Source organism: Hyperolius riggenbachi, chromosome 8, assembly GCF_040937935.1.
Source record: "Hyperolius riggenbachi isolate aHypRig1 chromosome 8, aHypRig1.pri, whole genome shotgun sequence".
Lineage (NCBI taxonomy): Eukaryota > Metazoa > Chordata > Amphibia > Anura > Hyperoliidae > Hyperolius > Hyperolius riggenbachi.
The window spans coordinates 28,042,287-28,114,223 of NC_090653.1; the positions used below are offsets into that span (position 1 = coordinate 28,042,287).

Genomic DNA, 71,937 nt, shown 5'->3' on the forward strand with positions numbered 1-71,937 from the left:
ATTTTTTGAATCATGCTGAGGTCCTGCTCTTTAAACTTTTTTGCTCTTTGGATACCCACTCCTTTCCATGCGACCTGGGCCTTCCTCTGCTGAAGTCTTGCACCAGGAGGAAGGAACTTAGAATCTGATGGAGGAAAGGTGGTGTGCCTTTTACCAGGAGGCTAAGCTATACTGATGAGAAGGGGGGGAGGAGACTGAGCAGGTTCCCACCTTCCACAGACTATATAGTGCCTAGGTTCTCAACATGTGGTACGCGTACCCCAGGGGGTACTTCTGATGGTTCCAGGGGGTACTCGGCTAAATAAACTTTATCAATAATAACAAATTTAGAGTTTAAGAAAATGATAAATCTTATTTAAAAAATACTAAATTAATATTTTTTGCTAATTAAACGCAATAGTACATGCTTGGAAAGTGTTTAGAACCAATTTTCATGTACTATGATCAAATATATATTTGTCAAGGGGTACTTGTGATAATGTTTACAATTCCAGGGGGTACTTGGTGAGTACAGGGTTTTAACCATCCTAGCGGTATGGACGAGCTCAGCTCGTCCATCACCGCCGATGGCTGCCGCTCAGGCCCTGCTGGGCCGATTTTGCTGAAATAAAGAGCAGCACACGCAGCCGGCACTTTGCCAGCCGCGTGTGCTGCCCGATCGCCGCCGCTCTGCGGCGATCCGCCGCGAGCAGCGGCGAAAGAGGGTCCCCCCAGCCGCCTGAGCCCTGCGCAGCCGGAACAAATAGTTCCGGCCAGCGCTAAGGGCTGGATCGGAGGCGTCTGACGTCAGGACGTCGGCTAACGTCCATGACGTCACTCCGCTCGTCGCGCTCGTCGCCATGGCGACAGGAGAAGCCAAACACGGCTTCTGGCTGCCGGAGGCGATCGGAAGAACGCCTCCGGAGCGCCATCTAGTGGGCTTTCATGCAGCCAACTTTCAGTTGGCTGCATGAAATAGTTTTTTTTTAATTTAAAAAAAAACCTCCCGCAGCCGCCCTGGCGATCTTAATAGAACGCCAGGGTGGTTAAAAGGGGTACATACCAGTAAAATGTTGAGAAACACTGATATAGTGCATGCTGCCACTGTTTACCCACCTACCTTGTCAATGCAGCCAAAACACCAATGCAGGAATACCACAAATAATCGTGGAAAAGTCCCTGATTACTAGTATCTTATTTCTTGACATAGTCCAGGCATTTCTTTCCCGCAGGAATAAATAAACAGGTGTGTGATTTAACCACTTCTGTACCAGCAGTCTTTGCCCCCTTAAAGTGAACCTCCGGACTAAAAATCTACTCAGCGGCACTGAAAAGGCTCGGTGTTTCTTTAACAGTTTCACAGCATCAGAACTTTGTTTCTCTTATACAAGCCTCATTTTTAGCTGCATAGAAGAAAACTGCCCAGGCTTTTTTCCCCTGATGCTGTGCAAAGCATGATGGGATTTCTGATTTTGTTGTTCTCGTTCTGCTGTTTTGGTGCACTTTTTTTTTTTTTTTTTTTTAATTTTGATTTTGACATTTGAAGCCTAGCTTATGCAGCTGGGAGGGGTAATCAGGAGACAGAACAGTTGGAACTGTGTCTCCTGCTCCTTGTCACCTCCTTTCAACCAAAAAGATGGCTGCCCTCATGACAAAGATGGCAGCCCCCATGAATCACAAACATTTGCCTGTTCTTTTAAAACAGGGTGGGTAAGAGATTACCTATCTATTCTAATTAACATAACTAATGTAACTTGATGACAGTATGTTTGTTTAGGCTGAAGTTCCCCCCTTTAAGGACCAGAGACTGCTGGCACGTAAAACGCCACCTCCCAACGAATCGCTGCACATACCCACTGCTCATGACACTGTCCTATCACCACAGGCTCCTCTCTGGCGGGTCTATGACAGCAGAGCGCTGTCAGCCAGTCAGGAGCCGTTTTAAATTGGGTCCTGACGCTGTCTATTAACGTGAGCCAATGTGATTGGCTCTCCGTGATCACACAGTCAGGAACCAATGAAAGCAATTCCTGACCTGCTCACAGAGCTGAGCGAGTGAATTGCAGAGGGGGAGATCGGTGGTAACGCAGAATACCGAAGCAGCAGAATCTACGTCCAGTCAGAGTACTGGATGTAGATTTGTACTGCTTTGGTCCGGAAGCATTAAACATCCCTGATTCATGAAAGATCAACCAGACTGCCAGGCAACCGGTATTGTTATGGCAGCCTTCTTATTACCCTCACTTCAGATGTCCTTAAAGGATCAAATATACTTCTAATGTAATAAAAATGCCAGATTATTCACAAATCGCTCTGGCGGCAGCAATGACACAGAGGAATGTCGTGCACAGAACATGCCTCTGTGTCCTATTAAGATTTGAAAATGCCGCCTCTGGTTCTCTTTAATCCCCTGCCCCCTCCATACTGGGCTTCGAGGGTGCTTTAAATACCCACCACCATCACCCAGCAAGCACCACTGTGCTCAGGCAATCCCTGGCTTCTTTTTTTTCTCTCTCCTTTAAGGATACCCGAGGTGACATGTGACATGATGAGATAGACATGGGTATGTACAGTACCTAGCACACAAATAACTAGGCTGTGTCCCTTTTTCTTTCTTTGCCTGAAAGAGTTAAATATCAGGTATGTAAGTGGCTGACTCAGTGCTGACATAGGCCCAATGCACATTGCGCGGATCCGCCGGCCGCATCCGCCTGAAAATCCGCATGGCTAATGTATCTCTATGGGCTGGTGCACACCGGCGGTTTTAGGTTTTTAGCAAGCCGCAAACGTGCCTCTTGCTGCACGTTTGCGGTTTGCTAAAAAACCTCAAACTGCCGGTGTGCACCAGCCCATAGAGATACATTAGCCATGCGGATGCTGATGCGGATGCGGCCGGCGGATCGCATGAAGATCCGCCCGGTGTGCACTGGGACTAAACTCTGTCATCCGCACCCAAAACCGCTAGCGTTTTGTGGATCTGCTAGCGGTTTTGGTGTGCACCAGGCCTCAGACAGGATGTGACTACAGTGTGACCCTCACTGATAAGAAATTCCAACTATAAAAATAACAAAACAAAAAAAAAAAACTTTCCTAGCAGAAAATGGCTTCTGAGAGCAAGAAAGAGATAAAAAGGGGAATTTCTTATCAGTGAGGGTCACACTGTAGTCACTTTCTGTCTGAGTCAGCCACTTACATACCTGGTATTTAACTCTTTCAGGCAGAGAAATTAAAAAAAAAAAAAAAAGGAACACAGCCTAGTTATTTGTGTGCTCGGCCCTGTACATACCCATGTCTATCTCATCATGTCACTTCGGGTATCCTTTAAAACTTTTCATGTACTTTTTGTTTGTTGGATTTTTATTTTTATTTTGCCTCTGTGGGCAAACTTTTTTTTTTTTTTTTTACTCTAAAGCTGCCCATACATCTGGCGACACAATGGAATATCTACCATGAGACAGAGCTCTCTCTGATCAGAGAAACATCTGTGTCCTGGATCGGCCTAGCAACAATGCCTCCACCACCTGCCTGGCCAACTCCCAAATAAGAAGTGTCCCCCCCAGGTGCCTGTGCTGTCACCCGTTACCTGTATGATGTACAGCACTCTGTCTCAGGGAAAGGGGGGGGGCAGCGTCCAGAACCACGTTGGCCATCGTGATATTGAACACTGTTACCCCTGCACACCCAATCGATCGCTTGAGATCAGAGATGGATTGAGACATAATGGGGCCCTGGGCAAGGTAGTAAAGTTGCCACCCCCTTGTGGTCCTTTTGGTAATTTGAAGTGGAGAGAGGTCAGAGAAGGTAGTAGGTGGGCCCCCTCACATTCACTAGGCCCCAGGCAACTGACTAGGTTGCCTGGTGGATGATCCTGCTCTGCTTGGGACCGAGATTTTCCAGTAAGCTCAAATTGATGCACTCTACCAATTTCGGGACAAGAACAATCGAAACATCGATCAGGCAGACACCTTGCGGGACTGAATTTCAAACAATTAAACAGTGGATGGTGATCGGGCCGGAAAATCGCTACATGTATGGCCACCTTTACTTCTGATTTACAAAAGTGTTTTGCAAACAACAGGCGGGTGTTAAACGACTCTTTATCTACAGCTGCCCAGAAATGTAACCTCTAAGAAATCTCAGGGCAATATAAATAACATTATTAAAAAAATAATATAGAATCTATAAACAAAAAAAAAATATATAGTCATTTGCATCCAGCAGTTCCAACACTATAAATCAAAGTAGTATAGAGAGTCCTGATGGCTTGGCGGGGACCTGTTAGTGGAGGATGAGGAGGAGGAGGATGGTGAGGCGCAGGTCCGGGAGACAGGGGGCGCCTCCTGCTCCTGAGCGCAGGGGGAGGAGTCGAAGGCGGGTGGGCGGGGCTGGGATGGCCGCGTCTGATGTTGGGCGTTCGTGTGTGAGGGCGCTGCTGGCTTCTCTTCGTCAGACTGTGGATGGGAAGTGACGGAAATAGAGTTGCTGCTCATACAGTGTTGCTTTTTGTGTTCTTTTTGCGGCAGCCTCATAAAGTTTTTCACCACATGCATCAAGCTCAGCTGCATGTCGATCTTTCTGTCGTCGGGAACCTTCCGGACGAACGGCAGCAAGCTCTTTAAAAAGATTTCGTCGGTGTCCATGCTCTCGTCCGTTTTCCTCCGGATGGAGCTCATAACGTTCAGAAGGTGTCTCTCCCACTCGTTTTCATTTTTGTTCGCAGTCTTTTTCTTGTTCTTTCTCGACCCTTCCAAGGCTGCTGCGCGTGCCAAGATCGGTCTGGCCACCGACGCGCGGAACTGCGGGGGCAGCTGCAGCGGCAGGGGTGGTGTCAGTAATGGCGTGGGACTGGATGCGGTGCGGTCTACCTCAGCTGACGGCTGGAACTCAAGAGGATCTCTGGCAGCGGAAGGTGCAGGGGGTGCCGTGTTACTGACCAAAGAACTGAAAGAAAAACAGTTCAAAGTGTTATTGTACTTAAAAGGGAACCTGAAGCGAGTAAAATAATTTAAAGAGACACTGAAGCGAAAAAAATAAATATATGATATAATGAATTGGTTGTGTACTATGAATAATTACTAGAAGTTTAGCAGCAAAGAAAATATTCTCATATTTTTATTTTCAGATATATAGTGTTTTTTCTAACATTGCATCATTCTATAATATGTGCAGATTACACAACACTCAGCACTCAAAATGATTCTTTCAGAGCAGTATGTGAACTAATGACCTCTCCTCTGGCAGAGAAAAAGTAAATAGTTCAATAACACTTGAGATAATAAAAGTCAGATAACAGCCCTCTCCACAACTTTGAAAGTAGTAGAGCTTAATTGCTTTTTTGCATAGAGATAACAACTGGAGTTTCTTAACTCTTCCTGTACTGGAAACAATTAGACTGATGTATCTGATCTTAATGTTTTATTTCTTAGCTGTACTACACATACAAATCATAATATCATCATTTTTTTTTTGCTTCAGTGTCTCTTTAAAATAAACACATGATGTAGCTGCAAATGAATATTACATACTAACCTCACCATCATTTCATTTCAGAAGCTCACCATTTTCTTCTTACAGTGATCCCTTCCAGTTCTGACAATATTTTGTCAGAACTGAAATATACCAGTTGCTGTCAGTTATATATCAGCAGCTGTCAGTTACAACTGAATATGCAAGGTAATGTCCATGTCTCCCTATGGCTCAAGTGAGTGATATTACAGTTTAACAGTGTGCTGACCAGGAAGCTGTTAGGGGGTAATGGCCATTTTTTAAAATGGAGTACAGAGAATTCCATTGATCACAGTGCACAAATGGGGTGTAGGAGAGGAGAAAGAGATTGAGGGTTTAGACTACAAAATATGACCTGTGTATGGTTATTTAGAATTTATTTTCAGTTCAGTTCAGGTTCTCTTCTAAGACTTAAAACCCGAGATGCTCAATTAGAGGTTGTTAGTTGGTGCAATATTTAAGCTAATTGTATTTTTACTACAGTTCCTCTTTAAGGCCTGTTCACATTAAACGAGGTAAAAAAAAAAAAAGAAATGTAGTTTTGAAGTGCAGAATTAAAAAAAAAAAATGGCCTGGTCACTGGGGGGTATAAACCTCTGGTACCCAAGATGTTAAAGGACTCACGAGGTGAAAAAATAAATGTAGTTTTTTTACTTACCTGGGGCTTCTTCCAGCCCCCAGAAGTCATTTGTTGCAATACAGTGCACAACCACCTGCATTTTATATTGTATTGTATTCCAATTATATTATATCTGACCAATACCCTCACTGGTATCAGCTGTGTCCAATAATTCCTGGCTGACTCTACAAAGCGGAAATCACAAATCTGAATTGCAAGAAGCCTGTATAATCCCCATGTAAAGTACAGGGAAATTAAAACATAACTTATCTTTAGCATAATTTTATGAAAAATATTATCTCAAAACGTACGACCAATAAGGTGGTCAATGAATATGTAGAAGTGGGTGATGGTAAGAGTGTACAGGAGTATAGCCAAAATCCCACCTGGACACACCTATAGGTTGCCTTAATATGGTGAACTAAAACACCCCACACAAAAAAGGCCTACATGTTTGCTAGGTGCAAATCACATACAGTGTTTTAAGTGAACCTAAAGGGAAAAAAGTGCCCCTGGGGAGTACTTGCCTTAGGAGTGGGAAGCCTCTGGCTCCCGAAGAGGCTTCCCCTGTCCTCAGCAGAGGCGATCCAGCCCTAGAACCCTCGAATGTCCACTTGTCACCACTGCGCATAGGGGCACTAGCAGCTTTCCGCTCAGGCTCCAGGGGAAATAGCCGAACTCCATCAGGTCCGCTCTACTGCGCAACCCGTGCGGACCTAATCTGTCTCAGTCATTTCAGGCAAAGCCCAAGAAAAGCTGCTAGCGCACCTGCGACGGCAGGGGACTGTTATCATGGATTTCAGGCTGGCTTAGGAGGACAGGGAAGCCTCATTAGGATCAAGAGGCTTCCCCCTCCCGAGGTACCTGGTTTTTTTTTTGGTTTTTTTTGGGGGGGGGGGGGGGTTAACTTACAGATTCTCTTTAAACGTTACATAAGGTAAAAAGAAAACTACAGTCTATGTACAAATACTGCAGGCTAAAGGACAACTGTAGTGAGAGGGATATGGAGGCTGCCATATTTATTTCCTTTTAAACAATGCCAGTTGCTGGGCAGCCATGCTGGTCTACTTGGCTGCAGTAGTGTCTGAATCACACTAGGAAGAAGCATGCAGCTAATCTTGTCAGATCTGATAATAATGTCAGAAACACCTGATCTGCTGCATGCTTGTTCGGGGTCTATGGCTAAAAGTATTAGTGGCAGAGGATCAGCAGGGCTGCCAGGCAACTGGTATTGCTTAAAAGTAAATAAACATGGCACCCTCCATATCCCTCTCTCTTCAGTTCCCCTTTAAATACAAAATGAGAGGGGTCAGGTGCAGCTGTGCCCACCCCTCCCAGTTAGGATCCTCCCCTTGCCGTTCCCTCAGGTAAAAAAAAAAGTTTCCCCCAGTGTTGTAGGCCTCTGACAACAGGTTCCCCCAGGCGAGAGGCGGTGGCTACTGTGGATCACTGGCAAATGAGGACCTCCCACAGTGTGAATGTGGATTAAAGGGACAGCCCACATCCTACTCAAAACAGAACAAAGACAAATGCTTCATGTGAATCAGCTAGTCAGATGCTTTGTGAACCGGCCAGTGAATCTCCTCATCTGTCTGCACTACTCACTCTCGTAGCTTCATGGTGGGCTCAAGGAACAGAAGGCCGTCGTAGTGGATATACTTCCTCCTCTTATTGGTCGGCAAGCCACAGTTTTCCAGCTTCTTCTGTAGTGTCAGCTCCCTCCTGAAGCAATCTTTAAGAGACCGCCAGCGGGTCTGGATTTCTTTGGCTAGAGAGAGAACAGTTACATTCAGGAAAGGTGAACGCTACAAACATTTCCAAAGTAAAAGACCAATAGGAGGCGTCATCATCCGAAAACTGCCTGAACAGTCTGGGAGCCAAAACAACTTTCTCTTCTGAAGAAGTGTTAAAGCGGTACGATCAGCCATACTATGCCAGGGAAAAAAAACACATATATAAGTAGATAAATACATAACACATGTATTATACTGTCCACGTTTTAATTTCAGTGAAAGTTGTATAGTAAATGACGAGAATTCTGTTCCTGGTGGGGGCCATGTCTTTTGCCCACAGTTAAGGCTAACTCGTGATGTCATTTCTGCCCTTTACTTTTTTTCTTGTCTCCTCCAATCGCTGAGTCGCCTCAGCCTTGCTTGTAAACACAAGTGAGTAGGGGATTAGGTTTCAGATAAGCAGCAGGCAGGGAAATAAATGGAAGAGGATGAATAGATTATAGATAAAAAGAACCCTCACCATGCAATTCTTTGGCACGGACTACTAAAGGGCCAGTGCTCCTAAGGTATATGATAACTCCAAATCATAACAGCAGAAAAAGTTTTGAAAGTTTTGAATGCAGGATTAGCATCTTTATCACTTAATACACTCAGACCAGTTGCTGTTGAATATTGATTTTTATGGTGACGATACCGCTTTAAAGCACACCTAAACTGAGAGGGATATGGAGGCTGACATATCCGTTTCAATTTAAACAATGCAGATTTCCTGGCATCCTGCTGAGCCTCTATCTATTGGGACTCAATTCCTTGGGCGACATTGCTGGGCCAACACTGTACAGACACAAAGGGCTCTATTCATAAAACATTTGCGGGGGGGGGGGGGGGGGGGAATCTTGGAGGGAAAATGCCGCATCAGTATTTTAGACTTTTGTGTGCCAATTCATAAAAAAGTTTACACTTGTGATAATAGGTTGGGGAATTCCCGCACTAAACTGGCAGTACTGGCTGAGTTGTTACATTTGCTGGCTGAGTTGTTACATTTTCTCTGTGCCGAGACACTTGATAGCCTGCTAGTATAAAGGAGGCAGCCCCAGCATCCCTTTACATGTGCATTTTTTAAAAACTGCCTCTCCTTGCCCTGAATCTGAACTGAATCTGTCTATTGGTCTTTCTAAACAATCGATTTAATTGCCACAACTTAGAAGAACTTCAAGAAATGTTACACATGCAGGATTTGTGTTGTGAAATTTATCTGAAAACAGGTACCCAAGGGGTTAAAAAAAACAGCCTTGGTATTCCGGGATGCAGTTTTTGTTCTGCTCTCACTGCAGCTTCCTGGGAGGTCTGTCTCTCCATTAGCTTCACAATTCACATAACCTGATTAATATTTAGAAAACACAAGAATAATTCCTATCTGGAGTGTGTACATTATAAAATATAACTTTTATTGATATAAATGAATTCATATGCCTAATTGACCTGTCTGAGGTAGCACTTTATTCCCTGACGACGGCTCCAAATGGGGAGCTGAAACATGTCGGATTGGTGGTGGGGGGTTTCTTTATAGCACTTTAGCAATCTTAGTGAGGAATAGGTTGATCAGATGTATGTTTACAAATGATTAATATCTGATCATTGATTTTGTAGCCTACCTCAGACAGGTCAATTAGGCATATGAATTCATTTTAATTATATCAATAAAAGTTATATTTTATAATGTACACACTCCAGATAGGAATTATTCTTGTGTTTTCTCCATTAGCTTGCCTGTTATCGCTGGCTTATCGCCTTATCTAAACAGGCGCAATTCTCCGTTCCCATTCCGCCTGCTCTAATCTTTATGAATTAACCTTCAGTGACGTGTTGTGATAATCTCCGCACAAAACGGTAATTTCCCACACTGCTCAGGAATTGTAGCTTTTCATGCGTAAACAGCTTTTATGAATGGACACTTTGCTAAATGGTCGGTAAAGTCAGCTGTTTTGAGCATTACCGCATGCGGGAATACTTTATGAATAGAGGCTAAAGTCAGCTGGGGGGGGGGGGGGGTTGTGACAGAGCGGCAGGCAGAAGAGTGACGCACACAATACAATTTCCGGCTCTTAGCCAAGTTGTTCTGTTTGGCCGATCGCTGGTGGGGCGGTGGTCAGGGGCAGCTGTGCACGTGCTGTTTATAGGCTGAAGCGGTCATTCTCGCCTGCCTCAGCCGACTCTAGTCATGTGTATGTATGTAGCTTTTATAACTGCACTGATAAGAGAGCAGTTATATTTTCCACCTAAAGCGTGCCAAAAAAAGCAGACCATACATCCAGCCTAGGATGCTAAGATGTGACCACTGCGGCCTTGTGCCCTCCAGCCCACAATGATAATTATAAACAGTTATGTCAACTCTTCTCTAACAAAAATCTAACAAGATTACCCCTTTTCTTATTTCCTTATTGCGTATTGATTGTCCTTTAACAAATCAGTAATATTCACTCTCTCTATTTCAATAAAGCTCTTTGTTGAAAGAAAAAAAAAATATCTGACTAATAACTACATGCTTGTTTCAGGCATGTGATTCAGACACTACTGCAGCCAAAGATCAGCAGGGCTGCCAGGCAACTGGTATTGTTTAACTTAGTTTTAATGAGACAGCGCTCCTCTTCTCATAGCATGCCACCTGTAAAATTAAGCGAAACTGCACATAGTGTATTACTGTTATAATAACAACACAATTAAACACCCAAAAGCGCCAAAGTGCTCCGTTAGTGCTCCACTGCAAGTGCCAAAAATCCACGAAATCCCCTTAGGGCTCATTTCCACTATCGCGAATTCGCATGCGTTTTTCGCATGCAAATTCGCATAGCAATGCAAGTGAATGGGACTGTTTCCACTTGTCAGGATTCCTTTGCATTTTCTGTGCAGAAAAAATTTGCATGGCAGAGCCATCAGAATTCGCATACTGCATATCACTATGCGAATCGCACACAATGTATTTAATAGCAAATTCGCATGAGGTTTGGAGCACACCAGCATTAAATTCGCATACATCGTCATCCGTGCGAATTCGCATGAAAATTCGCATGGACCCGCATGCGAATTTCGCATCCGCATGCGAATTTTTACCGCGGCGATTCGCACCGCACAAGTGGAAATGCAGCCTTAAGAATTGCACGCTCACCAAATTCAGACCACCTCAAATCCAGGTGGGTCTAAAGCTCAGGTTTAACAACCAACGACTCAGCAGCAGATGAAATCCAAAGGTTTTAATCCAATACCTCAAAAAACATTAAAATCGAACAAAACATAAAATCTGACATAAAATCAATTTGCCCTGCGCGTTTCGTCCCTGCGGACTCATCAGAGCCTCCGATGAGTCCGCAGGGATGAAACGCGTAAGGCGGAGCCAGGAGCGTCTGACGTCACAGAAAGCGAGGAGGATATCGCTCAGAGGAAAGTTTAAGTGCACAGCGGGAGAGTCGCAGCGGGGACGGGACGCCGTTAGCCGCAGCAGAAGGAACACCGCTGGGTATTGAACCCGATAGGCGCATTGATAACTTGGATGACGTGAGTGCGCACTCAGCGCAGGGCAAATTATTTTATGTCAAAGATTTTATGCTATGTTCGATTTTACTGTTTTTTATGAGGTATTGGATTAAAACCTATGGATTCCACCCGCTGCTGAGCCGTTGGTTGTTAAACCTGAGCTTTAGACCCACCTGGATTTGAGGTGGTCTGAATTTGGTGAGCGTGCAATTCTTAAGTGGATTACGTGGATTTTTGGCACTTGCACTTTGGCACTTTTAGGTGTTTAATTGTGTTGTTATTATAACAGTAATACACTACGTGCAGTTTCGCTTAATTTTACAGGTGGCATGCTATGAGAAGAGGAAAGCTGTCTCATTAAAACTAATATAGACATTCAAACGTGGACTTGATAGAATACACACACACACACACACACACACTTTTTTTTTTTATATACAGTGTGTGGATCAGATTCAGTGGCCGCAGTTTTGTAATAATATTGGTATTGTTTAACCACTCTGCGACCGCCTAACACAGGAGGGATGGCCGCAGAGTGGCTCCCTTGTTCCTCCAGGACGTACAGGTGCGTCCTCTCGCTCATTGCGAGATTAGCAGGGAAAGAGTGCTCGTTTGATTGCCTGCTAGCCACGATCAGAGCTGGCAGGCTGTTAAGAGGGCAAGAAGAGGCAATTTTCTTTTGTACAGCGCTGAGATCTAGCACAGCGCTGTACAGGGGACAGCTCCGTCACTGAGCTGTCCCCAAGAGAGGCTCACAAACAAATCCATCTCATAGGCTGATGCCTACGAGAGGCGATCACTCTGATTGGATCTCGGGGGGAGAGGGGGATGTCACTGGTTAAACTCTAACAAAATTTTCAGCCTTATTTCTTTCCTAGGATATAGGATTTTCTATCCTATAAGTTCCTATACCTGTTCTAATGTGGTCTGGCTTACTGCAGCCTTACCTAGTTGCACTGTCTCTGTAATATCTGTGTTAGATAATCTAATCTTCTTTCCTTTGCCAGCTTTGTCGGCTCAGGCAGGAATGTGCGGTTTTGCTGTGATAGGGATAAGTTATACACACCCTCTCCACGACCTCTGCAGGCTCTGTGTGAGTCACAGACTGAGCTCCTATCAGCCTATCACACTCTGGTTAGCAGCCATGTCTTTTGTTTGTAAACACTGCCTAAAACTGGCAATTACAAGCCAGGATTGCAGCAGGGAGTGGCAGAAACAGCACAGAGGGGCCCAGGAGAACATAATGAATATAATGGTATGCTTTTTATTGTAAGAATTTTAGAGTACAGATTCTCTTTAATGCATAATGCAGCCTCCATATCCCTCTCACTTCAGGTTCCCTTTAAAGAGAGACTCTGAAGTCTCCTAAAAATGAGGTTTTTACTTTAAAAACATCTAACATAATTGCCCCTCCTAAAATGCTGCATCCCCGCGGCTGAAAACACCATTAATCACCCCAAAATTACCTGAGGCACATCGCGGGGCTCCTTCGGCATTGAGGCAGAGCTTTTGGCTGCATCTCCGCCTCTACATGCGTCCATCAAAGCGGATCGCCGCCTCTCCCCGCCCCTCTCAGTCTTCTTTCACTGAGAGGGGCGGGGAGAGGCGGCAATCAGCGCTAATTGACGTGCATGGAGGCAGAGCTACAGCCCAAAGCTCTGCCTCCTTAGGGCAGCAAAATCCAGGACCAAGAAAGTTGTGGATTTTGTCAGGGTAATTAGGGGTGATTAATAGCGTTTTAAGCCGCAGGGATGTGGCGTTTTACGAGGGGCAGTTATGTTAAAGAGTTTTTTAAAGTAAAAACCTCATTTTTAGGAGACTTAAGAGTCTCTTTAAAGGGAAGGTTCAGGGACTATCTAAAAAAAATAAAAATCCATTTCCACTTACCTGGGGCTTCCTCCAGCCCGTGGCAGGCAGGAGGTGCCCTCGGCGCCGCTCCGCAGGCTCCCGGTGGTCTCCGGTGGCCGACCCGACCTGGCCAGGCCGGCGGCCAGGTCGGGCCTCTTCTGCGCTCCATGGTGCGTTCCACGCCGGCGCGCTGATGTCATCGGACGTCCTCCGGGTTGTACTGCGCAGGCTCAGAACTACTGAGCCTGCGCAGTACAGCCCGGAGGACGTCCGATGACGTCAGCGCGCCGGCGTGGAACGCACCATGGAGCGCAGAAGAGGCCCGACCTGGCCGCCGGCCTGGCCAGGTCGGGTCGGCCACCGGAGACCACCGGGAGCCTGCAGAGCGGCGCCGAGGGCACCTCCTGCCTGCCACGGGCTGGAGGAAGCCCTAGGTAAGTGGAAATGGATTTTTATTTTTTTTAGATAGTCCCTGAACCTTCCCTTTAAGTAAATGTGTGCTTTAATTCATGTCATACACTGCGGAGCTCACATTGGCCATTATTACGGATCTCACCTCTGATATTCTGCTCCTTTTCGCCGCACACCTCCCAGTCCGGAACCACCACGGCACAGATCTCATCCCAGGCCTTCTTCTTCTTGTAGCGGTCAGCGTAGGAGGGGACTTTGGGGTCGTATATCTCCGGACGCTCTTGCACCATCTGAATGAGCTGGGCTATGTTAATGAACATCTTGGAGGGCATCCTCTGGATCCTGGGCTCTCTCTCTCTTCCAGCTTCTCCACATGCAACAAAAAGTAGCATTTAAAAATGGAAATTAAAGTGACACCGAGCACTTCCAAAAAATGAAATTTCTACTTACCTGGGGCTTTCTCCAGCCCACTGTAGGCGGCAAGGTTCCCTGGCGTCCTCCTGGATCCTCTCCTGATCCCTGGGCTGGCAGCTCCGTTAGCAGACGACTTCGGCCTGCAGTCGTCCGGTCTGGTTCCCTCCTCCTGATGTGCATACTCACGCCAGCCAGTTACGCGTCATCACGCCGGCCGGTGTGAGAGTCCAGTGCATGCGCGGCCGGCGTCATGACACACATCAGGAAGACGGAACCAGACCGGACAACTTCAGGCCGAAGTCGTCTGCTAACAGAGCCACCAGCCGGGGACAGGGAGAGGAGCCAGGAGGACGCCGGATGACCTTGCTTCCTACGGTGGGCTGGAGGAAGCCCCAGGTAAGTGGAAATTTCATTTTTTTTGGAAGTGCTCGGTGTCTCATTAAATAACGGATGACTGATCTAGAACTTCTGAATGTTACAGATAGGAGGGGTGCCAAGTGTACAATGTGCATTAATGATATGGTGGCATATGCATAATAGTGGCTAGGAACTGAACTTTGTGTTCCCTGGTGGTCGAGGGTGGCCATTCCTCCCAACTTACCCCAACTGCAGAGTAATGGCAGCGGAGCGGTGGAAAAACAATGTCTCCTACTCCGGGGTACTGGGACTCTCCGTGGCTTCCATTGCATCGGATTCGGCCTCTACTGTTTCCAACTCACTCTCTACTTAGGTGTGCCAGAACCAGGAAGTAGATAGCGAGCTGCAAACAGCCACCAGAACGCATGGAGAGTCCAAGAGCAGTGTCGCCTGGCCCCGGATCAGGGGAGATTGCCCTTTCACTGCCTCCGCTGCCATTGCCATGCAATTAGAGGATATAGGGAGGGGGCACACTAGACCACCAGGGACCACTTGATGGGAGTGGGAGGGGTGACCACTATACACCAGGTACACCAGTCTTACTGACACTGGCTTTCGTCTAGGGCATCCCGTCATGGGATTCTCAAGGTTTTCTTCATTTTCAAAAGTGCTCCCTGAATTATGGCACACAACAGAGCTATTGAAATTAAATGAAAGCCAGAGAATCCCCCATGAGGAAATGGGATAGTCCATAACTTGTCAGGCAGACATTTAGTTCTGTCACAATAACATTTACTGTAAGTGATATACACATAAGAAAAAAGTGTAATGCATTTTACTCTAGAACAAATGTACACTTTAAATCTCGCTGTACGGTGTTACAGCGAGATGCATTCCCCTACCTGCGCAGGTGGGAGGGTGAACCACATTCTGGCCCTGCTGCTGGTAATCCATTTCGAATGACAGGTCTTCTTCTTCTTCTTTAACCTGAACCAGAAAATAGTCTAAAAATAACAAGAGAGAGGATTTTGTGTTTCAATATCTAAGTTACATATCTGCAATATTAAAGCAAGACATTGAACAGTAAAAAAGCACATTAAAAAATAATTGTGTACTTAAAGAGTAACTGTTAGCCCCCAAATTGAAATTTAAAACACTATTGCAATGTTTTATTTATTATATAAGTGAGCCAAAAAGCCAATGTACAAGTTAAAAATCAATCTAAATTTTGTTACTATCTAACCTTTTCCCCCAGCTCCGGACGCAAGCCGCATATCAGATACTGTAGCATGCCTATGTCTGGCCGACCCCCCTCTCCCCCCCAGGACCAGGTGCCAATATATTCTCCCCACCGCAGCTGACCGCTCTGACACGGAGAGAGAGCGGCAGCACTTCCAGAGCAGCACCGCAGAGCAGCCAGCGCCGTGCATCTCTCTCACATGTGATTCTCTCACATGTGACTCGGCGGCGGCTGCTCTGCGGTGCTGCTCTGGAAGTGCTGCCGCTCTCTCTCCGTGTCAGAGCGGTCAGCTGCGGTGGGGAGAATATATTGGCACCTGGTCCTGGGGGGGAGAGGGGGGTCGGCCAGACATAGGCATGCTCTGCATGCTACAGTATCTGATATGCGGCTTGCGTCCGGAGCTGGGGGAAAAGGTTAGATAGTAACAAAATTAATTGATTTTTAACTTGTACATTGGCTTTTTGGCTCACTTATATAATAAATAAAACATTGCAATAGTGTTTTAAATTTCAATTTGGGGGCTAACAGTTACTCTTTAAGAGAAGCCGTGACCAAGAGTTGAACTTCATCCCAATCAGTAGCTGATACCCCCTTTTACATGAGAAATCTATTCCTTTTCTCAAACAGATCATCAGGGGGCGCCGTATGACTGATATTGTGGTGGAACCCCTCCCACAGGAAACTGTGAGGACCATGGTCCTCCTGGCAGTTTCCTGTCTGTGAACCTTGTTGCATTGTGGGAAATGGCTGTTTACAGCTGTTTCCAACTGCCAAAAAAGCAAGCAGCAGCTACATCACCTGCCAGCAGTAAAAATGTCACCATGTAATAAATGTCAGAATGTAAATCAGGGATTTAAAATATATTACAACGGGCAAACACTGACTAAATCATTTATACATAATTATTGTAAAAAATAAGCACTTTTTTATTACATTATTTTCACTGGAGTTCCTCTTTAAAGCTGAACCCAGGTCACAAACTGCTGATACTAAGCTTAAGGAGAAGTCTCTTCTAAACTTCCTTATTCAACCTTTTCCAATCCAATTTTTGGATCACCCACTTACCGTACTTTTTAGCATATAAGACGCTCTGGAAAATTAGACACACTTAGGTTTAGAGGACAAAAAACAGGGAAAAAATACTGTATATACTAAACCTGGTGCATCCATGTTCCAGGAGTGTGTTGTAGATGTTCTCCCCAAATTATTGTGTTCCCCTTGTACCTCGTGTCCTCCTCTGCCACCCGTGTGTCCTCTTCTGGCCTTTGTGTGTCCTCGTCTCCATGTGTATCATTATTAGCAGCAGCAGTATGGCTCACCTCATCCAGTGGCGATCAGAGATTTCTCCTCTCCCTCATGACTCCTAGTGCCAGCTTCTGCTCATTGCATCATCAGCAGAAGCCAGCACTAGGGGAGCAGTGTGGGAGAGGAGAGGACTGACCGTCATTGGATGAGGTGAGCCATACTGCTGCTGCTAATGATACACATGGAGCACAGGAGAACAGAAGGAGGGGAGCAGAGGACAAACCATGAGAATACAGGGAGTTCCCGACATCGTGGCGGGTCAGCAGTTTGTAAGTCAGGGACTTCCTGTATTTGTCATATAAGACGCATGGACTTTTTCCTCCCCATTTTTGGATGAGAAAAAGTGTGTCCTAAATGCCGAAAAATATAGTACTTTTTTTTCTTGTGTATGCGGAGGGGATGTGGGTGATCCAGAAATTGCTGCAGAAGCGGGGGTCTGAAGGGTCTCTACCTTGCTGCACTACAGCGAAGAGGGAACTTGGTATCAGGGGATGGGTTGGAGGCGGTGCCAGCTTGCACACGGTTGCTCCGATTGTAATTACGTGGCACAGAGTGGTATGAAAATGTATGCCTTTGTCTCACTTTAGATCCACACAGAGTGCGTAATAGTGAAATTATATGGCGCAGCAGTGGAAGACGGGGTCGATAGCAATCAAAGTGTTGGATGAGTAGTTTTGTTCTATTCGGTATGCATGGCTCGTACTTGCCCATGCACAGTAACCGAACGAGTGTGGCCACGAGAAAATATTTGACAAGCTTTTCGAATATGTTCAGAGGTACCCAGTGCTGGAAGAGAGGGCTGGAGGAGGACCCCCCGGAATCCTATGACCTATCCAGAGGTTTCCGAATACTTAAGTATATTTATCTTTGAAGTTGTATGGGGTACACTTGAGCTCTGCGATTTACTCAGTGCCTACTTATAAAGAAGCAGCGACCTATCGTGTTGATTGTCCATCATAATTCCTCTGTCGACCCTCTGCATCCTCCTCTTACCCCCAAGCACCAAGCTGCATTGCCCCCAGTGTCCTCCAATGCCCCCCTGCATCCTCTTCTTTCCCCCAGCTTCATGCTGCTGTGCCCCCGAGCTTCAGCCTATGGGAAAGAAGTACGGCAACTAGTGTTTCTACTGGACCCGATGCCTCGCAGGCGGGATCATGGCTCTGTTACTGGGCCAATCATTGCCCTCGCTGAGTAGCAGGGAGTGCAGTGATTGGCCCAATGACAAAGCCATGGTCCCAACCACAAGACCATTGGCTCCAGTAATAGCACAAGTTGCCGTTCTTTTTCCCCTTACTGCTGCTAGGACTTACTTTTGGGGTAGGTCTTATACTTCAAGCATGCTGAAATAAGTGCTAGGGCTTAATTTCGGGGAAACACGGTAGATGCACTTAATAATGTCATGAGGACAGAAGCCTTAGTATTATCGGCGCAAGTCAAGGACACATTTATTATGCAATGTTCAGTCTGGCTTGACTACTGTGATAATACCGTTTTTACAGGCGGCACTACCCCTAACCCTAAGACCCCTCACTATGGCGAGTTTTAGTGTTGATAACTGATATAAGTGAATGATTGATTTCCTACCTATCCTTGGGGTAATGCGGTAACTATGCCATGATGTCCTGAAGAAATTTCTGGTTATGCAATGAAACCGGTCGACTAAATTTGGCTAAGCCAGGCCACCATCCATTTCTCATCCAGTAAGTTGCTGTGAGTTTTCCAACCACACTATCCCAGCATCCTGAGGCCTGAAGCCGGTGCAGTTTGGAAGAGACATTGTTTGTAGCATAGTGGCCCCCTCCTGGCATGCGGGGACGCCCACACTTTGCAAGTCCATGTGAGAAGGGGAGGCTGTGGCCACCGTCACAAGCGACCACCGCAAGGCTTCTGGAGACTACGCGATTACCCCCATGTGCACGTGGGTGAGGGTAGGAGGGGTGAGATCCTGGCTTTTCTTTTAACAAGCACTATAATTATGGACACGTGAAGGCTTTTTTTGCTGGCCAGTGAAGACTGCATAGTTCTGCTTGTTATAGTCCTAATGAATATGGATGGTGTCACGGACGGTTGCGGGGACGCAGGCGCGTCCTGGAACCGCCCGTGAAGAAAAGAACGATCGCACTCGATTCCTGCATCGATTGCGCCTCAGATCAATAGAACCAAGATTTGACGTGTAGTATCCCTATGCCTAGGAACAGCTGGGGGATCTGTCTTAGCTGAAGTGACAGCCTGGGGGGAAGGTGTTAATTAGCTTGGACATATTCCCTGTGGAAGGCACAATTCCCCTTCTGGTTCTGGGAACCAGGTGACACTTAGCTGATCTCATGGAGATGTTAATTAACCAAAGGATGCCTAGGTACAGCCAGGCAGGCTACGAGTCCACGGGAGGTCTTGACACCTTGCTCACTGGTAAAGATCAAAGGGAAGCCAGCTGTTAGGTTTATTCAGGATGTGTTCTAGCTGCTGAGTCTCATAGCATAATCCATAACTTCCCTGATCTGTCATATTTCTGGGGTTCCTGAGATGGCAGCTTCGCCAAACGTGGGGGAAGTGTAGCATGAGCCCCGGTGCTGGTTCTGAGGAAGTTTCAGAACATTCTGAGGTAAGGACTGCCAGTTAGGCAGTTTGAAAATGCCCTGATGATACCACAGGGGTCCCACCCCTCATGTCTGGTATCAGGGCGCTGGGTAAATCGAGCCAGACCTGAAAATGTTAATAAATCTGCCCTGACCTGTACGGTTCTGTGAGATAGAGCCCATATATGGGTAGATATGATTTCTAGCCCCCAGGATAAGGGGAGGGTTCATCTCATCTTCTAAGGGGGTGTATGGCTCCCCGCCCTCACTCCCTCCTACTGAAGCAGGGGCATAAGGATGGCTGAGGACCCAAACTCAGGGTCCTCCACACTGAAACATCTTGAATTCATCAGATGCCAGCTTGAGGATATGCTGGCATCCACCTGGTCTGAACTCTGAACTCAAATTGAAACCCAGAACTCTGTTTTCCCACAAAAAGGACATCTTTCCAGGAACTAAGTATTTTTCTCCCTTCTTTTATTTTTTATACTGGCTATTACTGTTTTAATAATTGTTGATTTTAATAATTGTCTGTATATATTAATTATTTATATTGCGTGAATAAACGACTTTCTCCAAGTCATTCACTGTCTGCTACCCTGCTTATCAGCACACACAGAACTGATCCTGGGTCTCTGAAAATACGCTACTGTTTGTTGTTGGCTAGACAGAATATCGTGTGTTTAACCGTTTTATTCGCAGGATTAGTCAGTTAATGGGCTCCACGGTCCCATGGTAACTGCGGTGGTGTCAGTTTACTCTGAACCAGTGGGTGAAGTTGTAATCACCCGTGTCTCACAGGCTCCCTTCTGAGTTGTCTGCGGCTAATTCTTAACGGTTCCTGCGCATTGACTGCGACCAGAGTTCGCACGATCTGTGCGCTGGCACCGTTTAGAAGGCTAAGTGCGGTCAGCCACTAGGGCTCCTGTGACAGATGGACTTTTCAGTTTAGCAGCAGTTAGCAAGGACTGTTATGCAGCACAGCAAGTCTAGAATAGGCTGGCAGCAATAGTAGGGCCTGTCCATTGTATATGGGTGTGTGCAATATATGTGGTATGTTTATATGACAGGTTATAGTATTTTTTTAATACACCAATACCTTTTGCAAGAAACGTGTCTCAATGTATTTTATATCGTAATGGGGTTACCGCTTTCATGGTACACCGATGCCTTTGAACTTTGTATTTGGTAAGTGTGTGAATAGCTCTCGGTTCTATATTTTCTTTCCTCTCATTCTTTTTCCCTTTCCTATTGGCTCTTCAATTTCGAATCTTTCTTGAAAATGGCTCAGGCATGAATTTCTGTCATATCTCACAGTGTGATACATAAGTTTATCCATGTTACTTGTGATACTTGACCGAGCCTAGGCCCCTCTATTGGGGTGAAGGCCGTATCCCATATATGTCATACAATGGTGATATGTGACGTCTCTGACTCAATTCACTAAACTTATCTCCTGTCTTTATATACAATACAATAACATTTCTATAGCGCTTTTCTCCCATAGGACTCAAAGCGCTTAGGCTCTCTCAGATTCAGTAATTAGTAGGATGAGGTATTCACACAACAAAAGTTATATTTCTGCAAATGCCAAACTGAACAGGTGGGTTTTCAGTCTGGATTTAAACACGTCCAGGGATGGAGCTGTCCTGATCTGTTGAGGTAAGGAGTTCCAAAACGTAGGGGCAGCATGACAGAAGGCTCTGGGACCAAAAGTTTCCAAGTGGACTCTGGGTATGACTAGATTATTAGAACCTGTTGATCTGAGAATGCGGGGATTGCTACGCAGCTGCAACATATCTTTCATGTATCCAGGGCCTAGATTATTCAGGGATTTAAATGTCAGTAGGCCGATCTTGAATAGGACCCTCCATTCTATAGGTAGCCAGTGAAGGGAGTGCAGGACTGGCGTTATGTGGCAGTGACGGGGTGGGTTGGTTAGCAGTATTCTGTATCAGCTGTAGTCGGTACAAGACCTTTTTTGGAAGGCCAGTGTAGAGAGCATTGCAGTAGTCCAGTCAGGATGTGATGAAGGCATGGACTAAGGTTGGCAGATCTTCTGGGGGTATGAGGTGCTTGATTTTTGCAATGTTCTTCAGGTGAAAATAGGATGATTTCACCACAGCAGAGATTTGAGTTCTGAAGTTTAAATCCCCATCAATTAGAACTCCCAGGCTACGCACATGATCAAAGCTGCGTAGATCCGTGCCACCTATTCCCAGTGGTGAAGGCTGCAAGTTAAGTTGTTTTGTTATCATGCTCTGCCCTCCAATCAGAAGGACTTCAGTTTTGTCTGCATTTAGTTTCAGCCAGTTGTCATTCATCCAGTTCTGTAGTTCACGTATGCAGGCGTTTATAGTTAGAGTTGGGTCTGTCACACCAGGCTTGAAGGAAAGATATAGTTGGGTGTCGTCTGCATAGCAGTGGTATGTCAGTCCATGTTTTTGGATTAGTTTTCCCAGCGGTAACATGTAAATCGTGAAAAGCAGGGGAGAGAGGATTGAGCCCTGGGGCACCCCATACTTAAGTGATACAGGGGTGGACAGGAAGGGCCCCATAGACACTTTGTGGGTTCTGCCACTCAAGAACTATTCCATCAATGCCGCAGTATTCCTGTAGCCTGTTTATCAAGATGTCATGGTCAACTGTATCAAAGGCTGCAGAGTTAATAACTCTTCTAGAGTTGTTACCATGGTGATAAGGCATGTAGTATTCAGGAAACATTTTACCTCAGGCAAGCCTAAAGTTAACTCCTCTGTCTTTAAATTAACTCTCCAATCCTTAAAATAACTCCAGAGTTAAAGACAAGGGCCTCAATTCATTAACCACCCTGGCGTTCTGATTAAATCGCCAGGGTGGCTGCGGGAGGGTTTTTTTTAAATAAAAAAAAAACTATTTCATGCAGCCAACTGAAAGTTGGCTGCATGAAAGCCCACTAGAGGGCGCTCCGGAGGCGATCTTCCGATCGCCTCCGGCGCCCAGAATAAACAAGGAAGGCCGCAATGAGCGGCCTTCCTTGTTTTGCTTATATCGTCGCCATAGCGACGAGCGGAGTGACGTCATCGACGTCAGCCGACGTCCTGACGTCAGCCGCCTCCGATCCAGCCCTTAGCGCTGGCCGGAACTTTTTGTTCCGGCTACGCTGGGCTCAGGCGGCTGGGGGGACCCTCTTTCGCCGCTGCTCACGGCGAATCGCCGCAGAGCGGCGGCGATCAGGCAGCACACGCGGCTGGCAAAGTGCCGGCTGCGTGTGCTGCTTTTTATTTCATTAAAATCGGCCCAGCAGGGCCTGAGCGGCAGCCGCTGGCGGTGTTGGACGAGCTGAGCTCGTCCAGACCGCTCAGCTGGTTAAGATCATGCTAGAGATAATAAGGCAAGAGAAAATGTACCGTATTTTTCGGACTATAAGACGCACTTTTTCTCCCCCAAAAGTGGGGAGAAAAAGTCCCTGCGTCTTATAGTCCGAAGGTAGCAAAAAAAGAAGTACAAATATTGCAAAAAAAAAAAAAACGTTTCTCACTATTTCCGTCTGTGATGCTCTGGGTGTGTGGTTTGCTCCATGCCGCCAGTCTGCCTCATTGCCCGCTCTCCATGCAGCCAATCATCCGCCTCCATTCCCCTCTATGCAGCCGCCAATCATCCGCCTTGATGCCCGCAATGATCCGCCTCTGGCCAGCTCTTCATGCTTCCATGCCATGTGCTTGCACGGAAGCTGCAGCGGCTGCGGCAGCGATTCAGGGCTAATTGCAGTGGCTGTTATCTTCTAAGTTGCTGCATGGCGGCGGGCAGAAGAGGCGCGATCCCAGGCTAATTGAAGGCAGCGGCTGTTATCCTGTATCCAGCACGGCGGCGGCAGCGTGGCATTAGACGGGAGATCGTAGCGGTAGTTATGACTACCGATGCCTCAGTACTTCCTTGTTTACGCCCCCTCATGACGTAGGACACGCATGAGCGTCCTACGTCATGAGGGGGCGTAAACAAGGAAGTACTGAGACATCGGTAGTCATAACTACCGCTACGATCTCCTGTCTAATGCCACGCTGCCGCCGCCGTGCTGGATACAGGATAACAGCCGCTGCCTTCAATTAGCCCTGGGTCGCTATTCATCTGGCCCCCCCGCCGCCGTGCAGGAACTTAGAAGATTACAGCCGCTGCCTTCAATTAGCCTTGGATCGCTCCTCATCTGGCCCCCCCGCCGCCGTGCAGGAACTTAGAAGATTACAGCCGCTGCAATTAGCCCTGAATCGCTGCTCTTCTGCACCCCAAAGCCCCCCACCGCCAGCCACAATACCTGGAAGAGGACAGCCGCTGCAGCTCCTGCTGAGATGCCTGACTTGTGACAACACTCCTCTGCCACGTCAATCATCACAGCTGACAACAAAGGACAGGACAACTCAGGGACAACTAGATAGGTGAGATCATCTATGTTGAAGTGTTTAGTTATTGTAACTGCTGGGGAGGCAGGGGTTAGTTTAATGTAGGGTGTAGTGTTACTGGTGGGGCAGCAGGGGTGGGTTAGTGTGGTGTAGTAACTGGTGGGGGAATCAGGGACTAGTGTAATGCAATGTAGTGTGGTGCAAGGTAATTGGTGGGGCATCAGGCTTTAGTGTAGGGTACTTAGTCTAGCTGGTGGGGCAGCAGGAGCTAGTGTAGCTGGGCACTGAAGCTTAGTTATTGTGTAGCTGGTGCAGACAGCTTGGGGGGGAAAAGGCCTACAAGACACCCCTGCACCATGGATGCACCCAGGTTTAATATATTTTTTTTTCTTGGTTTTTGTCCTCTAAACCTGGGTGCGTCTTATAGTCCGGAGCGTCTTATAGTCCGAAAAATACGGTACCTCCACACGTGAGAGAGTTATCTTACCTCTTCATTCCTTAAGTTACCTCTCCTGTAGTTAAATTTACCTCCTCTGTAGTTAATTTACCTCCTCTGTAGTTATTTTCACACGAAGTTAATTAACAGCCTGTCTTTAACTCTGGAGTTATTTTAAGGATTGGAGAGTTAATTTAAAGACAGAAGAGTTAACTTTAGGCTTGCCTGAGGTAAAATGTTTCCTGAATACTACATGCCTTATCACCATGGTAACAACTCTAGAAGAGTTATTAAAGACAGGAGAGAAGTTTAGTGAATTGAGGCCAAGCTGTTAATTAGCTGCATGTGAAAAAAAATACAGAGGAGGTACGTTAACTACAGAGGAGGTACATTAACTACAGAGGAGGTACATTAACTACAGAGGAGGTACATTAACTACAGAGGAGGTACATTAACTACAGAGGAGGTACATTAACTACAGAGGAGGTACATTAACTACAGGAGAGGTAACTTAAGGAATGGAGAGATAAGATGACTCTCTCACGTGTGGAGGTAAGTTTTCTCTTGCCTTATCTCTAGCATGATCTTAGTGAATTGAGGCCATTGTTTGTGATACCCTGCTGTGAGCCAATAAAGCTTGATTTTTCGAAAAAGAAAGCTCCAGCCATGTGATTGGAGCTTCTGACCACAAGCATTGCACAGACTTCTATTCCAGGGTGTTGCCTTGTACCGCTGCTAGGGGTGTTACCTGGACTAGCTGCACGGGAGCTGTCTGTCTCCTCCAAGTGGTGGTCTCCCATTCCGTAACTCTGGTCATCCTTTTCAAGCTTTACCTTAATGTCCTGCTGCAGGCCGTGATCTGTAAAAGGCGACAATGGCATGTCACTGAACATACAGTGACAGTGTGAATTACATTACAGCCTATGGCGGCACTCAGAGGGTAATCTGGAAGCCCTAATTATGGTGGTGGTGGGGGGGGGGGGTGACAGTGCAATTCAGCCGCCAGCAACAACTGGCAGCCAAGAGTCCATTGCGGCCTGGAAGGGGAGCAGTAATTTACGCTGCCAGGAAATTTACGCCATTTTTCGGCTCGACCTTGCACCCAAATTTTCTGGTGCCCTTTTTGCATGCATGTTCAGAGGAGTTCATACAGCAGACAGCGATGTGTGTCACCAATACTCATCAGGAATAACCAATGTCATGCTGCGAAGACATGCTCCTGATAGCCATCCACTAAAGTGAAAATTATATAGAGGCCACCATATTTATTTCCTTTTCAACAATACCAGTTGCCTGGCAGCCCTGCTGATCTCTTTGGCTGCAGTACAAGCCTGAAACAAGCATGCAGCTAATCCAGTCAGACTTCAGTCAGAGCACCTGATCTGCTGCAGGCTTGTTCAGGGTCTAGTGTATGTCTAAAAGAATTTAGAGAGGCAGAGGATCAGGACGGCCAGGTAATTAGCATAGTTTTAAAGCGGACCTGAACTCAAAACATCCTCTCTGCTCTAAAATATAAGCAGCATAATAACATTTAAAGAAAAAAACATACAAAATCCTGCAATAAATCTGCACTGTTTATACTTCCTGCTTTCATGGAAGCAGACATAATTAATACCCTATATTTGCTAATTAGCTGCTCTGCATGGCAGGAGCTGACACAGCTGAGAGATCAAATTACAGTGGTGATTAGTCACAGATGAGGAGGAATTAGACAGGCTAAAGCTGGCCATACACTAGGCCGATTCCCCGCCGATCGACAGCAGATTCGACCACTAGGATCGAATCTGCTGTCAAATCGTTAACGCTTAAATTTCGTCCCGAAATAGATCAGTCCCGTCGATTGCTTTGTGCGGGAAATTACCGTCGATCGCCCGCGGGTAGGGAGCGCGTCGCTAGCGGTGTCGACGCAATACATTACCTGCTCCGCCGGCGCGACTCCCCAGGTCTCCACTGTCTTCTCCGCTCTGGTCTCCGGGTCCGGCAGGCTTCACTTCTTCTTGTCCCGGCAGGAAGTTTAAACAGTAGAGGGCGCTCTACTGTTTAAACTCCCCCAGACAGGAAGAAGTGAAGCCTGCCGGACCCGGAGACCAGAGCGGAGAAGACAGTGGAGACCTGGGGAGTCGCGCCGGCGGAGCAGGTAATGTATGCAGGGGGGGGGGGGGGGCAGCGGCAGCACCACCACCACCAATTGTGAACGGTTTCAGGCTGAAATCGATTCACAATCTGTTTGCAGTAAAGGCAGCCAGATTTGATCAGAGAGGGATCTGTTGGTCGAATCTGATGGCAAATCGACCAGTGTATGGCTACCTTAAACTCTCTAAATAAATACAGGGTGCATTTCTTTATGTTTCCCTTCTGTCCTGGGCAAGAGTTCAGGTCCATTTAGAGGCAAAAAAATACGACATCCCTCTCACATCAAGTCAAGTGTGCTTTAACTAAATTAAAAATGACTTGTGAACTAAAGACAAATGTGTGTAGCAATTTTTTCAATATAAGATTTGCATTAACAAATCAATATTGCTGATTTCTCACTGAGACAGGAAATGTCCCCCGACAATGCGTCACCTTCAGTGTTGTTCAAACCGCGTCCACAGTCATACAGCCCCTCCTCCTGTACCCACCGGCCGTCATGTTCCTCCTCCGTCTTTATCACAACTTGTGTTGGCTTAAAGCACCCTGAAAAATGCATGGGAAAAAGAAGCTTTAAAAGCTGCCCTGTCCCCGCAGTGAATATTGTGCAGCAAACTGATATCCATCTACAGCCGCAGACTTAAAGGACACCCGAACTGACATGTGACATGATGATAGACATGGGTATGTACAGTGCCAAGCACACAAATAACTAAGCTGTTTGCGGTGTTCCTTTTTTCCTTTCTCTGCCTAAAAGAGTTAAATATCAAAGGATGTAAGTGGCTGACTCAGTCCTGAAGTGACTACAGTGTGACCCTCACTAATAAAGAAATTCCAGCTATAAAACACTTTCCTAGCAGAAAATGGCTTCTGAGAGCAGGAAAGAGATAACGGGTCAACAGTTCATAGATTTTAGCTCTGACATACTTCAATGAATGTGTCATTGAGCAAAAACAATAAAACAGTTAAAAAAAAAAAAAAAAACTTAAAAAGTAGATATAAACATAAAATAAAACCGTGGAACAGCTTAAAAAGTCATTTTTAGGAGAAGGAAGATAGTTTATTTCATTCGTTTATTTTCGTCTTGGGTGTCCTTTAAAGGACAACTGTAGTGAGAGGTATATGGAGACTGCCATGTTTATTTCCTTTTTAACAATACCAGTTGCCTAGCAGTCCTGCTGATCTATTTGGCTGCAGTAGTGTCTGAATCACACCAGTAACAAGCTAATATTGTCAGATCTGCCAACAATGTCAGATACACCTGATCTGCTGCATGCTTGTTCAGGGGCTATGGCTAAATGTATTAGAGGCAGATGATCAGCAGGACAGCCAGGCAACTGGTATTGCTTAACAGGAAATAAATATGGCAGCCTCCATAGAACTCTCTCGCTACAGTTCTCCTTTAAAATACTTACTAATTGGAATAATGGCATTTACACTTTTTTTGTACAAAAAGGAGGCCCCTTTCACAACAGATCCTGTATACCAGAACTCCCAAACTTTTCCAGCCTGTGGACCACTTTGCAGTGTGAACTTTTTTCCGTGGTCAGTTGGGGGATTGAGGGGCGGGGACTATAGTGCAGACGCATGGAAGACCACTGGGCCCCCGCCTCACACCAGAGTCTCCCTCTAACTGCACCCCATATTTCCATGCAGAGCGCAGCTATATAAACAGGTGTGCCGGCCCGTGGGCGGGCCTTTCTATTTACAGCCATGCAGAGCATCACCAGGTGCCCCACCCTCTCCATACAGCCATCAGCTGTGCTGCAGCATACTTCCTACAGCTCCCAATGCGTGTCATCATTGAGCGCCATACAGAGGGGGAAGCAGCACAGCAGACAGCTGTGGGGACAGCGCCATCTGGTGACACTCTGCATGACTGAAACTAGAGGCAGAGGCAAGGCCCACACCGGCTCAAAGCGACCCATGGACCTTGCTCGGGGACTCTTGCTGTATGCAAAAATGCTGGCATGCCCTGATGCAGCAGAGTTAAAGTAAACCTGTAGTTTAAAAAAAAAAAAAAAAAAAAAAAAACCAGATACTTACCTTATGAGAGGGGAGACTCTGGGTTCTATGGCGCCTTCCCGCTACTCTCACGGGCCCCTCTTTCCAGCGCTGGCTCCCCAGTTCAATTCTCCCACCACGGGAGGCTTTGGAAGTCTTCAGGAGTGCGAGTGCTCTGGAAGACGGGCGGCTCCGTAGTGCGTCTGCACAAGTGTGCGCTCACACCTGCGCACTATGGGGTCATCAGTCTTCGCGAGCACTTGGGCTCCCGGAGACTTCCAAAGACTACTGCAGCGGAGGAGAGTAGCCTCCGACCCATCTTTCGAGGACTGCTAATGGTGGGGGGAGGAGCATCGATGGAACGAATGGACCAGGAGAGGAATGGGAAGGCTCTATACGACTCAGAGTCTTCCTCCTCATGTTTTTTTTTTTTTTTTTTAAATGCTTCAGGTCTACTTTCACAACCGCCTCACACCGAAGGGTGTGAACGCAGCGGCAGCCCCAGGACCGCCTAACGCCAATTGGCGTCAAGTCCTGGGGCGGGATTTTGCAGGAGATCGCGTGCATCTCAGCTTGAATGACAGAGCTCCACTCCATCAGTCTCCCAGCGGCAAACGTCGATAGGAGACTGACAGACGCCGTCTATTTACATTGCACAGCACTGCGATCTAAGGCAGCGCTGTACTGGGGACAGCCGTGTCACTGGGCTGTCCCCCTGGGAGACAGAGGAGTGGTCGCTCTCATAGGCTGATGCCTATGACAGCCAATCGCGGTGATTGGCTGGCAGGGGACGGGAGGGATAAAAAAAATAATAATAAAAATAGGTGTATTTATATAAAAAAAAATTATTATTATTATTATTATTATTAATAAAAAAAATTAACATCCCAGCAGGGATCTGAGCCCACCAACAGAAATCTTTGTTGGTGGGCAGAAAAGGGGTGGGAAATGACTTGTGTACTGAGTTGTACGGCCCTGCAACGAGCCCTTAAAGCTGCAGTGGCCTAAATTGTAAAAAAAAGCCTGGTCACTACGGGGGGTGAAAGGCTAGAGACGCTTCTGTACAATCTCAGTACCGAACTCCAGATCTCTGCAGGCGACAGTAATCGTGTGTTTGATGCTTCCCAAGCCTAACAGCTGGGAAATGTGTATACAGCAATCCCTGTGATGTAAATTATACAGCAGCCGCGTACCGATGTTGTTGTGTAGGGCCTGGCTGTACTCCCACTTCGCACTCTTCCTGATGCGCAGGTCTTCACTCCTCTCACTCTTAACCCGCACCTCATGCCGAATACTGGCACGGTCTTAAAGAAAAATAAATGTTCTCAGAGAAGAAGAACAACATGCAAAAATGAAAGGCATCTATGTAGGAGACTATAATGAAGATCCAAAGCTTACAGCCAGTATGCAAGCCCCACGAGCACTGATACGGCCTTCGCCGCCCTCCCGAGTGCCACTGCTCACCCGCAATCAGTCCCGGTAATCTGGCTCAGTCGCGCCAGTCGACTCTTCTGTGCATGCGCGGCCCCCCATGCATCGGTGCTCATGGAGCTGGAGGAAGCCCTAAGTATCAAATCTTTTTATTTTTTACAGGATGTATTTATATAGCACTGACGTCTTCTGCAGCACATTACAGAGTACATATTCATGTCACTGACTGTCCTCAGAGCAGCTCACACTCTAATCCTACCATAGTCATAGTCTAATGCCCTACCATATTATTATGTATTTATATAGCACTGACGTCTTCTGCAGCACATTACAGAGTACATATTCATGTCACTGACTGTCCTCAGAGCAGCTCACAATCTAATCCTACCATAGTCATAGCCTAATGTCCTACCATATTATTATGTATTTATATAGCACTGACATCTTCTGCAGCACTTTACAGAGTACATAGTCATGTCACTGACTGTCCTCAGAGCAGCTCACAATCTAACCCTACCATAGTCATAGTCTAATGTCCTACCATATTATTATTATTATGTATTTATATAGCACTGACATCTTCTGCAGCACTTTACAGAGTACATATTCATGTCACTGACTGTCCTCAGAGGAGCTCACAATCTAATCCCTAATCTAACGTACCTATTCTGGTCTCGGGGCCCTTTTCCACTGGCTGCGATCTGATTAAAAAACGGATCACAGCCATTTTGCAGATCGCTAGAGCACCGTGGATTACATGTAAATCACAGTGCTCTTTTCCTACTAGTGGGCACCGCTTTTCCCCTGCACACAATGGCCGGCCTATGCGATTCTCGCCCCAATCGTGCTCCATTCCCGACAGCAAAATGGCACAATCGCGGCTAGTGGAAATTGCTTAAGCAATCACGACACAGTAAAATTGCGCTTGCGAGCGCAGGCAGCAGTGGAAAAGAGCCCTTAGGTCATGGGGAATAATGAACTGTATATTTTGGTGGGATGTTGGAGGAAACTGGATTACTTAAAGGAGAACTGTAGAGAGAGGTGTATGGAGGCTGCCATATTTATTTCCATTTAAGCTATACCAGTTACCTTGCTATCCTGCTGATCCTCTGCCTCTAATACTTTCAACTATAGACCCTGAACAAGCATGCAGCAGATCAGGTGTTTCAGACTTAAAAGTCAGATCTGACAAGATTAGCTGCATGCTTGTTTGGTGTGATTCAGACACTACTTCAGCCAAATAGATCAGCAGGGCTGCCAGGCAACTGGTATTGCTTAAAAGGAAAATAAAAATGGCAGCCTCCATATCCCTCTCACTACAGTTCTCCTTTAAGATGAAAACGTGGAGAATATATAAACTCATGCATATAGAGTCCTGGTTTAGATTTAACCCTCGAACTACAAGGCAAGAGTGCTATCCACTACGCCAGCACTTACATTGATGCGAGAACCTATCTGAATTCCTGTATCCATGCCATGCACGGTTATAGTTGTTTGGATGCATGCTGTAGTAAAGTTCTGACAAGCCTATTGACGGAATAGGCAGCGTTTCCCAGCTTGAATTGGCAAAAACCACTGCAAATTCCACCCCAGAAACAGGCCCATAGTGTTCAGATTACGGACAGTCATGTGATGAGATACCTGAGTTGGTTACAGAATTCTGCTGATTGTGGGGACTGTACGGTTCTTCCTCCTCCACCTTCACGACCACCCCAGACCCAACGACTGTGCATTCTGCAAGCGACAGATGTGATGGTGAGTATACCGGTCCTGTCAATGCACACAGACCTGTCACAGCAGACAGACTGAGCCAGCTTACCGAGGGGCTTGATGGAGGGATAGTGCTCCATCATAACTCCCTGGAGACTTCCACTTCTGATGGGCTGAAGATCTTCTGCTCAGAGGGTCCCTCTGTAGTCCGTTCATCAAACAATAGCTGCTCCTAAAAGTCCAATGGAGAAACGTCGTTAGCTGGTCTGATGAGAGACGATTATCTACTGATGGCATGAATCCTCCAGGAACCAGTGAGCGGCGTCCGTTATCAATGGTATCCAATCGTATTGTAGCAGTAAGAGTCCGGGCACCAGCCAGTGGTATAAACAGATCCTTTATTTCATCCTGATCACAGACAGACGACACAAATCATATGGCCAGACAGCCGTTTAGAGACAATTGGTATCTGAGGAAGAGGGTATGGCCCTTGGAAACGGCTGTCAGGACATGTGATTTGTATTGTCTGTCTGTGGTGAGGATGAAATATAGGTGACTCCGGTTTATACTACTGGCCGGTGCCCCGATCCTTACTGCTACTACACAATTGCTTAAAGTGGTATGAAACATTTCCTCTGCTCTAAAAGATTATTTACAGCATAAAATCTACTACCAAAAAAAAAAAAAATGTAGAAGACGAGCATTTAAACAGTTATGCCTGGTACGCAACATGCACTTTGCCTTCAGCCAGGTCAAATCAATTATTTCCAACATGTCCTGATTTTGAAGTGATCGGAAAATCAATCAGAAAAATAAATGGTAATCCGATCGAACCTGTTGGAAATAATCAATTGCCCCTTCTATCTGACAGGAAATAGCATGGCGTGTACCGAGCATTAAACACAGCACTTTGTTCTTCGGTGGAAAGCTTCTGGCCACATACAAAGAGGTGATAACATTATCTTTTGTTTACATTCCTTTGTCAGATACATTTAGTAAACAATACGGAACTGCTAGAACTGTGCTGTACTGAGCTAAGGAGCAGAAAGAGCCGAGAAGTGATAATTAGATTCTAATTTATAAATACAGCAGCTATGCAATAAAATGCAACGGCAGCTTTCAGAGCAGATAAACTATACTTTTAGAACGTGTCATTTGTAGACAGACAATATTACTCGTGCACAAAAGCAAATATGATAACTGTATGGGTAATAAATAGTAGGAAAACACATTTTTATTAAATAGTATGTAAGAGATTTATCCCACTTTAAAATATCTCCACTGCCTGGAGGCACAGCCTGCACCCGCTTCCCTCACATGTCTGCTCCAGTTGTATCTAGTGCCGACCTCCCCATTGCTCTGTTTTTATATTGGTCCCTTATAAAATGTATTTGTCTAGGGATCTAGCTCCTGGGATTTATGCGACACAATCTTATGTTCTATACACATTACAATCCAATCATGTGACTGCACCAATATCATGAAGGGGCCTAATGGCCCGTACTCACGGGCTGCAAATGTTGCCTGTCGCCAGCACACGTGAGCGTGTGGGCGACAGGCCGGCGACAGCTCCTCGCCAGGTCCCTCCGCGTACACACGCGGAAGAGGGACCAGCGGCGAGGCGGAAGCTGTCGCCAACGTTCCTCCTCCCCCCGCCGGAAGCTCCATATACTTTAATGGAGGTTGCTGTCGCTAGTCCGCGTACTCACGCGGACTAGCGACAGTTGCGGCGGCGACTGTCGCCATGCGATTGAAACTTTCAATCGCATGGCGACATGAGCGACGGGCGACAGTTCGGGGTGCGCGCGCGTGCAACGGCCCATACTCACGGGCGACCTGTCGCCGCAACACGCGTGCACCGCGTGTTGAGGCGACAAAAGTCCCTCGTGAGTATGGGCCATAATTGTGGAGTTAACAGGCAACGCACAAGTTTTATTGAGGGCAATTAAAAAACAAAACAAAAACACCATTTTGGTCATTACTTACAGGGACAACAAAGAGATGATTTGCATATTCAGCAGTGATGCATCGTGGCGGACATCATATGCTCGCTCCAATCTGAATAATTGCAAATACCTTCTGTTAGAAGGGAAACTTTTGTTTTGCATAACATTTTAGTAAGAAGGCTTTTTAGTCCTTTGTAGCCCCTTTATACACTCCTAGGAGTTCTGGTTCACCAGGAGCTTGCTGGGTAATCTGTAACGCTTGTTCACTCTACAAGAGCTTTTCTAAGCGCTTTGTGATTTTAAAAGCTCCTGCTTATGTTATCCTATGTGAGTGCTCACACTGGAGCAATGTGATTTTGTAAATATCCCCCAGAGCACTGCATTAGCAAGAGCTTTTAAAATCTCTGGCATTTAAAAAGCTAATGTAGTGTGAATCAGCCCTAGCTTTGGATGCTTCCATAGAGCCACATTAATCCATGCCATGCACTGATGAGGATCAACCAATCCGAAACAGTCTGTATGCATGTATATATTAAATAGCACCTACAGCAGTGTTCTCCCCAGAATTGTTTTTCCAGCCGGGTTGCATGAAAAAGTAGCCGGGTGGGCCGAGAGGAGAATACAGGGCTGGTACTTCGGTGAGCAACTCTGCTTACAGCATAGGAGGAGGTGAGCCGATGACAGCCGGGTGGTCACCAGAACTAGCCGGGTGGAGCACCCGGCTAAAAGAGCCTGGGGAGAGCACTGCACATATTACGCAGCACTGTACAAAGTACATAGATGTCACTAACTGTCCATAGATTTTTGAAAATAGATACTAGTGGTTAAATCAAAACGAAGCATTTTTTCATGCGTTCCTATACTTTACATTGAAACGCAAAAAGCATCATAAGCGCACAGACATGCGTTTGCGGTTTTTTTAAAAATCGGAACGCAGCAGTGGAAAAGGCCACCCAAGATTATTATTTTTAAACGGGCTGCACTTCAGAATCAGCAAACACAAACACGTGTTTTTGGCAGAAACGCAGCTAGTGGAAAAGAGCCCGTCGTGTGCACCAGCCCTAAGTGGCAATGGGGGCCTTAGGACAAAGCTAGGAGGTTCTCTTGTGATCATCTACATCAGCCGCAGCTAGCTTGTGATGAAAGCTGCATGGACAGGCCGATCCTGACCGACGTACACTGTGGAAGAATCATCCAGCTGAACGCTGCAGCCTCTGGATAAAGAGAGTTCCGCCTGGTGAACTGAATGCTGCGGTCTCCTCCGCTAACAGCCAGAGAGGAGGAGAAATCACATTCTGAGTCAGCAGGAGGTAGAGAGACCCCAGGCAGATTTCTCTGCAGCGTTCAGCTTCATCCGTGTGAATCCTGAATGCTGGCGATGTGCAGAGGACGTGCAGCGTATAAAACAATCCCCCCGCTGCTCTCTGTACCAACACATCCTACATCATATTCCACTCCAGTGCATGCATAGGCTAATCATTTGGCTTCTGTGTTAAAGAGAAACCGTGATCAAGAACTTAATTTCATCCCAATCAGTAGCTGATACCCCCTTTTACATGAGAAATCTATTCCTTTTCACAAACATCATCAGGGGGCGCTGTATTACTGATATTGTGGTGAAACCCCTCCCACAGGAAACTGTGAGGACCATGGTCCTGGCAGTTTCCTGTCTGTGAACCTCGCTGCATTGTGGGTAATAGCTGTTTGCTGCTTTTTTTTGGCAGTTGGAAACAGCTGTAGCTACTTCCAGTGACATCTGCCAGCAGTAAAAATGTCACCATGTGATAAATGTCAGAATGTAAATCAGGGATTTATAAGATTTTACAATGGGCAAACACTGACTAAATCATTTATACTTAATTATTGTAAAAATGAAGCTTTTTTTTATTACATTATTTTCACTCTTTAAAAGCAGTGTCCTGTAACAGTTGTCAGAATTGTTATATCTCACGCTGTATGTATGGAGCGTATGGATGTATATTGTAGCGCCATGGGGAGGATGTTATGTTGCCATATCCTAATACAAGACACAGAACATTTATATCACACTTTTCTCCTGGTGGACTTAAAGCACCAGAGCTGCAGCAACTAGGGGCGGTGCTATAGGCAGTAGCAGTGATACAGAGTCTTGCCCAAGGACTCCTACTGAATAGGTGCTGGCTTACTGAACAGGAAGAGCCGAGAACCCCGGTATCCTGTATCAACCAGTACACTAGCCAGCCACTGCGCTCCTAATTTTTTGATAGGTTGATGCACTGTATGCTTGCATGTTGCATTATGCATGTTACAGGGCCAGAGTTAGGACACAAGCTTACTTTAAGGAGCCTCTGTGTGGTGTTTGGGACTACACAAAAATAATGTGGGTTGTTTTTTGCTAACAAAGACCTTAGCTTTCAACCCAGCTGTAGCTATAGTGACTGCAATGCTTCCTGGATGGTTTATTTGCAGCATTTGCATGAAAGTGTGCGAAGGGTTAACTAATTTTACTAATTTCATCCACACACTGATTATAGTATGAATGGGGAAGTGGGGATACCTTAAACCCAGGTCAGGGTTTACTTCATTGCATCCAAATAAAATGAATCTCAAAATATAGTCAATATTAAAAAGCTTAAGGGGGGGGGGGGTTAGCTGTTCAGTAACGGCTCTACTGTAACAAAAAATAAACACTACACTAAAACGCTCCAAAAATCACTAGGCACGATTAGAAAATCGCTAGGCACATGCTTAGAATCACCTAGGAAAATCACTTAAAGCGCTAAAAGATTGTAATTATGAGGTCGTTCACACTGGGGGCGTTTGTTTTTTTGCACCTGCAATTTTTCAAAATCGCCCTGAAAGCGCTTACACCATGCTATCCTATGTGGTAGTTCAGATTGGGGCGGTCTGTCCTCTTTCCGCTCAGAGAAGCACTGCATGGACCATTTTCGGGACAATTTTGATGCAATGAAAGGTATAGGAAAAATGCGAAACGCTCACAAAATCGCTTTGTGCAGCAATTGCGTTTGTGTTTTTAAGAATAAATACATTGTATTTATTATTTTCCGGATGAAAGAGTTCACTTCCTGACATCAAGAATTGAAAAAACGGAATCGCTCTGCAAAACCGCTTACCAAAAACGTCCAACGAACAGAAATTGACGGGAACAAAAAATTGCTTCAAAAAACGTCCAACACGAACGCTAAAGCGATTAGAACGCAATGTGAATGAGGCCTTAGACATTGTCTTAAAGGAATACTATCGATGTATGCATTTATTTTTAAATGCTGTATGTTGTAGCACACATTAGGGCAAGTACTAGGAGCAATTTGATTCCTCACACAGCTGTTCCTCTCAGCTGTAAAATCCTCCTCAGTTTTGGCGTCAGTGTTGGATACAAAATGTATCTAATACTGAGCTCCCAGAGGACTAGACCATATCTCTTCACAGGGGACATGCTATCAACTCCTCAGTTTATAGTTTAATTATCACCTTGCTGAAAGAATCTTGGTGATATGGTGGTAGGGGGTTAAAGATTCTAGCAATGTGTGTTTATTATCTTTGCTTCTCTTTACTGATAAAGATACTAATAATGCTAATTGTAGACAGTGGTCTGCCCCTCTCAGCAGCTTGTAAAGTGGATGCAGCCTGGAGTGAATCACCACAAGCAGGCAGCCAGTCTGAGTGTAAACACAGACTCCTGGTATAGCTAGTTATATTCCAGCTCATTTAGTTACCTGTTACCACCTCAGATCAGCAGGTTTTTCCTCATGTCTCCTGCATGCTGTGAGTGACACAGTGACATATATTTGTGAGCTGTGTGACAGAGTAACCAAGCAGCTCAGGGTGACCCAAACTACTATAAGCAGTGTGAAAAATGAATTTTTAAGCAGGGATAGTGAGAGAGAGACCTGGGTGAATAAATAAAGTGCCCCTAGCACTAGTGGTAATGTGTACACTAATATAGAGTATTAAAAAAAAAAAAAAGTTGTTTCAATCGATAGTACTCCTTTCAGTCCCTTCCTGTTTCCAGGTGCAGGTTGTCCCCGACCAACGATGATAATGGGAACAAGGCAAAAAAAATTGTTTAAAAAAAAAAAAAATTGTAATGGGTTTTAAAAAAAAAAAAATACAAAAAATAGTTTTTAAACTCAGGAAAAATTACATTTTGCTGCAGAAAGATAAAAACAGGGAACACCGAGAGCCCCAATAGTGTAATACATACTGGAGAAGGTGGCAATACGTTTGTATTGCTAGATACTCACAAGTCAGTATCACCAGCAGGCAACCACTGTAAAGGCAGGTGGGGAGATTGTCCTGACCCCACTCAGGATTAAGGAGTCACTCTCTGTAGACAGGAAGAAAGGGTAGCGACCCTCCACCAAGGGTGGATTCCAAATTGTATACAATGAACAGAGGCGCCAAAAGTATAAAATTAGATTAAATTAGCTTAAAAACCAACTCAAATGGCAAAAATAAAAGAGGAAGTGGTGGTCTTACCTCCCTCAAGCAGACACGACAACGACTGCGATTCAGACAAACACAATTATTAGAAGCTCCCCAAAAAATTTTGCGACACGCTTCGCAGGCTCAATCCCGCTTCATCGGGCAATACAGGGAGGAGTATCAAGCGATCTGCACAAGGATTCAAGTTAAGCACCTCAAGTTAGGCACAGAGGTGCTTAACTTGAATCCTTGTGCAGATCGCTTGATACTCCTCCCTGTATTGCCTGATGAGGCGGGATTGAGCCAGCGAAACGCGTTGCAAATTTTTTGGGGGGAGTTTCTAATAAATCCGTTTGACTGTCTGAATCGCAGTCGTTGTCGTGTCTGCTTGAGGGAGGTAAGACCACCACTTCCTCCTTCATTTTTGCCATTTAAGTTGGTTTTTAAGCTCATTTAATCTAATCTTATACCTTTGGCGCCTCTGTTCATTGTATACAATTTGCTGCAGTTCGCTATCAAGTCTCAATCCATGCAGATACACAACCCTAGTGGGCATGCTGGGACTTGTAGTGGCTCCTCAGCAGGCAGTCTGCAAGCGTTGCAGCGTGGATTCCTGTGAGCTTTAAGGCCGCATCACGCTGTAAACTTCTAAATCAATTTTCCACACCACTTCACATGATGCTCGCCTCTGGATAATAGGCAGTCCAGAGAATCGACATGCAAAGCCAGCATTCCTCTGGGGAGCACAAGACACGCTCTGCTCTCAGCACCGTGCGCCCAGCAGAGCCCGGCCTGCCAGGAACGTCAGGGAAAGGTGCAGAGAAAACCACCCGGCAGCTCATTTGGGCGGCATGTAACCGAGATGCAGATAATCTTGTCAGATCTGACAATATTGTCAGAAACACCTGATCTGCTGCATGCTTGTTCAGGGGCTATGGCTAAAACTACTCGAGGCAGAGGATCAGCAGGACAGCCAGGCAACCGGTATTGCTTAAAAGTAAATAAATATGGCAGCCTCCTCATCTCTCTCACTTCAGTTGCCTTTTTGCGTAATTTGTGTAAACATTGCGGTAGATCCCACCTTGACAGCTGTGTTCAAGCAGTTCTGCTTCCCCCCCCAGGATGTGAAATGCGGTGATGAAACGCCAGGAACCTATGCGAAACAATACCAAACACTTTTCTACTTAGTAAGCCACTGACAGCTGCCCGTCTGAGGCAGCCCTAAAGTATACTACACAGCGCTGCCACCTCAGAAGACAGGGCAGCGGATATTAGTAAGGCTGCACTTTTCCCGGCGAGTGCTAGTGTGCGGCTGGCACTTTATGGCCCAGAAAGTCCAGCCGGATAGCCTAGGATGTAGTGCAGTAATAATTGCAAGCCGGTGCAAATGTTTAGCATGTTTTTGCAATGCGAATTTATGTAGTTTGGAACTGCACCAAATGCAGTCCATTTAAAAATTGCATAACAACGACATGCTCCTGATCCGCGGGTGATCAAGCAAAATTTTCTGCCTGAACAGATCGACTAAATCAATCGATTCCGGATGGAAATCGGTTGATCGGTCAACATTTGCGTTAACGATTTCACAGCAGATTCAATCACAGTGATCGAATCTGCTGTATATCAACAGTAAATGGACGTAGTGTATGGGTACCTTTACTCACAAATCACCTCTTTTGGTCCTCAAGAGAGGCGATTTGTGATAATCCCTTTATTTACTGATACTGCAACCAATCAAAGTTTGTTTTAATGGAAAACTCCTTCAGCTATACCTCTTGCAAAAGCCAAAAGAAGATGAGTTTAAAGTGAACCTCCAGACTAAAAATTGACTCAGCAGCACTGGAAAGGCTTGGTGTTTCTTTAACGGTTTCACAGCATCAGAACTTTTTTTTTTCTTATACAAGCCTCATTTTTAGCTGCACAGAAGAAAACTGCCCGGGCATTTTTCCGTAATGCTGTGCAAAGCATGATGGGATTTCTGATGTTGTTGTTCTCGTTCTGCTGTTTTGGTGCAATTTTTTTTTTTTTTTACATTTTGAATGTGACATTTAAAGCCTAGCGTGTGCAGCTGGGAGGAGTAATCAGGACACAGAATAGTTGGAACTCTGTCTCCTGCTCCTTGTCACCTCCTGTCAACCAAAAAGATGGCTGCCCCCATGACAAAGATGGCTGCCCCCATGAATCACAAACATTTGCCTGTTCTTTTAAAACGGGGTCGGTAAGAGATTATATTACCTATCTATTCTAATTAACATAACGAATGTAACTTAAAGGGATACTGTAGGGGGGGGGGGGGGGGGGGGGAGGGGGGGTCGGGGGAAAATGAGCTAAACTTACCCGGGGCTTCTAATGGTCCCCCGCAGGCATCCTGTGCCCGCGCAGCCACTCACCGATGCTCCGGCCCCACCTCCGGTTCACTTCTGGAATTTCTGACTTTAAAGTCAGAAAACCACTGCGCCTGCGTTGCCGTGTCCTCGATCCCGCTGATGTCATCAAGAGCGCACAGCGCAGGCCCGGTATGGTCTGTGTCTGCGCAGTACACTCCTGGTGACATCAGGGGGAGAGAGGACACGGCAACGCAGGCGCAGTGGTTTTCTGACTTTAAAGTCACAAATTCCAGAAGTGAACCGGAGGCGGGGCCGGAGCATTGGGGAGTGGCTGTGTGGGCACAGGATGCCTGCGGGGGGACCATTAGAAGCCCCGGGTAAGTTCAGCTCATTTTCCCCCGACCCCCCTACAGTATCCCTTTAATGACAGTATGTTTGTTAAGGCTGAAGTTCCTCTTTAATGGTAAATGGAGCACCCATCTCTGCCTTCACAAGAGACTGATACTGGAATTCTACGTCTGCCTAGATCTGCAAGCTTGGCTCTCCAGCTGTTAAGGAGCTACAAGTCCCACAATGCATTTGCCTTTATGAATCATGACTCTGGCCGTCAGGCTCCCGCAATGCATTGCAGGACTTGTAGTTCCTTAACAGCTGGAGAGGCAAGTTTGCAGATCACTGGTAGATTAAACATAAAACAAACAGACCTGTTTTTATCTTCCAGAAACCTCAAGCAGACAAGGAGCAGGTGCGGGAGGATTCTTTTTGGTCTGTTCCAACTCAATGTGGAGCCCCAGAAGTATGATTTTGCAGAGGCCTCCATTGGTATCGCAGTGCCTCCGGCAGGGGCAGACCCGAGCAGACACATGCCTTCCATCTAGCCCGATTACTGCAGAACTGTCCCAGGTTGGGATGACATGTTCCATGCATCCTCGAGATGTCCCAATCGAAGCGGTAGGAGGATCAAAACCACATGCTGAGCCGGCTTTAATGACAGTGCAGCTGATGTGGCTCAAGTGGTGATCATGTGGGATGTCATTACAGCTGACTCGGCAAGCCGGTAAGCAAAGCAACGCAACGCTGCAACAGAAAGACTCGCTCCCTGCTCCTATCTCTTGGGGGGAGGGGAAAACCCCTGTTTGGGAGGTATGCAGATGCACAATGGCGTAGCGTGAAGTAGCAGATGGACACAGCGTATCTGAACGGACCATTGTGCATCCCTCATAGTGTGGATATAGACGAGCCCTAGTTTTAAATTTCCAGGTTGACACAGGGAATGAGCTCCAGTGTTCCGGACTCTGACTAAAGCTTGTAGCCATGGGGAGGGGCAGTTAACTTACCCTTGTTGTCACTAGTAGTCGATGCGCTCCACGTCCCATCTCTCCGATAATTCCTCCTTCATACTCAGAAGGTGGAAGTATTGGAGGGACATGGAATGCGATGAAACTCGACGTGGAGCACATAGCATGGATACTTAGCAGCGGTAGAAAAAAAAATCTGGACTTACCTGGGGCTTCCTCCAGCCCCCTGTAGCCCACAAGGTCACTCTGTGTCCTGCTGTGGTCCTGCTGGCGGCTCCGTAAATGCACGGCCTATCCAGGCATCATCGCGCACGTCACTGTTAGGGTCCTGAGCATGCACGGTTCAGTCTTCCGAGTACCGCGCATTCACAGGACCTTCACAGAGACGGCATGATGATGCTCCAGGTGCCTGGGCGGCGCATGCACAACTTTGGCCAAAGTCATGCACCTACCGAAGCAGCCAGCGGGACCACAGAGGGGACCCAGAGGACACCAAGGGCCCTTGCAGGCTACAAGGGGCTGGAGGAGCCCCCTGGAGCTCATCCTTAGTCCACATATATGGTATTCTGATGGAATGCGGACACAGAGGGCGCTGGAGTTCAGTGTCAGGGAGGGGTCATTGGGAGGTCAATAAAACCCTTTTTTTTTTAATTGCCTGTAAATAAATCTGTCACTTCTCAGGGATGCCCGTCTCATCTTATAGGAATGTTACATTGTATCAAAGCAGTGACCATCATAGAGCATTAGCAGATCTCTGACCAGCAGCCATCACACCATGCAGCCCAGTCACCCCATCCCATGGGAGGAGCCTCCCTGCTCACAGCCAGCCGGTTACCGGGCAAACAGCCTCAATGTGGGAGGGGCTTGCAGGCCAGCACCTCCCCCCTCCCAGCCCCGTCCATCATTTCACCTGGCCGCCTGCAGCATCCGGCCCGTCTCCGTGCCCGCGGGCCTCGCCTCTCACCTCCCGCCGCGCTCCACCGGCTGCTCGCCTGCGGCTGCCATCGCTGCGGACACAGATGCAGGCGAGGGGGGCGTGGTTGGGGCACGCAGGATGCCGATTGGCCGGCCGCGCGCAGGCGCCGGGCGTGGTGGGTTCTGGGGAGGCGCGCGCTCCCGCGGGACGGTCGCTGCGGCAGCTGAGCGCGCGCTCCCGTGAGTCCTGGCAGGCGGCGGGGGCGCGCGTCCTGTGCCAGATGTTTTCAACTCCCTGGCATTTTCCTCTACAGTGCAGGCCAGCTGCCACAGGAGGCCATCATGCTGGAAAACTATAGAGTTTCCTCACAGATTCTGCAGCTTCTTCAGTTAAAGGACGACTCCAGCGAAAAAAAAGGAAGCAGTTAAAATCTGTCACAACTGACAGGTTTTGGAATAGTCCGTCTACTTATGTGGGATTCTCAGGGTTTTCTTTGTTTTCAGAAGCATTCCCTGAATGGACTTTAAACTGCAAAATAGTAATGCTGGGTACACACGTTGAGATTTCCCGCTCGATTCGCGGGATCGTACGGATCGATTCGATTTTTTCAAACATGCTCGATTGGATTTCGTTCGTTTTTTCATGTTAAGGATGCAAAATCGACGGCAGGAACGATCGAAATCCGATTGAGCATGTTTGAAATAATCAAATCGATCCGCGAATCGAGCGGGAAATCTCAACGTGTGTACCCAGCATAAGATACCCGCCAGCCTCCCTGCTCACTTGCATGCTAATTTGGCAGTTAGGCTTAGCAACTACCATTCAGAAAATGCTTTTGACAACAAAGAAAACCCAGAGAATCCCCCATGAGGAGATGGACTGGGCCAAAACCTGTCGGTTCTGTCAGATTTTACCTGCCTACTTTTTTAGCCGATGTGGTCCTTTAAATGGCAATACAACCGCTGAGTGCTAAAATTACCCTGACCAGACGTCCCATTTTACCTGGGACACGTCCCAGGTTCAGGGTCCCCTATCCCAAGCTGCAATGTGTCCCAGGGTATGTCCCACTTTTGACCGCCAGGTGTCCCAGCCGTGGGACTCTGTGGCCGCATAAGGCAGGGGCGTTCCTAGGGTCCTTGGAGATTGGGGGCACCTGTGGGCACAAGGCGGGAAATGTATGCGGCGCACGCCGCGGCAAAAAAATGGCCGTGGTCATACAGTGAGTGGGTGTGGCCATGGGTGGGGCCAAATGTACATGAACTTAGCAGTGAGGTAAGCTACAGATAACGGGCCTGCCCATCAAAATATTGTCTGGAGCCCCCTGTCCTTTATTTAGATAATTTACAATCAGTATCTGCATAGACCAAAGATGTATACGCACATACAATTTTGATTGGTCAATCACTGACCAATTTTACCACCCCCCTGCAGTAAGTGGGCCAACAGACAATGCGTTTGATGAACAGAGCTAAAAGGAAGGTATGTATCTGCCGCTGCCCCGCCGCCTGCATAACCACTATTCAATGCTGGAGGGGAGCGCAGAGGGGAGAACCTGAGGGGAGGGGGGGGGGACCGACCCCCCTCCCCTCCGATGTGCCACCAAGCTCGCCCCTCATGCTGTGACCCCTCCATGTCCTAGTGGCGGAGCACCCCTGTGAATAGATTGGGGGCACCCTAGGACATATTGGGTGCACGGTCCCCCTAAAATAGGACTAGCGATGCCCATGGCATGAGGTAAGGTTTGCCTCATTTACCATTTGTGGAGTCAAAGTAATCATTTTCTGCTGCATTTCATGTGTCAAGGGTAACGGTAGTTGCATTTCATTTGTTGGAGGTAACAGTTGCTGCAGTTATTATGTGATGGTCATATAGACTGCATTTGCTACTTTGGAGTTATTGTTGCAGCATTTGGCATTTTGGGGACTCATAATTATTAAGTGGTATGCGAATACTGTAGCATCAGCAGCTTCTGCAGATTTTGCCTACAATATTATTATGTATTTATATAGCACTGGTATCTAACGCAGCACTTCATAGAGAATGTAGACATGTCCTTGGTGGAGCTCACAATCTAATCTCAGCCATAGTCAAAGTCTAATGTCCTGCCATACCATTATTATGTATTTATGTAGCACTTGCATTATTTATATAGCACTTGCATCTTCTGCAGCACTTCACAGAGTACATAGTCATGTCATGGACTGACATCCATCTCCCATTTCACTACATCATTGTGGGAACACTGCTTTCTTATGCGTTTTGGGAAAATTGCCTGATTACCTTTAGGCCCGGTTCACACTTGCGGTTGTTTGCCAAACGGACCGGATGACCTGACCGGATCCGGACCGGATCCGGATCGGAACCGTACGGTTCTGATCCGGATCCGATCCGGATCCGGTCAGGTTGCATCAGGTGTTCATCAGGATGCGATCCGGATCCGTTTGGCAAAAGTAACGTAAAAACAAAAAAAAAGTTGGGGTCTGGGAGGTCAGCAGAAGGGGGACCTGTGGAATCAGGCCCTCTGCTGTTTAGCACTCACCTCCACCTGCGACATGCTGCCAACATCTCCGGATCCAGCTGTGCTGCTCCACTCCAAAATGCTTGCCCACGTGTCCCCATCCAATATCGCCGCAACAATCCGCATAGGAAGTGGGGTAGAACATCCGGATTTCTCAGCCAGTGTGTTGTGCGCTCTCCGGTTCCCATTGGTTTGTATTGGCCGGATGGTGCAGTCCGGCTCCGCCCCGGATACGGCTGCCGGAGGAGCCGGATCAAAAAATAGCGCATGTTGGAACAGAGGCCGGAGTCCGGATCCGGCCCGGATCCGGTGCGGCTCCGGTCCGGCAGAACGGACGCATAGGCTTTCATTGCTATGCCGTGCGTCCGTTCCGTCCGTTCTGCAAGCGGTGCGGCTCCGGCACGGCGATTCCGGAGGGCCACCGCTAATGTGAACCGGGCCTAAGTGTCACTTAGTCTATCTGTGTTTTGAGAGGAAACTCTGGCCCACTGCCTCTGAGTTACATTACAGTTTGCTCCGCCCACACCATGTCATGGACATGCCCATTTTTTCCACCACGGTCATGGACACGCACATTTCCCGTCCCAGGTTGAAAAATCTGGTCACTGTATGAAAATGGATTCACTGTGATGGACAGGTTGCCATGGCCAAACGCTTTTCTGCTACCGTGCAGAAATGAATTTGACATTGTTTGCCGCCAATTCATAGGTACTTTGTGCTTGTACCTTAGGCTGCAAGACCATATCCACGAATGCTACCAATGACAGAAGCTACATGTAGCATTCCGGAATTCTCAATCAACTGTGGCACTTGATTAAATTATGGTGGTCCACGGTACGGGACCGTTCAGGCCAAAGGGGGCTGGAGGAAGCCCCAGGTATTTATGAATTTTTACTTTTAATTGATCTCAAGTTCTCTAGGACAAAAAAAAAGTTAAGTACCTGCATCTCTTTAAAAGACACGGAGGGGACGCCATCCGCGCCCTCCGTGTCGTTCCGCCGGGTCCCCGCCGCTTAATAGCTCCCCCGGCCGGTCACGACCGCACGGCCCGGGTTGGGCTCTCCTGCCTCTGCCAATATGGCCGCCGGAGCTGGCCGCGGCTGTGCGGCTGCGCAGCTCTAGGGCCAACCCCCCGATCCACGCTACAGTAGCGTGGATCGGGGGGTTGGCCCTAGAGCTGCGCAGCCGCACTCGCGGCTGTGTGGACTGCACAGCCGCAGCCAGCTCCGGCGGTCATATTGGTAGAGGCAGGAGAGCCCGACCCGGGCCGTGCGGTCGTTACCGGTCGGGGGGGGGCTATTGAGCGGCGGGGACCCGGCGGAAGGACGCGGATGGCGTCCCCTCCGTGTCTTTTAAAGAGATGCAGGTACTTAACTTTTTTAACTTTCTTTTTATGTTTCGGCCTCGTAAGTCCTTTAAAGAGAACCCGAGGTGGATCTTCGGGGTGCAGATGGGACACAGAGGCATGTTCTCTACATAATGACATGGCTCTGTGTCCCCCAACCGCCGCTCTTTGCCCCCACCCCCCACCCCCACTGCCGTGCTATAGCCCCCCGAGTTTAGCGACAACATTTGTCTCTAACTCGGAGGTAAAGACGGGGAGAGAAATTCCCTGTTCAAAACGCCCACCAGGGACGTTCCTGCAGTGTTTCCTGAACTGCCATTGGGCAGCTCGCTCTCCCTGGCCGCACCTCCTGCCGCTCCCCCGCCTCCCTGCAGGCTTTGAGAGACACACAGTCATTCAATGCGGAGTCATGACCCAGTGGTCACAGAAGTGAAAGTGGGCCATTGCGGCCCACGGGAGCGGCAGTTTTTGCGGCTACCTGATCCGCTCAGCCACGTGGATCAGATAGCCTACTTTTATTTGTCATTTTTTTGAGCCCACCTCGGGCTCTCTTTAAAAGTTAGATACTTACCTAAAGAGAAGGAAGCCTTAGGATCTTATTGAGGCTCCCCTCAATATTCTGATGTCCCCTGTCGCTGAGCACTGCCCCCCGGAAAAATTACCAACAAGGCTTTGTCTCTAATCATATCAGGGCTGCACAGCATCTCTTCCTGCAGCGTGGCCGCGCGAGCACTCCCACGCATGCACAGCAAGCCGGAGCCGCTTTTGTACGAGCAACTCTGTGCTACTGCGCATGCAGTAGCTGTGCAGCAGTGCTCGTAACATAGGAGGAGCGCGGCCCCGATCTGGAGGAGAGCTATGCTCTGTGACGGGGGACATCAAAATACCAAGGGAAGCCTCAATAGGATCCTGAGGCTTCCCCCGCTTTAGGTAAGTATCTCATTTTAATTCCGAGCTTCAGCTCGGGATGACTTTAAAGTGAACCTGAAGCGTTTTTAGAATAAGAAAATAGATACCTAAAGAGGAAGGCTCTGGGTCCTATTGAGCCTTCCCGTTCCTCCCCTGGTCTCCTCGTTCCAGCACTGCCACCACCGTTAGCAGTCTTAGATCGATGGGTCGGAGACTGCTTTCTTCTGTCAGTGGAGCTTCAGAAGTCTTCGGGAGCCCGAGTTCTCCCGAAGCCATCCAAAGCCTTCCACAGGGGGAGATTTGAACGGGATACAACGCTGGAATGAGGTGACCATAAGAGGAACGAAAAGGCTCTATAGGACCCAGCGCCTTTCCCCTCCTTAGGTAAGTATCTGTTATTTTTATTTTAAAAATGCTTTAAAGCTAATGGGAACCTAAAAACAAACAAATAGATACTTACCTAAGGAGAGGGAAGGCTCCAGGTCCTATAGAGCCTTCCTGTTCCTCTCACAGTCCTTTCTTTCCAGTGATATCATCCCGTTTGTAACCCCCACAGCTGGAGGCTTATGAAGTCTTTGGGAGCCCAAGTCCTCCCAAAGACAGGCAGTTCTGCACTGCGCATGAATGAGTGCGCAAGAGAGCGCGCTAGCTCAGGTGCAGTGCGGAGTCGGCCGTCTTTGGGAGGACTCGGACATCCAAAGCCTCCGACGGCGGCAGAGAGCAGTATTTGACCGGTTGGATACTGCTACAGGGGGTGACAGCGCTTGAACAAGGGGGACCATGAGAGGAGAGGGTAGACCCTATAGGACACAGAACCTTCCCTCTCCTTAGGTAAGTATCTTTTTGTTTTTGTTTTTTTAGGTTTCCATTAGCTTTAAGAAGAACCAAGCTAATAACAGCTTTGTATAGACTGCACCCTGAGCATTGAAGCAAACCCAGGGCGAAGCTCAGGTGAAAATCACATGCTTATCTAAGGAGTGTAATAAATGTGTTGGCTGCTATGGGCAACAACACTACACCTTTGTTCAGCTCCCTATCACAGAAAGTGTGACAACTTGTCTCTCGTCACAGCAACAGCACAGGAGATAAAACTGCTTAGACGTCTTCAAAGGTTAAGGTGTTTATTCAGAAAACAGATATACAGATGTGTTCAGCAGCAATCTTATCTTCTTTACCTCAGCAAAGCAATCAGTCTGTCTTGAGGTCCGTACACACGCCGGACTGTAGGAAACGACGGGTCCGTCATCACCTCATGCTGGGCGTGTTTTCAGCAGACAGTCCGGCGTGTATACAGTCTGTCGGCAGACTGATACGGCTGTTTCTGAGCGATCCGCCGGGCGGATCACTCAGAAACAGCCGTATCAGTCTGCAGACAGACTGTACACACGCCGGATTGATGCTGGAACGCCCACCCAGCGGGAGGTTGCCTGAAGTCCGGCGTGTGTACGGACCTTTAAGCCTTGCGGCTCTTGGTTCATCCCTTGTGAATTGTAACCAGGCTTTATCTTACGAAATCTATGCTACGTTGCTCTTAGCGTATATACAGCATGCAGTTCCAGGAAGTTAGTAATGAAAGTAAAGTTGAAGTGAAAGTTGGAAGTCAGAAGCTAGAAGGTGGAAACTGAAAAAGGTGGTCTCTGGAGCCCGTGTTGGCTATTTTATACTAGCCACTAAAGAGTTAAATGTAACATCACCCAGCAGGGATAGATAAATAACCCATCGCCTGCTATTGGCTGATAAGAACACGTGATAACATGACAAGCACAGTCTATACTGCGCATGCACTGGAAAATTCCATTTTCCAATGACCTGTTGCCTTGTTCTTAGGAGAACATTGTTTTCTGTTCACTGGCTATTGTTTACCTTTAGGAAGTATGAAAACGCTCGATGTTTATCCCACAAGGCCTGGAAGTCTGTACATCGAGTCTATGGCCTTGTGGAGTTAGAGCACAATGTTCTACTAAACATGGTGCTTGCAGAAATGACTTTATTTCTCTCTAAGTGAAATTCTCCTTAAAGAGAGACACTCTGCAGAGCAAGTCCTTTTACTAAACCAGTTAAGTAAAGTATAGGAAAGTACAGAAGTGCCAAAAGGATAAAATAAGCTAAAAAGTTTAAAAAGTTCAGGTGGCGGCGGTGGACCAGCTACACCAAAACAGACATGGAGCTGTCGCTTGAAGTAGTAATAATTTATTCCCACACTCCTAGATAAAACTGCAATGCGTTTCACGGGCACAATCCCGCTTCATCAGGCAATAAACAACCGGAGTATCACACAGCTCGGGGTCCAATGACTGTTTGGCACCTCTGACAGAGATGCCAAGCAGTCATTGGACCCCGAGCTGTGTGATACTCCGGTTGTCAGAGTACAGAGGCGCTATATCTGGCTCTTGACCCGACTTTGCTCCCTCCAAAAATTGTTTGCCTGAAGAAGCGGGACTGTTACCCGTGAAACGCGTTGCACTTTTGGAGCTCATAATAAATGTTACTTTAAACTTGAAGTAACCTGCCGGTTGTCTGGCCATTTTTTCAGAAGGGAGGTGAGTCCACCCACTTCCCCCTTTTTAACAATTTTAACTAATTTTACTCTACTTGGCGCCTCTTTTGTTATACCACATAAAAGGTAATGTCCATGTTTCCCGATGGCTCAAGTGGGCGATATAACAGTTTAACAGTCTGCTGACCAGGAAGCTGGTAGGGGGTAATGGCCGTTTTTAAAATGGAGGACAGAGAATTCCATCGATCACGGTGGACAAACAGGACACAGGAGAGGATAAAAAGACTGATGAGCAGACTACATGGAAGGTAAGTATGACCTGTGTATGTTTATTTTGACTTTTTATTTTCAGTTCAGGTTCTTTTTAAAGAGACTCTGAAGTCTCCTTAAAATCACGTTTTTATTTTAAAAACCTATTAAGTATCTAACTAAAACGCTGCATCCCCGCTGCTGAAATCTAACTAAATCCCCCCCGGGGCACACTGCGGGGAGCGTTTCCGTGAGAGGCAGAGCTTTCAGCTGCAGCTTTGCCTCTCCACGCGTCTTGTCAGCGCGGATCGCCGCATCCGCCCGCCCCTCTCAGTCTTCCTTCACTGAGAGGGGCGGGGAGAGGCGGAGATACGCGCTGATAGATGCGTGAAGAGGCAAAGTTGCAGTTGAAAGCTCTGCCTCTCACGGAAGCGCACAGGGCAGCAAAATCCACGACCAAGATTTTGCGAGGGGAGTTTGCGAGGATTTAGTTAGATTTCAGCCACGGGGATGCATCGTTTTAGTTAGGGCAAATATACTTAAGAGATTTTTAAAATAAAAACGTGATTTGAAGGAGGCTTCAGTGTCTTTTTAAAGAGAAACTGTAGTGAATGTAACGTAATGACTAAAATTGCTTATTTAATAAGACGGGAGATAATCTTTCTAGAATGGGTATAGTCTTTAACATTGTTATATTGACTTCTTGTTCATGTCTTTTTTTTTTTTGCAGTATTTGTAGTGTACTTACAGCTGTTAACGTGGTAGCACCTATTGCTTTATTTGTACTGCTTGGTTTATATCTTTTTCAATAAACTTGAATTGTGAAAAAAAAAATCGCTTACGTATTTAGTCCTTATTCTTTCCTCACCCTGATTTACATTTTTAAAGATATCACAGAAGGAATATCTAGTGCTAGCAAGGTGCATCGCTGAGGAATGGTTGGGTAAGTGTAATGAACAGTGATGTTTCTGATATCAGAACAATAGTCAGTATTTTATTTAGAGTGTGATCACACGTGATTTGGTGCACAGTAATATTCCGGAATACGTGCAAGTGATAGCCCTTAGTGACAGGGGCTATCACTAACTGAGAGAGTGGTCGTTCAGGCAAGGTCGTTAACAGATCGGTCAGTAATATAGGTACAGAGTCGAGAGGCAAAATCAAAGTAGGTATACAGGCAATAGTCGGCAACAGATCAGATTGGCAGAAGTACAGAATCGTAAGACAAGATCAAGGTAAGTATTCAGGCAGAAGTCGGCAACAGATCAGATTGGCAGAGGTACAGAATCGTAAAGCAGAGAGTAGTCAGAAGAACAAGCAAAAGGTCCTACACAGATATAAACAATAACAGTATAATATATTTCCTAAGCTAGTGCGAATCCCCGGGGTCCTGCCGGTTCAAGCACACAAGGATCTGACTAAGGTCTGAGAGCTTTCACTGCGAAGTTTCAGCAACAACAGACAACTAGCTACTGACATCCCTGTACTTAAATACAGACAAGCAATTCCAAAACACCAGCCCAGCGCTGTCTGCCCAATCAGCAGCAAGTCGGTCAGCTGACTCGCCTCCTCAGCGCATAAAGGTCCTGCCGCCTATCGCGCGCGAGTGCTGACCTGTGCTTGTGAACTGCAGAGAGACCCGACCTGCCGGAAGGAGCAAGCGATGCCTGCAAGGACACGGCCGGGTCCGCGATGAAGTCAGACCCGGAAGCGGCGGCCGTGCCGCTTCTCGCTGAGGAGGTAACTAAGCTATCCCTAACAGTAAGTGATTTGAATGGAGAAAACACCTTGGCCCATATGCAATTAACCATTTCTCCTGAGTTATCTCCCAAGAGATAATTTTCATATTCTCGTCAAAAAAAATAAAAAATCTTATAAGCATTTTACAATTGAAAAAGGACCCAAAAGTTGGTGAAAACGTTCTATCAGTTTAATGACTTTAAAAAAAGAAAGTTCTATCAAAATTATTTTGAGTATTTTTTTACTTGTTGGTGGCTTGAAAGGCATTTTATGACAAGGTATAAATAAATCACCTAGAAGAAAAAACGAATTTCATATGGACCCTAGTTTACCGTGCGCTTGGAGAAGAAGAGCAGATATAGCCTGTGACATCACTGGGTGGGCGGGGCTACATACCAATTTACAGCAATATGTAGCTATAGGAAGTGTTTCTGATGCTGAAACCAGGAAAATTACCCTAAAAGTGGGTATCCTGAATCATTTACTGCATTCTACTACATGTCACTACAGGGCCTCTTTAAAGTCAAATTTAGAGTAGTGTCAGAAGTAGCCTACCATGGAGTATAGTACCAGTATTTATTGGTTACTGCAAATTAAACTTGACAGACGATTTTAACCACTTATCAGAAAAAAAATAAACTTCAACTTTAAAAGAGTTGTTATTTTTCACTCCAATTCATGGACATTTATAATATGTGTGTGTGTGTGTGTGTGTGTGTGTGTGTGTGTGTGTGTGTGTGTGTGTGTGTGTGTGTGTGTGTGTGTGTGTGTGTGTGTGTGTGTGTGTGTGTGTGTGTGTGTGTGTGTGTGTGTGTGTGTGTGTGTGTGTGTGGTGTGTGTGTGGTGTGTGTGTGTCGCGATCACGCGAAAACGGCTTGACTGATTTGAACGAAACTTGGTATACAGATCCCTTACTACCTGGGATGATAGGTTCTGGTGGTCTCGCGGCCCCCCTGCACACCTGGGCGGAGCTACAAACAGCAAATCAAATTTCAGCCGTTCATTTTAAATGGGAAAATGTAAACTGCAGCCATTCTTATGCTTCATACACACTTGAGATAAAAGTCTTTGGAAAAGGCAAGATCACAGACCAATTTTACCCCCTTCTATGTAGTATGAGAGCCATACTCTACACAGTCTATTCTATGGAGCTGCACTCCCCATCAGATAAAATCTTTGCAAGATGCTGCACACAAAGATGCCCGTACACACTCAAAAGATCATTATCTGCAAAAGATCTGTTCCTGCAAAATATCCATTCCTGCAAAATGCATTCATAGTCTATGAGATCTGCAGATCCTCATACACACTTGGTTTAACAGACAATCATCTGCAGATCAGATCCACCAGGATGGATTTTCAGATCTGCAGATGATTGCCAGATATGCAGATGATTGTCTGTTAAACCAAGTGTGTATGATGATCTGCAGATCTCATAGACTATGAATGCATTTTGCAGGAATGGATATTTTGCAGGAACAGATCTTTTGCAGATAATGATCTTTTGAGTGTGTACGGGCATCTTTGTGTGCAGCATCTTGCAAAGATTTTATCTGATGGGGAGTGCAGCTCCATAGAATAGACTGTGTAGAGTATGGCTCTCATACTACATGAAGGGTGATAAGATTGGTCTGTGATCTTGCCTTTTCCAAAGACTTTTATCTCAAGTGTGTATGAAGCATCAGACTGTTAATAGCAGGGTTCTCAAACTTGCCACACTTGGTCACTGGGTGAATGTGATTAAGATTCAAGAAAATGGGTGGAGCCTACAACAGCCAATCAAAATTCACCTATTGATTTTCAAAAGGAATATTTAAAGTGCTGCTATTCTTACACTTTTAATGGCAGAGGCTTCAAACTTGCTACAGTCGGTCATTGGGTGACTGGGGTTCAAATTCACTAAAGGGGCGGGGCCACATACAGCCAATCAGATTTCCTTGGTGGATAAACTGCTTCCATTCACACATTTTTGATGCCAGGAACCTGACAGCTCACAAACTTGGTCATTGAGTGACTGTGTGTCAAGGTTTCGAAAAGTGGGCGGAGCCAATACAACTTTTACTGGGAAAATATAAACTGCAGCCATTCTTACACCGTTAATGGCAGGTTTCTCAAACTTTGCACAGTCTGTCATTGGGTGACAGATTAAGATTTTGGAAGGTGGATGGAGCCTACAAAAGCCAATAAAAATTCACCTTTTGATTCTCAAAGGGAATATTTCATCTGCTACCATTCTCTTATACTGTTAAAAGCAGATGCCTCAAACTTGGTACAGTTGGTCACTGGGTGACTAGGGTCCAAATTCAGGAAGGGGGCGGAGCCACAAACAGCCAGATTTGTTTATTTTTCAATGGGAATATACAAAGTATTGATACCAAGGACCCCAAAGCTGATAAACTTGATAATTTAGTGACTGTATGTCAAGGTTAGAAAAAGTGAGCGGTGCCAACACCTTCATTTTTTACATGGCAGGGTTCCCAAACTTTACACAGTTGGCCACTGGGTGACTGGGATGAATATTCAGAAATGTGGGTGGAGCCTACAACAGCCAATCAAAATGTACCTATTGATTTTCAAGGGGAATATTCACATTGCTACCATTCTTACACTGTTAGTGGCAGAGGCCTCAAACCTGATACAGTCAGTCATTGGGTGACTGGGGTCCAAATTCACTAAAGGGGTGGAGCCACAAACAGCCAATCAGATTTGTTAGATTGATTTCAGCCATTCTGTTATTGGCAGGGTTCTCAAACGTGACACAGTTGGCCACTGGGTGACTGGGACTAATATTCATAAAAGTGGGTGGAGCCTACTGCAGCAAATCAAAATTCACCTTTTGATTTTCAAGGGGAATGTTTACATTGCTGCCATTCATGCACTCTTAATGGCAGAGGCCTAACATCTGCTACAGTCAGTCACTGGGAGACTGGGGTTTAAATTCTGAAGGGAGCGGGCCAAAAACAGCCAATCAGATTTGTTTAATTTCAATGGTAAAATGCAACTTATTGATGCCAAAGACCCCACAGCTCATAAACTTGGTCATTAAGTGACTGTATGTCAAGATTAGAAATAGTGGGTGGAGCCAAAAACAACTAACTTTTTTACATGGGGAAATGTAAACTGCAGCTTTTCTTACACTGTTAATGGCAGGGTTCTCAAACTTCACACAGTTGGTCACTGGGTGACTAGGCTTAATATTTGGAAAAGTAGGTGGAGCCTACAAGAGCCAATCAAAATTCACCTATTGATTTTCAAGGGGAATATTGAAACTGCAGCCATTCTCACACTGTTAATAGCAGAGGCCTCAAACCTGCTACAGTTGGTCGTTAAGTGTTTGGGGTTCAAATTTAGTAAAGGGGCGGAGCCAAAAACAGCCAGATTTCTTTGCTGGATAAACTGCTTCCATTAGCACAATTTTGATGCCAGGAACTCAAAAGCTCACAAACTTGGTCATTGAGTAGTGACTGTACGTCAAGGTTACAAAAAGTGGGTGGAGTTAAAAACAGATTTTTCTGGGAAATTGTAAACTGCAGCCCTTCTTCACTGTTAATGGCAGGGTTCTCAAACTTAGCATAGCTGGTTACTGGGTGACTGGGATTAATATTCAGAAAAGTTGGTGGAGCCTAAAAATGCCATTCAAAAATCACATGTCACTTTTCAAGGAGAATATTAAAATTGCTGCCATTCTTGCACTGTTAATGGCACAAGCCTCAAACCTGTTGGTCATTGGGTCACTGAGGTTCAAATTCAGAAAAGGGGACAGAGCCACAAACAGTGAATCAGATTTGTTTCATTTCATGGGAAAATACAAATTATTGATGCCAAGGACCCCAAAACTCACAAACTTGGGCATTGAGTAATGACTTTGTGTCCAGGTTACAAAAAGTGGGCGGAGCTAAAAACAAATTTCACTGGGAAAGTGTAAACTGCAGTCCTTCTTACACTGTTTATTTCAGGGTTCCCAAACTTTGCCCTGATGGTCACTGAGTGACTGAGATTAATATTCAAGGAAGTGGGTGGAGCCTATAATAGACAATCGAAATTCACCTGTTTATTTTCAAGTGGAATATTTAAATTGCTGCCATTTTTACACTGTTAATAGCAGATGCCTCAAACCTGCTACAGTTGGTCATTGGGTGACTGGGGTTCAAATGCTGGAGAGAGGCGGAGCCACAAACAACCTATCTGATTTGTTTAATTTCTATGGGAATATACAAATTATTGATGCCAAGGACCCCAAAGCTCACAAACTTGGTCATTGAGTGTTTGTGTGTTAGGGTTAGAAAGTGGGCAGAGCCAACACCAGTCAAATACATACCCCGGCAACGCCGGGTCATCAGTGGGTGGAGACAAATACAAATTTCACTGGGAAAATGTAAACTGCATCCATTCTTACACTGTTAATGGCAGGGTTTTTTTAAACTTTGCACAGTTGGTCACTGGGTGACTGGGATTAATATTCAGAAAAGTGGGTGGAGCCTACAAAAGTGAATCAAACTTCACCTGTTGCTTTTCAAGGGGAATATTTAATTGCTACCATTCTTGCACTGTTACTGGCACAGGCCTCAACCCTGATACAGTTGGATATTGGGTGACTGGGGTTCAAATTCAGAAAAGGGGGTGGAGCCACACACAGCCAATCAGATTTGTTTCATTTCAATGCAGATTATTGATACCAAAGACCGCAAAGCTCACAAACTTGGTCAGTGAGTAATTGTGTGTTAGGGTTAGAAAAAGTAGGCGGAGCCAACATCAGCCAAATACATACCTGGGCAACGCCGGGCAATCAGCTAGTAATAGATAATAAAACATTAGAGAAATAATAATTTATCTTGTTTTTAATTGTGGATATTCTGGAAAAGAGTCAGAATTTTTTTTTTTCCTAATTAGAAAGAGTTACCCCCACTTATTGTGCCTGAAACCTCCATACAGCTTTTCGTGATTTTAATATGAGAATTGTTGGTTTCAAGGGCAGAAAGTTAAAATTAGCAGTTAAAAAAAATCTGCATTCCAATTCCTCTTCACTATACAAAAATAAATTGTCACGATCATTCTCTGAGATATTTCCTCTCTTCCTTTCTGGGTAGGAAGTAACATAAATTCTCACAGAGGGGATACAGGACAGCAAAACACAAAGACAAAACTAAAAAGATTGTAGCTGTTTTCCTAACTAGCAAAAAACAAGTATTTTTTTCTTCATAGAATTAGACTTTAATTAAAAGATAGCGTATTCATTTCTTGCAAACCTCCAATCTTAATTAGGTTTTCTTCTCAGTGTAAATGTATAAATTCTCACAGGTATTACAAAGATCACGAAAGCTGCATATCCCGGTTGGGATATGTTAGTAGCTGAAATATTATATAATCTGCAATGAAAGGCAAAGCAGGTGAACGTTTGTCAGATGAGCTGATACTCTCCATCCAGAAATTATATATGAATTTCTTGTCTGCAAAAGCAATGATATTTTAATCACTAATGTTTATCCAAAAGAGTTGTGGCTGAAAAACAAGAGACCTGATTGAATCTCATTGCTCACACTTGCAGTAATGTTATTGTGGTTTTTTTTGTTTTTTTTTTCATTTTTTCATATTAATTTTCCTGCATTTTAAGTTTTTTTAGTTACTTTATTTACAGTATTATAACGTTCCAACTTCCACACAAACCCCCTTCCTGACTCCTAACCTTAAACTCTTACCCACTTCCACACAAACCCCCTTCCTGACTCCTAACCTTCACTGCTTACCCCGCTTCCACACAAACTCCCTTCCTGCCCTTCCTGACTCCTAACCTTCACTGCTTACCCCGCTTCCATGCAAACCCCCCTCCTGACTCCTAACTTTCACTGCTAACCCCGCTTCCACGCAAACCCCCCTCCTGACTCCTAACTTTAACCGCTTACCCCCTTCCACACAAAACCCCTTCCTGACTCCTAACCTTCACTGCTTACCCTGCTCCTACACAAACTCCCTTCCTGCCCTTCCTGACTCCTAACCTTCACTGCTTACCCTGCTCCTACACAAACTCCCTTCCTGCCCTTCCTGACTCCTAACCTTCACTGCTTACCCTGCTTCCACGCAAACCCCCCCTCCTGACTCCTAACTTTAACCGCTTACCCCCTTCCACACAAAACCCCTTCCTGACTCCTAACCTTCACTGCTTACCCTGCTCCTACACAAACTCCCTTCCTGCCCTTCCTGACTCCTAACCTTCACTGCTAATCCCGCTTCCACACAAACTCCCTTCCTGCCCTTCCTGACTCCTAACCTTCACTGCTTACCCTGCTCCTACACAAACTCCCTTCCTGCCCTTCCTGACTCCTAACCTTCACTGCTTACCCTGCTTCCACGCAAACCCCCCCTCCTGACTCCTAACTTTAACCGCTTACCCCCTTCCACACAAAACCCCTTCCTGACTCCTAACCTTCACTGCTTACCCTGCTCCTACACAAACTCCCTTCCTGCCCTTCCTGACTCCTAACCTTCACTGCTAATCCCGCTTCCACACAAACTCCCTTCCTGCCCTTCCTGACTCCTAACCTTCACTGCTTACCCTCTTTCACACAAACCCCCTTCCTGACGCCTAAGCTTAACCACTTACCCCATTCCACAAAAACACCCTTCCTGACTCATAACCTTCACTGCTTACCCAGCTTCCACAAAAACTCCCTTCCTGACTCCTAACCTTAGCCACTTACCCCCCTTCCACACAAATCCCCTTCCTGACTCCTAACCTTAACGGCTTACCCCCTTCCACACAAACCCCCTTCCTGACTCCTAACCTTAACTGCCTACCCCACTTCCACACAAACTCCCCTCCTGACTCCTAACCTTCACTGCTTACCTCGCTTCCACACAAACCCCCTTCCTGACTCCTAACCTTAGCCCCACCCCGCCACAAAGCCACTACAAAAAAATTAATATTAGTGATAGGCGGAAACAGGCCCGTTATGGAAACTGTAGCTACAAATAGCCTATGGCGGTGACCAAGCTTCCACAGCTCTCCGTGACGCAAATTTCATGATAACGAAAGGGGAGGGCATCACACATTATCTAATATGCTGGCAACAACACCAAGTTACAGTATGTGAGTTTTCACCGCTCTAGATTTTGTAGGTTGCAAGCAAAAACATGAGACTACACATCAAAAAAAAGGTTTGTTTTCAGCAATACAAGTTACATTTTCCATTCTCTACTAGTGATGGACGAATGCGTTAATGTGTTTTTGCCAAAACGTGACCCTATGTACAGCCATCATATTTTTAGCAAATAAGACTGAAAAAAATTCAAGCTCATCTCTATTCTGTACACCTTCATTTTAAATGAGTTTATTTGCTCGAAATCCGTCTTGTCTTAATTGTAGGCGCCTTCATGTTTTCCATAATACTCATAACACATAAATATATATTTTTTTATCTTCATAACTTTTTCTCTGGTTGTGATTAGAAACATGGACATGATTAAACAGGTCAACCTCAGCCATTTTGTTATCCAGGGAATTTCCGATGTCCCACAACTCCAGGTCCTGATTTTTCTTTTAATACTGCTCTTTTATATTCTGACATTGGCTGGGAATACGGCCATACTTCTCTTGGTCTGCATGAATAAGAATCTCCACACCCCCATGTACTTCTTCTTGGGTAACCTAGCTGTCCTTGACATGTCATGTTCTACAATTACGCTACATAAGCCTCTTGCTATGTTCATAACGGGAAACAAAAAGACCTCTTTCTCCTCTTGTATGACTCAGATTTACTTTTTTTCATCTTTCACTTCTAATGAGCTCCTAATACTGACGGCCATGAGTTACGATCGGTACATAGCTATATGTCAACCATTGCATTATGTGATGGTCATGAAACGTGAAACCTATTTGTCTTTGTCCTCGGCGTGCTGGCTAATAAGCTTTCTTGAAATTATACCCTTTATTGTGCTGGTTTTAAAACTATCCTGCTATAGGTCCAACATCATCAATCACTTTTTCTGTGACATCACACCAGTGATGGAATTGACTTGCAGTGACACTTCAGCTTTGGAAGTCTTGATCTTCACAGAGGGTGTGTTTCTCTTAAGTTTCACCCCACTTCTTCTTACGTTTATCTCTTATGTTTTCATTATGGTCACAGTCACAAAGATCCCTACCAGCTTAGGGAGGCGTAAAGCCTTCTACACTTGTTCCTCACACCTCATGGTAGTTGTCCTTCTGTATGGAACCCTCTTCTGCCAGTACCTGAGGCCAGCTTCTCAAGACACATTAGATTCCAACAAAATGTTCTCACTTTTTAACACGGCTGCTGTACCTGTTCTTAACCCCATTATCTACAGCTTAAAAAACAAAGACGTAAAGTCGGCTGCAAAAAGAACACTGGCATTTTTTTAAAGGTTGGCTAGGATGCAAAATAGATTCCAAAGTATTCCCATCTTTCCATTTTTAGGACATTTCTTCCTCTCATGACACTTCGGGGTAAGGGTGGGTTTTGTCTCGTCTCAACTGACCTTAGAAAAGCACAGCTCAAATGAGGATTCTCAATGTGTAAAGTAATATCTCATAAAACATAGCTTTTAATAAGTCACATTAAAAATTCCACATGAACAGGTAAATAAAAATCAACAATGCATCATGGTAAAGTCATTGAACACAGCCTGACATGCGTTTCATGACCATAAAAGGTCAGTTCTTCAGACGCATGTGGTAATGGTGGAGATCTCCATGTGTACATAAGGACATACATAGATCCCTCCATGTGGAGAGTGATGGAAAAATCCATAGGGTAAGCACCCCAGGTCATAACCACTTGTCTTTGCTCCAGCATCATCCGGAATCGGTTCCTTCCTCTGCATGCTTCAACCAGCCACTATGGATGTGTACAAGTCCTTATTGGGCTTTCATATTTCTTCTCGATCTTCCTCTGCTGCTCCTCTCTGTCAAGCTCCTCACTGGCTACCAATTAACCAGAGGATCCAGTTCAAACTCTTAACCCTAACCTACAAAGCTCTCCACAATCTCTCTCCCCTGTACATCTCCTCACTAGTTTCCAGATACCAACCCAACCGCAATCTCAGATCTGCAAATTATCTTCTGTTGTTCTCCTCTGGAATTACCTCCTCAAATTCACGTTTACAAGATTTTGCATGCGCTTCACCCCTCCTCTGGAATGCTCTCCCACAACACATCCGTCACTCTCCAACCTTTGTTACCTTTAAACCAGTGTTCACCAGCCCTGTCCAAAAGGACCACCAGCAGTGCATGTTTTGTGGAAATCTACAGAGGTAGTTAATCAGCTCTGCTGAGACATTAATTACCTCACCTGTGAATGTTTGCGGTTTCCTGAAAAACATGTACTGTTGGAGGACCTTGAGGACAGGGTTGGGGAACTCTGCTTTAAAGCGGTATCGTCACCCTAAAAATCAAATTTCAACAGCAACTGGTCTGAGGGTATTAAGTGATAAAGATGCTAATCCTGCATTCAAAACTTTCAAAACTGTTTCTGCTGTTATGGTTTGGAGTTATCACACAACTTAGGAGCACTGGCCCTTTAATAGCCATTGCCATTCAGTTGCATGCTGGGATTCTTTTTATCTATAATACAGTATATTCCTCCTCTTCCCTTTATTTCCCTGCCTAGCTGAAACATGATCCTCTGCTCACTTTTGTTTACAAGCTATTGGAGGAGAAAAGAAAAAAAGTTAAGGGAAGAAATTACATAAGTATTTAGCCTCAAACTGTGGGTAAAAGACATGGCCCCCACCAGGAACAGAGTTCTCTTCATTTACTATATAAAATTCACTGAAATCAAAATGTGGACAGTACAATACATGTGTTATATAAGAAGATCAAGTATTTATCTACTTATATATGTGTTTTTTCCCCTGGCAAAGTATGGCTAATCCTACTGCTTTAAACGGTCAAACTCACTTGTTCAGACAAGCATATGCTCTACCTTAGGCCACTTCCCTTTGTCCTAGGACCAAATTGTACTCCTACTAGATATCCTAAAACACACAGCCTCTCTACTGTATGTTTGCTGTATACTTCCCCTCCTCTCCCCCTTTGGTGTCTTGGAAATCATTAATTATACATTTTATTCATCATGTTACTTTTATCACTGTCATTACCAATTCTGTATCTTGTATTCTGTAATTTGTATTGTCTTTGTATTATGTCACCAATTCTGTATTTTGTATATTGGTGTATACCAATGTCTGTATTATTATGTACCCCATGTTCGTTTCTTACTTTGCACAGCGCCACGGAATATGTTGGCGCTTTATAAATCAATAATAATAATAATTGGTGAGTCAAACCATTTGAGTGTTAATCAGGCTCCTGTACCACGGTGAGCAACAAGGGCGTAACTACAGATCCCCGGGCGCCCCTGCAAAAAAAATTAGGGCCCCCCGCCTGCTCAGGGCCTTTTGGGGGGCAAGAGGGGTCGCAACATAAGAGGAGGGCGTGGCACAGATCAGCAGGGAGGGGGACATTCCCCCCCTCCCTCACCTCGGGCTCTCCTCTCAGTGCTCTCCTCCTTCAATCATTAGTGGCAGCGGCAGGCTGAACACATACCTCCATTGCACCGGAGGTTCCGATCTCTAAGAGCTTCATGCTACTTCCTGTTTACACAGGAAGTAACATGAAGCACTTACTGATCGGAGACCTCCGGCGCGATAGAGGTATGTGTTCAGCCTGCCGCTGCACGCCCGCTGCCACTAATGATTGTAGGAGGGGAGCGCTGAGAGGAGAGCCCGAGGTGAGCGGGCCCCCCCACGGGGGCAGGGGTCGCATACCCTATTGTTACGCCCCTGGTGAGCAATGTAATCTCTCCTTCAGAGGGAGTCTCATTCTTGGACATTACAACTCCCATATCAAGGCAGTCCTCTCATAGGCAATCTGTCCACTTTTTACATGCAATGGGCCTCGATTCATAAACAGCGGTGCGATAAAAAAATCTTGTCGGGAAAATACCGCACTCGGTATTTTCCCGGTCTGTGTGCTAATTCATAAAGATTTCCCCAGCTGCCCTTGGAGGTCGGTAAATTACTGCAGCCCATTGAGCGGTAGAGTAGAGCAGTGTCTCGATTCTCTCTTTGCCCTGCAGAAATGAATCACACAGACGGCTCTCTCTGGCTCTCTCCACTGATGACTCAGACAGATGAGTCACACAGTCTTTCCCTGCCTGCTCAAATGATTCACACAGAGAGCTCTCTGGCTCTCTCCACTGATGACTCAAACAGACTTCGGCTCTCTGCACTTTGCATTAATTAGAGCTGTCAGAGCTGTCGGTAAATTGTTATCGCCTCACTAGAGGTTTCGGTAACTACCGCCAGGCTTACCGCTTGTTGAAGGCTTTATGAATTGACATTTGCTGACAATTTACTGACATGTGTTGTCGGTAACTGCAGCCAAGTCGGTAATGTATCTCCCTGGTTGGTAATGTCAGCTTTTCATGCGGTAACAGCCTTTATGAATTGACATTTTGCTAAGTGGTCGGTAAAGTCTGCTGTTTTCAGCATTACCGCATGAGGTAATGCTTTATGAATCAAGGCCAATGACTGAAATCAGTACAATACTTGTAAAACTTCTTTGGTTTAGATTTGATATCCCTAGAAATTTGATTTTCAGCTTCAATCTTTGCGAGCCTAATTTATTTTTTTACAACTTTTCTTGCACTCCTTATATTTGTATAATGCAGCTTTTGTCTCCTCCTGTTTTAAAGTGTAAATGTTAGGCATGAAATCAAAAATCAATTCTTTAGAGATGGCTTGAACCTCCGATTTTCGGTTCGTGAACCTCGAACGCGAATTTCCGCAAAAGTTCGATTCACGCAAATTTTTGCGAACCTCAATAGACTTCAATGGGGAGGCGAACTTTGAAAACTAGAAACATTAATTCTGGCCAGAAAAGTGATAGAAAAGATGTTTCAAGGGTTCTGATCGAATTTGGTCTGTCCACAATGAAGCAACGACCTTATTATTGTGGGTGTGCCCCCCCGAGACACTCATATAGCCGTCAGTCATTGCTTCATTGTGATACGCAAGCCCCTTCACCGCAGCAAGGTAAAGATCACGATGGGGAATTAGCACATGTACATGCCTTTTGTTTTGTTGTTGTAGCTGCAGTGCAGCCAGAAAAATTAGGCAGGCATGTACACGCACCAGAAAAATTATTATAGCGGCCGCTGCTAGCGCCTGGTGTCCTGGACCCTGTTGGTGGTGGCGGAGAAGGAGGTCAAGCGGCGTGCAAGCAGAGATGCTGTGAGTGGGGACTGACTTAGTCTTCGGGCGGGCAGTAGCCCTCCGGGATCTATGCCTCATTCATTTTGATAAAGGTGAGGTACTGAACACTTTTGTGACTTAGGCGACTTCTCTTCTCAGTGACAATGCCTCCAGCTGCGCTGAAGGTCCTTTCTGACAGGACGTTTGAGGCAGGGCAAGACAGAAGTTTGATGGCAAATTGGGACAGCTGTGGCCACAGGGCAAGCCTGCGCACCCAGTAGTACAAGGGTTCATCACTGGTCGCAGTGTCTACATCCACACTTAAGGCCAGGTAGTCTGCTACCTGCCAGTCCAGGCGTTGGTGGAGGGTAGAGATGGCCTGAACCTCCGATTTTCGTTTCGCGAACCTTCGCCAAATGGTCGATTCGCGTGAAATTTCGCAAACCGCAATAGACTTCAATGGGGAGGCGAACTCTTTGAAAACTAGAAAAAATTATGCTGGCCACAAAAGTGATGGAAAAGATGTTTCAAGGGGTCTAACATCTGAGTTTTTGCATGGATGAGTGGGATGCACGCCAAAAGTCCCGGGGGAAAATCTGGATTTGACGCACAGCAGCGTTTTAAGGGCAGAAATCACATTGCAATGCTAAATAACAGGCATAAAGTCCTTTTAAACATCTTGCATGTGTATACATCAATCAGGTAGTGTAATTAGTGTACTGCTTCACACTGATACACCAAACTCACTGTGTAACACACCGCAAACAGCTGTTTGTGTAGTGACGGCCTTGCTGGACTGGTGTGCACCATGGCGAGAGTGCAGGCGATAGCGGTTTTTAAGCCCATATGGTCGCCGGGCTGAGGTAGCTGAATGACAGAACAACAGTGACTGTCCAGCTGATCGAATTTGGTCTGTCCACAATAAAGCAACGACCTTATTATCTTTGGTATGCCACTCCCCGAGATACTCATATAGCCGGCGGTCATTGCTTCATTGTGATACGCAAGCTCCTTCTCTGCGGCAAGGTAATGATCACGAAGGGGAATGGGCACATGTACATGCCTTTTGTTTTGTTGTTGCAGCTGCACTGCAGCCAGAAACATTAGACATGTGCACGCACCAGAAAAATTATTATAGCGGCCGCTGCTAGCAGTGGCCTTAAAAATTCAGGAATCCGCCTGGAGTCCTGGACCCTTATTGGTGGTGGTGGAGAAGGCAGTCAAGCGGCCTGCGGGCAGAGGTGCTGTGTGGGGAACGACTTAGTCTTGGGGCAGGCAGCCAGTCACACAGCGTGCAGGCAGAGATGCTGTGTGTGGAGACTGACTTAGTCTTTGGGCGGGCAGTAGCCCTCCGGGATCCATGCCTCATTCATTTTGATAAAGGTGAGGTACTGAACACTTTTGTGACTTAGGCGACTTCTCTTCTCAGTGACAATGCCTCCAGCTGCACTGAAGGTCCTTTCTAACAGGACGCTTGAGGCAGGGCAAGACAGAAGTTGGATGGCAAATTGTGACAGCACTGGCCACAGGTCAAGCCTGCGCCCCCAGTAGTCTAAGGGTTCATCACTGCTCACTGTGTCTACATCCACACTTAAGGCCAGGTAGTCGGCTACCTGCCGGTTCAGGGGTTGGGGGAGGGTGGATCTGGAAGCGCTAAGTCAAGGCCTTGGACTAAAGAATGTCCGCATGTCCGACATCACCATGAGATCACTGGAGCATCCTGTCCTTGCCTGTGTGGACATGGTAGAAGGATTACTGGCAGTGGTACCTTTATTGCGTTGTGCTGTGACATCACCCTTAAATGCATTGTAAAGCATAGTTGCCAGCTTGTTCTGCAAGTGCTGCATCCTTTCTGCCTTCAGGTGAGTTGGTAACACGTCCGCCACTTTGTGCCTATACCAAGGGTCTAGTAGCGTTGCCACCCAGTACAGCTCATTACCCTTGAGTTTTTTTATATGGGGGTCCCTCAACAGGCTGGACAGCATGAAAGACGCCATCTGCACAAAGTTGGATCCAGATGTACTATCTTTCACCTCTTGCTCTACCTCAGTGACATCAGGTAAGTCCTCCTCCTCCCCCCAGCCACGAACAATACCACGGGAACATTGAGCAGCACAAGCCCCTTGCGACGCCTGCTGCGGTTGTTCTTCTGCCGACCGCCTCCTCCAAAGAAACACCTTCCTCATCATCCGAATCTGACTCCTCTTCCCCACACGACTCTTCCTCCTCCTCCCCCCTCTGTGCTGCCGCAGGTGTTGAAGAAACATCTGGTTTTGTTGAAAATTGCTCCCATAACTGTTCCTGCTCACACTCCCCCACAGCTTGATCCACCACTCTACGCACGGAAGTAGGCGTACAGGATCAAGTCGCTGATGGTGCCTTCACTGCGACTCACCAGGTTGGTCAACTCCTCAAACGGCCGCATGAACCTGCATGCATTTCGCGTCAGTGTCCAGTTGTTGGGCCAGAACATCCCCATCTCCCCAGATTGTGTCCTTTTACTGTAATTGTACAGGTACTGGGTGTCGGCCTTCTCCTGTTCTAGCAGGCGAGAGAACACGACCAGGGTCGAATTCCAGCGATTCGGGCTATCACATATCAAGCGTCTCTCCGACAAGTTGTTTCTCTGCTGAATGTCCGCAAAGTGTGTCAGGGCCGTGTAAGACCGCCTGAAATGCCCACATAACTTCCTGGCCTGCTTCAGGACGTCCTCTAAGCCTGGGTACTTTGACACAAATCTTTGAATGACTAGATTCAGCACATGTGCCATGCAGGGTACATGTGTCAGCTTTCCCAAATTCAACGCGGAAATATGATTGCTGCCATTGTCACACACCACGTTGCCGATCTCCAGCTGCTGCGGGGTCAGCCACTGATCCACCTGTTAAGAGCAGCCAGGAGAGCTGCTCCAGTGTGACTCTCCGCTTTAAGGCAAGGCATGTCTAAGATGGCGTGACACCTGGCATGCAGCATAGTCCCTGGGGAGATGGGGCTGTGTAGCTGGAGAGGAGATCGCAGCACCAGTAGAGTTGAACTGCCATTCAGCCAAGGAGGAGGAGGACGACGATAGCGAAGAGGATGTAGCAGGAGGAGAAGGAGAGGAGGTGGCAGAAGGCTTGCCTGCAAGCCGTGGAGATGTCTTAAGTTGGTCCACTGGACAGCCACGTACTCCCTGCTTGCCAGCGGTCACCAGGTTGACCCAATGGGCTGTGTACGTAATGTAGGGGCCCTGACAGAGCTTGGCAGACCAGGCACCCGTGGTCAGGTGGACCCTTGACCAAATGCTGTGTGCCAGAGATGACACCACTTGCCTCTCCACTTCACGGTACAGTTTTGGTATCACCTTTTTAGATAAATAATTGCGGCCTGGCATCTTCCACTGCAGTGTCCCAATGGCCACAAATTTATGGAAGGCCTCAGAGTCCACCAGCTGGTATGGTAACAGCTGGCGAGCTAACCGTTCCGCCAAGCCAGCTGTCAGACACCGGGCAAAGGGGTGACTGGCAGAAATTGGTTTCTTCCGCTCAAAGATTTCCCTCACGGACACCTGACTGCTGCTGTGGGCAGAGGAGCAGGAACCGCTCAAGGGCAGAGGCGGAGTGGAGGAGGGTGGCTGTGATTGTGAAGGTGCAAGAGAGAAAGAGGCTGAAGATGATGCACCTGAAGGAGGAAGAGGAGAAGGACGGTGGCTTTTCTTTTGTGTGCTGCTTTTCCTCTGGTGCTCTTCCCATTGCAGTTTGTGCCTTTTCTCCATGTGCCTTCATAAGGCAGTTGTGCTTACGCGGCTGTTGGCCTTTCCACGGCTCAATTTTTGGAGGCAGAGAGAACAGATGGCATTGCTCTGATCTAAGGCAGACACACTAAAAAATGTCCTAACCGCTGAGCCACTCTGGGGGGATGGCACTATGGTGGCATCAGCAGCTGTCGTTGAAGGGCATGTTGGCTGGCTGTACATATGTAGTGATACATGAAGCCGGACACTGCCACCAGCTGTTTCTGATGACGAGCTTCCCCTGCTTCTTTCAGGAACTTGTTTCCTCCTACTCCTCTCTGACTCACCCTCTGAACTGTCCCCTTGGTCATCTTGTTTCTTAGAAACCCGGGTGGCATCCGTATCATCATAATCATCCTCCCCAGCTTCGCTTGCCTCAGACACCTCATATACTGCACCAACAGCAGGTACTTCATCATCCTCCTCCTCACACCTTACATCCATTGTGTCGCCTAACTCAGACATATGAGGTGGTGTAACTTGCTTAGCGCCTTCATCTTGTTGTAACAGTAGTGACTGTGAATCAGTTAATTCCCCATCAAATAACTCCTGCGAAGTGTCAAATGGAACTGATTTGGTGCTAGTAGTAGCGCTGGTGGCTGCAGAAGATGGAATGTTCTGTGTTAAATAGTCAACCACGTCCTGACAATCTTGGGAGTTGATGGGACGTGCCTTCTTCTGAGCACTGTACTTTAGTCCAGGGCTGCATGAAATCACATCAGCACGACCTCGAACAGACCTGCCGGTTGGCCTTCCTCTGGGTCTACCTCTGCCTCTACCTGTTTTGTCCATATTGGGGGGGATGAAGTGAAAGGTATGCACTGACTTTACTAATACAATGTGCAGTCCGACAGGTGCAGTGAAAGGTATGCAGTGACTGGTATTACAATACAATGTGCAGCTGTCACACAGGTGCAGTTACAGGTATGCACAGAGTGGTATATTACACAGCGTGCGGTCACACAGGCACTGTGAACAATTATGCAATGACTGGTATTACAAATTTGCAGCTGACACACACACACACACACACACACACACACACACACACACACACACACACACACACACACACACACACACACACACACACAGGTACCGTGACCAGGTACAGTGACTGGTGGTATTAAATATCACACTGCGTGCGTTCACGTATGTAGTAGAGATGGCCCGAACGGTGCGCCGGTGAACGGTTCCCGGCGAACTTCCGGGGTTCGCGATCGCGGAGATCCGTGAACTTTTCCGGAAGTTTGATTCTCCCCCATAGTACATCATTAGGGTCAACTTTGACCCTCTACATCACAGTCAGCAGGCACATTGTAGTCAATCAGGCTACGCTGCCTCCTGGAGGCCCTCCCCCCCCTTATAAAATGCAGGCAGTGTCAGGCATTGGATTCACTCGTGTGCCTGCAGTAATTAGAGAAGGGAGAGCGGCTGCAGACTGTCATAGGGAAAGATTAGTTAGGCTCTTGTAGGCATCTTAGCTTGCTCCTTGCTGATTTTTATTGCTAAAAAAAGCACCCCTCAACAGCTCTTTTGAGAGCTTATCTTGTTCTTGTGATCTTTTTTTGTGTGTGTGTGTGTGTGTGTGTGTGGCCCACCTGCATTATATTTATATACAGTCCTGTTAGTCAGTCGCAGCTGGCCTTTGGCCCCTTAATTCCTACTGTGCCACTGCCAGGCCCAGCACATTCAGTGACTACCTGTGTGTGTGAGATAGGCAGCTGCACATTTGTAATCAGTGGGTGCTTTGTGGAAAGGGACACTTCGAATGGGTATTGTGGCATGTTTGGTATTTTTGGATGGTCCTTGGAAGGTGGTGGGCATGGCTCGGTGGGTGTTGATGGCTTCTTCTCTGGCATTCACAGTCCTGATGGGTGTTACACTGGTGGTACTGATGGGCATGTTTCGGTGGCTTCTCCTTCTGATGAGGTCGGTCTCGGGTGGGCTGACTCTGGAATTGGGCCATGTCGGGCTGTCCTGACCTTCATGAGTCTTCAGTTAGAGTCTTTTGCAAATACCAGGTTAGAGGCTCGTCTGGAATCCGACCCTAGAGGGGGGGGGGGGTACTGTGAGGATCCGCTCGGCTGCCTGCGCAGGCAGGCAGCCTTTTGACCACTGTTCAGGTCTGCATTCTGCAGGTCTCTGGAAGAGAGACCTTTTGTCAGTTTTGCAGCTTGCTGCTGAGGAATTTGCATACGTTTGTCATGCAGATTGCCTAGCCACATCCTTTGTAGGCTTGTACTATAAATACCATGTGATATCACAGATCTTTGCTGGTCATAAGGGTTAGTCCTGTGGAACACTCCTGGAGTGTCAGCCTTGCTCTTTGTTTGAAGATTAGCTTAGAGTAATTCCTGGGACTGCACTAGGCAGGTTCCCTAGTGCAGTTAAGATTGCATATCTGTTTTGTTTGTCTGTTGCGATTGTCCTGTCCCAGCGGTGGCCGACAGGAAGTCGTTCTGATCTTTCTTCTTGGAGTATAGCTGGAGCAGCGGTTGTTACCAGCTATCTCATCTGTTCTGTCTTGCCTGGATCGCACTCGCCTTGCGCTAGTGCTGTGGATCCGTCTCTCTCACTTATTCCTGTTTTCGTGTATCTGTCTTGTCTGCTACGAACGCTTGCTGGAGACTCGGTGAGGTAACCGTTAAGCAAGCCCTCGCGTCCTCTGTTTCATGTTTGTCTGTCGGTGGTTAGTTAGGCGTGCTTGTCTCTGTTGTGCTTATCACGCGGAGACCGCGCATAAACGCGTGCACTGTTGCGAATGAGTGCGGTGTTCGCGTTTAGTTAGCGTTTGTTATTTTCCTTATCTTCTCATTGTATGATTTGCTGTGCCTTTGCTACTCTCATGCTCTGCCTTGCTGTAGCCTTGTGTCACCTCTGGCAATCGCCTCTCTCGCGATTGCGTTCCTACTTCTTATCTGCTGTTGTGTGTGCACCGTCGTGGGTTGGCGACTAGTTTGGTGCACACACACATACAATCTGTCCCTTTGCTCATTCTCTTTCGCAAACGCTTCTCTTGCGATTGCGTTCTAACTTGGTTTCCTTTGTTGAGTGTCCGCCGTCGCAGGTTGGCGGCTAGATTGGTGGACATACATACATTCCTCATCTGTGCTTATTCGGTCTTGTGTCTCTGTTAGCAATCGCCATCTCTGGCGATTGCCTTCCCACTTTATCTTCCTGGTTGTGTGTCCGCCGTCGCAGGGTGGCGGCTAGATTGGTGAACACAAATACCCTCTGTCGCTTTGACCTCTCTCTTTCAGGGCTATCTTGCCCTGCGTTTCTTCCCTTCGTGCAATTCCTGTCTTGCATCTGTGGCAGGGCAGAGGAGCTGTTCCTCTGCACTCCACAGCCCCACCTACCGACAGGAATTTCCCTCTACAGGTGCATTGCACCTTTTTCTGGGTTCCCTCAAATTATACGCTTGTGGAGGATTTCCGCAGTGTCAGCGCACGTCTTGTGCGCTGATCACGGAGAGAATTCCACAATCGTTACAGAGATATTGATAGATGTACAGAGATGTTACACCTCCCTGTAAGCAGCAATGTGGTGTTCAGTGGTTACTGTAATGCTAAACAGAGAATGATGATGGCAGGAGATATTGATAGATGTACAGAGATGTTACATCCTCCTGTAAGCAGTAATGTGGTGTCAGTGGTAGCTGTAATGCTAAACAGAGAATGATGATGGCACGAGATATTGATAGATGTACAGAGATGTTAAATTTGAAAAATCCATACTAAAAAAGGTATTGATATTAAATATCAAAAAGATTAAGGCTACGTTCACAGTGCTCAGTTACGTTGCGTCATAACAGAGGCTTTTTTAATGGAGATTATCGCACAGCAATGAAAAGTCAATGCGACGTTCACAGTGCATGCGGTGTGATGTGCGGCAATGAGGTACATAAAAATAACACAGATCCTGCTCTGCTTTTGTGCAAACTATGCGTTGCCGTTGACACGTTCAATGTTAGTCTATGGTAACGCTTGCATGTTTGAATTTTTGTGCTGCGTCGTACTACGTTATAGCCACTGCACATGTGCACTTCTGTTTTTAAAAAGGCTGGGCTTTATACTCTCCAATGTGCAACACAAACGTCACACACCTATGATGCAATTTTGATTCTTATGCCTCTGTTGCTTTGCATGCCACCGCAACCAGATTACTTGCTACTTTG

General features: G+C 46.5%; 2 protein-coding genes across 9 annotated transcripts; one reads left to right on the top strand and one right to left on the bottom strand.

Annotated features, from left to right (window-relative positions):
- Positions 1-4,059: 4,059 nt before the first annotated feature.
- LOC137528059 (uncharacterized) lies at positions 4,060-42,646 on the bottom strand. Of its 8 annotated transcripts, none has more exons than XM_068249297.1 (11): positions 42,512-42,646; positions 33,592-33,663; positions 31,715-31,837; positions 31,537-31,629; positions 29,658-29,768; positions 26,863-27,006; positions 25,079-25,189; positions 15,300-15,401; positions 13,772-13,993; positions 7,709-7,871; positions 4,060-4,920 (listed from the first exon to the last, which is right to left on the bottom strand). In XM_068249297.1, exons 3-11 carry the CDS (start codon positions 31,746-31,748, stop codon positions 4,209-4,211), a joined length of 1,692 nt encoding a protein of 563 aa, XP_068105398.1. In that variant the 5' UTR covers positions 31,749-31,837; positions 33,592-33,663; positions 42,512-42,646; the 3' UTR covers positions 4,060-4,208. The 8 variants fall into 8 exon arrangements, with proteins under 8 accessions (XP_068105398.1, XP_068105399.1, XP_068105403.1 ...); XM_068249298.1 differs by lacking the exon at positions 42,512-42,646 and adding an exon at positions 42,257-42,410; XM_068249302.1 differs by lacking the exon at positions 33,592-33,663 and having other exon boundaries at positions 26,896-27,006.
- Positions 42,647-59,222: 16,576 nt separating this feature from the next.
- LOC137527214 (olfactory receptor 6C1-like) lies at positions 59,223-60,152 on the top strand. Its single transcript, XM_068247717.1, has one exon. The coding sequence runs from the start codon at positions 59,223-59,225 to the stop codon at positions 60,150-60,152; it is 930 nt and encodes a 309-aa protein (XP_068103818.1).
- The last annotated feature ends 11,785 nt before the right edge of the window (positions 60,153-71,937 follow it).

Bases quoted from the DNA above. Each gene is read 5' to 3' on its own strand.
- LOC137528059 (XM_068249296.1), bottom strand. From the start codon at position 31,748: ATGATGGAGCACTATCCCTCCATCAAGCCCCTCG. The intron at 7,872-13,771 runs GTGAGATCCGTA...TTCTCTCTCTAG, and splicing joins AAAGGAGCAGAATATCAGAG to CCAAAGAAATCCAGACCCGC. The intron at 4,921-7,708 runs GTGAGTAGTGCA...TTTTTCTTTCAG, and splicing joins CCCACCATGAAGCTACGAGA to TTCTTTGGTCAGTAACACGG.
- LOC137527214 (XM_068247717.1), top strand. From the start codon at position 59,223: ATGGACATGATTAAACAGGTCAACCTCAGCCATTTTGTTATCCAGGGA.